Source organism: Idiotropiscis lumnitzeri, chromosome 22 (genome assembly GCF_059441095.1).
Source record: "Idiotropiscis lumnitzeri isolate Australia: NSW breed Sydney's pygmy pipehorse chromosome 22, RoL_Ilum_1.0, whole genome shotgun sequence".
Lineage (NCBI taxonomy): Eukaryota > Metazoa > Chordata > Actinopteri > Syngnathiformes > Syngnathidae > Idiotropiscis > Idiotropiscis lumnitzeri.
This window is the reverse complement of record NC_142412.1, coordinates 2208187-2280275: the sequence shown is the minus strand read 5'-3', so window position 1 is coordinate 2280275 and position 72089 is coordinate 2208187. Positions and strand designations below refer to the sequence as shown.

The following is a 72089-nucleotide window of genomic DNA, read 5'->3' as shown; positions in this document are numbered from 1 at the left end:
AGCATCTCTCTATATTGCGTAATGGGCTTGCCACCTCTTGACAACAGTAACTTCCTGCAAAGCAAGACCGGCAACAATGACAGAAACTGGGTGTAATGTGCAAATAGTGGAGTGCTGATTGTGTTTAAGATACCAGTATCAGAATCAGAATCAGAATGCCCTTTATTGTCATTGTACACAGTGTGCAACAAGATCTGTTCTTTTGTGATGTTTCTTTTCTTTAAGTAGCGCTGTGATCAGAAACAACAGTAATAACTTGATTTACATGTTTTGTCTGCGACCTTCATCGACGCACGAGCCGAGTGATCCACCGCTAAGAGTTGTTCGTTTGTGGATTTGTTTTGGGGGTTGAGGCCATAGATCGGAGCTTCCATTCGGTTAAACTTAGGGGCCGCTTGGAACCGCCCGTGCCCGGGGAAGGTGCTCCTCTACGGCTTAACTGCCACGCACGCCGGCCGGAGCTCTGGTACGGTCCGAACCGCGCGCGAGCTGAAAATGCATTTACAGCACTAAAAAACCAAACTTTTATAACAGCTAAACCAAACGTTTCCAATGTAAATTTCCACATAGCCGGCCCTCGGGCACGGAGCTCCGGGTGAATTTTACAAATTTCTTCTAAGTCCCCTTTCCAGCGGGGAACTTTGAAACATTGTATCCGACCGTGGAAGGCTGTTGGCGGGCACGGCGCGGCTCATAGCCGGCCCTCGGGCACGGGCGGTGCCAAGCGGCCCCTAAGTTTAACCGAATGGAAGCTCCGGAGGAGGAGGGCATGCTCGCGTCACAGTAAGCCGAAGAGGAGCACCTTCCCCGGGCACCAATGCTTTGGAATGCACTAAAGTTATTCAAACATTAAAAGTAATTCAAATTAAAGAAAAATATTTTTAAAAAAGTGAGTTGTTAGAGTTTTGATTATGAATTAATTGAATCTAATCTCATGGTTATGTATTTAGTGTACTTTAGTTTTATAGGTAAATATCTGTGTATTGGCTAATAAGCAAAGTAAGCTAGCATGTTAGCCTGACCGTGTTCTGCTGTTCATGATAACTAATTGACATTTTGACTTCACTGGATTAACAGGCGTGGGTTCGAATCCCACCTCAGACAGAGCCCATTGAAAGTACCAAGCAAGAACAAAGGAAACACAGTCAAGAAAGCATTACCAGTTGCCAGGATGGCGGAGCGGTCTAAGGCGTTGCGTTCAGGTCGCAGTCTCCCCAGGAGGCGTGGGTTCAAATCCCACCTCAGACAGTGCCCATTGAAAGTACCAAGCAAGAACAAAGCAAACACAGTCAAGAGAGCATTACCAGTTGCCAGGATGGCGGAGCGGTCTAAGGCGTTGCGTTCAGGTCGCAGTCTCCCCAGGAGGCGTGGGTTCAAATCCCACCTCAGACAGTGCCCATTGAAAGTACCAAGCAAGAACAAAGCAAACACAGTCAAGAGAGCATTACCAGTTGCCAGGATGGCGGAGCGGTCTAAGGCGTTGCGTTCAGGTCGCAGTCTCCCCAGGAGGCGTGGGTTCGAATCCCACCTCAGACAGTGCCCACCACCGCGCCCCGCTCTGGCCGCGGCAGCATCCGACGACCCGTCGCCACTGCTCGCCTTGGCCCCGGCGGCGCTCTCTCTGCTGGGGTTATATGGTACTGCACCAATCCCATTCATCTCTATGTGGAAGATGTCTCCTAATGGCCGAGACACTCAGAAGCAACATCATCTCTGCCTTTTGTTCACACACAAATAAACAAAATAAATGTCTTATGATTGTGTATATTTCCATCAGATATGTTTTGTTTCCAAATTGCAATATTATATTTTTATTCTTATAATTTTCATTTAATATGAATACTTTTTGTCATAATTGTATTTTTTTTTCAAACATTTTTACATAAATTTAAAAAAATCTTCCAACTTGTTTGTTTTTACATTTAGTATTTTTGTACATTCCCTTATTCATACACTAAAGATGTGCCCACGGCACAAAGGAATAAAAAGTATTTTCTTGCTTTCAACTCGTAGGAGCCACTCAACATTTTTTATGTTTTTGTTGAATCGCCCGTTGTGTCTCCCAGCTGTCTGTTGTACAAGCACGTGGCCATGGATGCATTCGGCTCGGTTTCGGGGTCACAGGGAAGCCTCTATGGCAGGATGAAATTCCAGTAAACGATTAACTAAAAAAAATGGTGGGAGGAATAGTCACAATCATGACTGTGGATTATTTCTAGACGCTGTACGCAAGGATGGAGTTCTGATACGAATGATCGCATTGCAGTAACTACGACTGGATACCCAAGCTTGCCGGGGCCTTTTTTTTTTTTTTTACTTTGTGGATTATTGAGTCACCATAATATGTTTGAACTGCTGCCTAAAAAAACACACATGCGGATAACTTTCAAAGTTTGTCTTTAAGAAGACACACACAAATGCATGCGCGCCACGCATACCGAGAGGAGCCTGGATATACAGTTATGCGTAGTGTATGTCTTTACTATGTTACAATCTAAGAACCTACCAGCCACTACAGTTCTCTCATTGGGAGACTTAAGCTTTCGTCAGGCTGTCGACTGCTGCATTGCCCTCCCCGCAGGGGAAGACTTTTGGTTTTGGGCCTGCGGAATTAAGTGCAAGTATTAGAGGTGCTATATTAATCTAGTAATCAATTATTAACGACTACGTAAATAAATATATAAATAAAGTAAGAAAGAAAGAAAAAAAGAACGAAAGAAAAAGAGACAAGCACAGGCAGCAAAGATCACAAACATGACCAGATAGTAGGGCTATACAAAAAGCAAAAAAATATCAAGATTGCGATAACGACCTATGAAATATTGTATCGCAAAGACATGCAATATTTTTCTTATGAAATGGCTATTATCTGAATTTGACCAGTCAGATGCAAACATAATGAGCATCGCCAACCAATGGACATTTTTGTAGGGGAATTGCAGTTAATTAGCAAGGAACACATGGTCTGCTTCTTTCATTCGATAAGAAAAATGTCATTATATTAGGTACATGTTAAATATTGCAATTTCAATATTGCTATAGGCAAAATCCATATCTTTCATACATTGCGCTAAGCTGTGAATGGTCATGTGTGTGTCGGGGTGTGTGTGCGTGTGTGTGTGGATGTGGATGTGTTTGGCTTGGCAGGCCGCCAACAGAATCGGACAGAAGCCAATTTCTTCCTGCTGTAGCCGACACGCGCCACAGCATGCTGAGATTGTGTGTGCGTGGCAGAGAGAGTGGGCAGTGAGGAGGTAAAGTTTAAGTACAATCCGACAGGAGAGAGTAAACACTGATAAATCCCAGCTGTGCGTGGGGGTGTGCGTGTGTGTGCGTGTGTGCAATCTCGGGGGTCAACGTTTGATTTTTAAAATGGACAAATCAATTTATATACACCACTTCAATTTAATAAAACAATTATTTTTTTTATCATACACAATAATTCCAACAAATTAATCATATTATTTAAAGTAAATCTTCAAATGTATTGTGGAAGTAAATTTGGTATTTTTTAAAATTATTAATAAATTGACCAATTATTTAACAAAAACGAAACTTCCCAGGCTTCAGGATGCCTTTTTACAATCTATAAATGTGGAAATTTACATTGGAAACGTTTGGTTTAGCTGTTAATGAAGTTTCGTTTTTTTAGTGCTGAAAGACATTTTAGTTCCCGTGGGTATGTTTTGATTCCATGCATGCGAGTGAGAGTTGGGCGAACTTGAGTAAAAATAGTAACATATCCCACAATCTCACGCGTTTCATCGTGGCTGTCGGCTGCTTTGCCTTCTCGTTGCAAACACCGGTTTCTTGTTAAAGTACAGGATCCAAGATGGCCCATTTTTCACGAAAAAGCGTAATTTATATTTTTTTGAACGGGAAACTGGCATTAGTTATCATTTTCTTTTTTTATTCATTCACTTTGGAGAAATTAGAAAATAAGTCAGACCCTTTTCCTCTCGCTCGCTTGTTTTTTTTGTTGTTTTTTTTAGCTTCTTCTAAACACAGGAAGTGGCCAATTGGATCGCTGCATGTGTGGGGGCAGGGGCAAAAGGGTCCATGTGTTATTTAGGTTTCAGTGTCCAGTTCGAGTTTGTCATTGTCCAATTGCAGAACTGTTCATCACGGAAAATAATTGTATCCTGTTCAATTTGGCTCTCAAGCTATGTGAGGCATTATCTCATAAGGGAAATACTGGACCATCAAATTAATGACTGCCCAGGCTTCAGGATGTCTTTTTACACTATATAAAGGTGGAAATTTACATTGGAAACGTTTGGTTTAGCTGTTATAAAAGTTTGGTTTTTTAGTGCTGTAAATGCATTTTCAGCTCGCGCTGCACACATTGAGGTCAAAGCTAAGACTTGAACCCCAACCCTCCGAATATATATATATATATATAAATATATATATATATATATGGGCAAATGAGAAAAATTGACTCGGAACGCGTCAGACGCGCCACTGTTTGTGTATGAAGAGACAACTTTGCCCACCGCAGACCGCAGGCCTTCATCCCGCCAACCATACATGGGCCCGCGTTCACCCTGTCCCACAGCAGTCCAAACCACTCTGCAGGCCACCCCCACCTTGGGGGGCACCCGCACTCCCAACCCACCTTGTTGTCCTATCCCCCATCTGGTCCTCTTGTCACAGCCGCGCCTGTGGCCCACCTCTTGGCCTCCCCTGGTGCCTCGCGTCCCGTCCTTCAGCCCGCTTACAGCCTCTCTCACCCGGCAGGCATCGTGCATCAGGTCACAGTGGGCATCAACCCGCGGCTTTTGCCCTCTCCCACATTGCATCCCCAAGGCCAATTCAAGCCCCTCTTCCCCCCGCATTCCTACATTGCCTCGCCGGCCTACGCCAGTTTCCCCCTCAGCCCCACCAAAATAAACCAGTACCCCTACATCTGAGCATGGGTACCCAGGTACTCTTCTCACTACCCGAGGGCTAAGCGTACGGGGCAAATTCTGTCTTAAACCACAAGCAACATGGTTTTTCAGCTCTAGTTTTTAATTAATTTTTTTAAATCAATGGTGATGACAGTGAAATATGTCTTGTCTGGTATCATGATTCCCATTGTGTTTTATGCTTCAGCTCCCTTCAAGAGACTTACATGGAGGTGTGGCTGCTGATGCTGATGTCCACGTCGTCCTCCAGCGCGTACACCGAGTGCCAGGTCAGCCAGGGCAAGGCCTTCTATGCAGGACAAACATAACCAAAAATGAAGAAATCATGATCATATATATATATATGTATACTAATATATATATATATATATATATATATGGCTGAACTTCCACCCTGTCTTGAAAGTGAGGCTATTCACGTGTTAGGCTGCAATGATAACCATGGCATTACGAAAAAAGGCACACCAACCTTTTCTGTTTCCAGGGCCGCTAAACTACTGAAATGACACCTTTGCCAGTGTTTTTATGGGCAATAACGCTGACCACGGTTAGAACTTCAATAATGCCCCCATTCCTCGTAAGTATAGTGGACAATATCTCCGCCTGTCGCGCGCAAGGCCGGGGTTCAAATGATCCATGCCTTCGTGCTATACCCCTTTAATTGGCTCTATTAATATCAGTTAAAGTTTTAATAGCTATTTATTAAAACTTGAACTTCTTGTCTAAGGCCTAATATGAAAGGCATTAGTTATCTCAAGGGCAGAGCGCTATAAAAAGCCTCAAATATAAATACTTAATGCTCGACCCCTTCATCAAAGATTTCGCCAAGACTTGCTGAAGATAGTCCAAAAATCTAATATTAGGTTGAATTCAAACATTTAAGGCAGTCACAATCCATATTTGTGTCATACTCATCTCTTGTCTCTCAGTAAATAATCAATACAATGAGCAAACGATTGCCATTATCCATCCCTCCATTATCCAAGCCGCTTTTCTGTTGAGTCGAAAGCAAAAGAATAAAAATCTGTTTTCAAACAGGTTTTAAAATGTTTTTCTCCGTGCAACTCAACAAGGTCGCCCAAAAAAATAATAACAATTAAAAGATAATAAAGCAAAGCTAATGCAGTTTTTGGTCCAATACATGTATGTACAAAATAAACCCGGATAACTCACTTCCTGTTCATATTAGACGTTAAAATATCAAATGTTTCGCCATGCCCGATGAGACTGCCAAGTTTGGTGAATTTTTGTGCTTGCTTTCTGTTAGTTCTTGTCCACAGAGCACGGAACGTGGAAATATCAGCAGCGAGAGTGGAAATTTACATTGGAAACGTTTGGTTTAGCTGTTATAAAAGTTTGTGGTGACTAGCCTGGGTTAGTGGTTTGTCATTGGGGCTTCAAGAGGGGCATTCGGTTTAGACCTGGTTTTAGGATTTTTAACAATGGATAAAGTTGCAAGCTAGGGTTCCAAGACTAGTGTTTGAAATTCAAGTCCTTTGGTTGATTTAAAAAGTGTCAATTTTGAAATATCTTTGTTTGATAGATTTCAAAAGCACACTCTTCGGCCTGACTTTCACGGACGCCGGCCTGTCTCCACTGCTTTTGAAATGTGAGCAGGAATTGCAATTTGTTTGTGTGCATGCAGCTCCTCCACATTTTCTCTGTTGTATTTGTGTAGTCAGGTGTTGGCTTCAAGTTTTTGTTCAGTGGTTCAATTTGTGTAGCTGCGCATCCCTTGTTTTCCCATTCTATGATTCAAATCTCGATGTTAAATCTTTAGATTGAGTCAGTAAAAAATGTGTGGTGACATTTTTATTTCCCAGTGCTTTAACGTTGTCTCGCATCTTGCTTTATGTTTGTATGAAACTTAACCTCATCACTACCGTGACGTAGTAAAGGCCTACAAATACTACACAATTTTGCTTTATCATCACAGTACGGCTTATATTTATAGACGGAATTTGTTATTTATCGACATATGTTTGAAAAATCATGGGGGGGAAAAAAACTGAAAAAATCCAAAATAATGAGAAAAAAAGGAAAAACATCCACGAATATTCAAACCTTCTGATCTGCGAATATGCAGTGGTCGACGTTAGTTTTAAGTTGTAATATCACCAATCACCACCTGATGGCAGACATGTCTGAGTTGCGCTTACACTTGGTCTTTTACTACAATGCGAGTAGACCTAATTAATTTTTTGGGTGAATTTGGAATGCAGGACTAACATAGTATTTTGCACGTATTCCCCACGTGTTTTCCCTGAAGGTTTACATTATCTTTTCTTTTTCAACCAGCGTGGTTGCTTAGTTCTTGAGGAATAGTTGCAAATTTCACCGTTTGTCCACTTTCGTCATTTCCCTTTCTTGTCCAGTGCGCTGATTTGCTAGCAGACAGCCAATCACAGTGATCGCACTTGCCAACAAAAATCCGCCACTTGGACTGGAAGTTTTAATGGTAACACTTTATTAGAAGTTTGTTCATAACACTGTAATAACACATGTCATGACACGTGAATAAATCCTTATGACAGATGTCATTAAGTGTCATTCGGTAAATTATGTCACTTTTGATGCAAAGTTGACATTGACCAATGTATCAAAAGTGACAATTTACCAAATGACAATTAATGTCATCATTTTTACATCAAATGTGAAAATTTACCGAATGACACTTGATGACATCTGTCATAAGGTTCATTCATGTTCATGACAGGTGTCAAATAAAATGTTACCGTTTTAATTAATAGCCTGAAAAACGCTGCTCTTTCTCTCCTTTTAGTATCCTTTTGCGACTACTCAAACCACGTGCGGTCGAGTCGCCCCAGCGGACGTCCAGGTGAGCGCCGCCACTGCAAAGAATATGACACCACGGCTGGACAAATAATATACAGAAACACACTTACGCACCACTGAGTGAGTGTAGACGCCAAATAGGGGTCAAAATGTATGTGTGTATGACCTTTGTTGAGCACACTTTCTTCCACTTCCGTTTTATATAATCAGTCAGAGCGCCACACGTTATGCAAATATACTAATCACTGGGAGGAATCAAAGATCCTACTGTTAGAGACCATTGTTGTGCTTTCAAATAGCTTCAAGGTGTGACCACTCTCTATGCTGCTGCTACTTTCCTCGTTCCTACAATCAAAATGAAAACCATGCTCACGTATTTGGTGTTTGGAAGGAGAACTGTAGAATCTACATTGTCATGTACTGTAAAAGTAATCATATACTGAATAAAGAAAATTTATGTTGATGGTATATTTTCAGAAAAGCAACGACATTTATATTTATATATTTGTCACTAAGCATTCCCCAACAAACGATAATGATCCTTATAATTATAACAGTAAATGTAACATTTGTTTAATTGAAGGAGAGACAGAACAATACTTCTGCTTATTCTAACAGCAAAAGGGAGCATGTTCACTCTGAACTTCATTTGACCTGTGTAGTGTATTTTCACAAGGCTTAACATGTTGAACTTATTTTATGGCCATGACGATATTGTTGCTTTAGAAATACCAAGCCTTGTGTTGGACCTCCCGTCAAATCATTGCGTTGAATAGCTTGACCAATCACGGCCAAGGCCAAGAGAGACCCAAGAGAATAACCATCAGCTTGAGAGCGTCTGCTAAATTGCCAACGTAGCCATTGTCTCACGAGGTGGGCCGAGCCCATTGAAATGAATGGGGGAATTTTCTACGTTTTTGCCTTTTTTTTCCCCCGAATATTTTTTAGACCCGCGAAGCACTGAACCGAGTCATTTGTACCAGTGACGCACGACAACGCTTTTTTTTTTTGGCCATCTTAAGCTGGTTAATATCTTGGCGGAGTGAACGGACAGCTTTTAATGAATCTGTCAAATATCAATAATAATATAACTTTGATTGGGATCGACCCCACTAAGGGTGGGGTCAACAGGGGGGGTTGCAATCAAATTAATGGCTGCCCAGGCTTCAGGATGTCATTGTCTGCTGGCGCTGTACACTTTTTCTAAGTGTTGCAATATCTCATGAAGGAAATACTGGACAATCAAATTAATGACTTTCCAGGCTTCAGGATGCCTTTCTACACTATATAAAGGTGGAAATTTACATTTGAAACGTTTGGTTTAGCTGTTATAAAAGTTTGGTTTTTTAGTGCTGTAAATGCATTTTCAGCTCGCGCTGTACACATTTGCTATGAGAGGCATTATCTCATAAGGGAAATATTGGACAGAAAATTATGTAGCTCAACCAACCTTGTAATAAGTTCTTGTCTTTTTCTTATCTTCCATCTGTGCCGAGAAATCCGCAGAGCTGTTTCCATTGTGGGGAGTGATTGCCTTCACACTCTGTCCAAAGCACTGCTTTGGCATAATAGGTGGCAGCTTTGTATAGATTCCGGTGTCGTCTGAAGTACATGAAGGCATTGTGGGGACGTTTTCCAGACTTTGCTTAATGCAATCTTGGTTCGAACACCACTTCTGTTCGCACTCCTTGATGGATAAGTAGCATTTTATTGCAGTTGTGCTGAAACACAGAATTATTGCTTGATAAATGGGGAATGGTACGACAATACGGCGCATAGTAATTATGGTCTGGTTTTCAAAGTAGCACCAGAGGTTGTTGCTATTCGTCCTTGTTCTTTTCCTGACCCATTGAATTTAGTCGCAATGGATATTCTAGGCTTTTTTGCTATCGGTTAAAATTTAATAATTAATAAAATGTGGCCGCCAACTTATTTTTGATCGCAGTGGTAGCGCCACCAACTGGTTAAAACAAATACAAATTATTTTCGTTGATGTTTTTCTCCGGGCAGGTACCTGTGCAACATTAATGTGCGTGTGTGTCTTCAACTGTGAGCTACACCTCTCTGCAGTAACTGACAGCCTCGCGCTCCGCTCGTGCAATAAGATAACAGAACATTGAGTTACAAGTTGTCATCCGCTTAAACCAAACGTTTCCAATGTAAATTTCCCCAATGGACCATACCAAAACATAAGGGGTTGTCTTGACATTTTATATTATTTCTATAAAATATTTTAATTTTTCACGACACAGATCGAACAATGACAATCTATGTCTACAGTGAATGCTAACACACATTTTATGTCTTTGTACCTGCTTACGTAATTGATCAGACGTGTCTGAAGTAACAAGTCTCTTCCAGGCAGTAGGTTGTCACAGATCAGGTGCTGTTTGTCATTTGGCAACACGCACCATTGACATGAGCCGTCAAACGTAACATGTCAGCAGGTTGCACACGCAGCTCGGGGGGAGGCGAGTGCATCATCTCCGCTGTCCAAACAACCCTCCAAACCGTGGGCCCAATCGAGTGATGAAACTCGAACCCGGAGCCACCGGCCTCCGTCAAGAGAAACGCGTCAGGCATTCTGATTGGTTACATAAGCGCGCAAAGGATGTCCTGCAGTACTTGTCAAGAAGCCAATTTAGATCAGCATGGTTCTCATCAGCTAAATCCACATCAGAGAAGAGGGGGTATGTGAAACACATCCTTCAAGAATGGGATAACAAGATCATGGGGGCTTTACTCATTGGAAGGAGAGGCGATGTTACGCGCAGATACAAAAACAATAGGGACCTCGCAGCGGTCACTGCTCGGGCCAACGTCTGCACTTCCTGAGAGTTCGGCGCACCTTCAAAAATGCTTAAAAAAAATATACAATATATATAATAAGTATATATATATATATATATATATATATATATTGACTGTGGTTATAGTTTCAGATTCTTGTTACGTATTTTTGGATTGAAGTATTTGCCACAATAAAGACCACATGTATAACTTGACGTTGTTTAATTATACATATTCATTCAACAAGCTTAGAAAATAGACAAGTTTGTTTTAAAAGTCGACAAAAAGTGGACGAAGAAGAGCACGTTCCCCCGGACACGATCGGTGGCGACGTTTCGCGCGGTTCGGGCCGGAGCGGAGTGAACGGACAGCGGGGGGCGTGACTTGCCTTCATTCTTGTGAAGATGCCAAACGAGGCCAGCAAATCAGCAATTTTCACGTTTGGGCAGTCATTAATTTGATTGTCCAATATTTCCCTTCTGAGATAATGCCTCTCATAGCAAATGTGGTGCAAAGTTTCCTCTCGTAACATACACTGGTAGCTTAACAGTTTGACTGTTACACTCAACCAGGTCTTAATTCTATTTGAAAAAAAAAAACAAACTAAAATATTGATGAATGATATGACAAAATAATGTAATAACAAAATTAATTGACCGTAACAAAAAGCTCCCGGGAGGAAAACTACATTAAATGTTTTTTTAACAGGGCAGTGAAAATATTGGAACTATCCTCTGTTAAAGAAAAAAATACTATTACAATAAATAAAATAATCAAAGTCTAAGATTTTCAAATCTTTGTTTGAAGTAGCGGCGCACCTTCAAAAATGCTTAAAAAAATATACAATATATATAATAAATATATATATATATATATATATATATATATATATATATATATATATATATATATATAAATCTGGTAACTCAGTTGGCAAAGTGGAAAACTGTTGTGGTTCCACACCAAAATTTTGAGGTAGCTATTTAAATTGCAGCTCAAAGGACATTTTCCTGGATTTCAAATTTTAATCAATCTTGAAAAATTTAAAAAAAAATCTGTTGCTACATCATCAAAATCCACTTTTCAGATGTCCTAACACAACAGGTAGGCACTCCCAATAATGCAGACATGAGGAGCATCCCTTCGATAGCTCAGTTGGTAGAGCGGAGGACTGTAGAGTTTGAAAACTGACATCCTTTCGGCGGAACGCGATGTAAGTTCTAATTGGAAATCCTTACGTCGCTGGTTCAAATCCGGCTCGAAGGAACTATTACCGGCGTCCCAATTTTAATTCAAAACTGTAAATAAAAATCTTTGGTGAATTTGTATGAATCTACACAAGTCTAGTCTGGTCAATCCCAACGTCATGAGTAGGTGATCCCAAAACCAGAGTTGCCACGGCAACACTTGTTCATAAGATTCGGTCGCCGGACAATCTCTGACCACACAAATAATCATTTATGTTTAATGCTGAGCTGCCTGTGCCGAAGAAATAGAACTGAAGGTGCTCTTTGCCTTATTTGGTCAACATTTGGTCGCAGTCTCCCCAGGAGGCGTGGGTTCGACCATCTGCCTCTGCAGGCAGGGTCACGAGCACAGCAGAGAAATACTCTATAATGGCCTGACGACATTAACATAGTTTATAGTATATAGCAGGGGTGGGAGGTCTGATTTGTTAAACTTTAGAACCTTTCAAACTTCATTTGTATTGGTCCACAAAAGAAAAAAAAATCAAAAAAGTGTCCTCTTTTGGATCATAGAAGACATTTTTTATTGTGTCTTCCGCAATAGTGAATGGCTTCTTCGCTTTACCTACGAGCAAAGACCACATAAGAGGCTTCCGGATCATATCTTGACAGTAATCAATACAGGCCTGAAAACGCCTCCCATATCGCCTGTTTTGTCCATGACTAAATAATAAATTAGAAACCCCTTCAAATGCAATTGGGTCGCTCTTTATGGCTTCTAATGACATCGGCAAACATCGAAGCAATTCATTTTAGCGATTAGCGCTAATGTCATTTGACATTTTAATCAAGAAATACTTTGCTTTGCTTTATTTTTCTGTTGTTTTTTTGTGTGTGTAAATCTGTGAATTTGCAAACTCAAGGTAAAAAATTCTCCTTCCGTGTGCACTTGAGTGTGACTTCCCGTCTTTGAGTAACATTTTGACGAAGACAGGAAACAAAATTAGCTTCTCACCCTTCCTGCAACTTCCACAGTTCCTCATTCTCGGCCGAAGTCATTAATTTGATTGTCCAGTATTTCCCTTATGAGATAATGCCTCACTCAAGACAATGATCTTACTCTCTGCCGAGTTTCTGCAGTACTGCCGAGAGGCCACTATTCAATGGATGCCTTTTCACATTTGAGGATATTCAGGCCCTGAAGACGGCTGCCAAACAAAGTCAAGAGAGCATTACCAGTTGCCAGGATAGTTCCCTGTTTGCAATTTTTTTTTTTGTTTTTTTTAATGAAATCAAGTCCCTCGCTTCCCCATTGAAATTACCAAGCAAGAACAAAGCAAACACATTCAAGAGAGCATTACCACAAATTGTTTTTTTCATTTTTGTTTTGCTTGATGCTTTATGAGAATGTATATTTTTATACACTGAAAATTCTATTGGGATGTGGAAATAAAATATGTACTGTATTGAGGCTCACTTACTGCATTTGAGAAAGTCTAAATCAAATAATGGAGTGACTTTATATATATATATATATATTCCATTGCGGCGAAGGAAATCTTAAGTGAAAACTTTGAAGCCCCGCCCCCGTCATATAGTATTTCGGAAACAAAAAATTTTAGCCCCAGTGTTTGTCCCAGGTCACAGCTTTTACACAATAAGACGCTTCGCTCTGGGTGTGTCATCACTGGTGTTCTTTCTATGTTTGCTGCCAACACTCCCCCTCTGCAAGAACCCAGTCAGTTACGTTCGCCTTCAAATCTTTAAATGGCCTTGAGTATTTCCTGTACATTTTTCAGTTTTAATTAGCGGGAGGTATTCCAGATTTTTTCCATAGAGCCGGTTGCTCACATGGATCCCGGCGCTCTTCATCGGAGTGGGATCTTCACACAGAGGAACAAGGGCAATGTTGTATAAAGTAGTAAGTATTTTATTCTCTAATCGCTTCGTCAATGTTTTTTTTATTTTTATTTTTAGCGTCGCTGCGACCCGGAATTTAAGTGAGTCAGATCATCGGGATTGGAGGGAATTGTGTCGGGTGACATCGTGACTCAAATCCCGTTTCATACTCTTCAGCTTATCCATAAAATGTGGGTAGATGCAATTCCTGGAGGGATTGCGTGTGAAGGCTGAGAAGCTGCGAGTCGCTCGCGTCACACAAACTAACCACATTGGAAACGTTTGGGGGGCAGTCCTTATACATTAACGGCTACATTACGCCGTCTGAGGTGTAGAGGGTGAATGTGGAAATTTACATTGGAAAGAATTCAAAGGAAACTTTTTTTTCCCACAACCGCTAGGCCCTACCTTCCCCTCCAAACTTTTGTGATGACATTTTAGAAGAGGTCGAATTTTTCAAAATTCTTCCATCTGTTACAAGCTTTGATATCGGTTTTGTGGCTTGTGAGCACCATTCGGCCAGTAGGGGGCACTGTCTCCACACAAAAATGGACCGGAGCGGTCCCTGGTCCATTTGGTTGGAACAAAGCAAACACATTCAAGAGAGCATTACCAGGTGCAAGGATGGCGGAGCGTATAGTATATAGCAGGGGTGGGAAAACTTTTTTATTGGCGGGCCACAATGGGTTCTAAAATTTGACAGAGGGGCTGGAGCCATCCAGTGCTAGATGATTCCTCTTCCCCGGCCCCGTGGTCCATGACAGGTGGAGTGGACAGAGTGACGGCAGTGCGTGAGGTGTGGAAGCTCAACGGTGATGGTTTGCAGGTAAACATTCCTTTAAGTTTCAGCTTTGCAACCATACTCCGACGCTTCTCGCGGCTGTGAGACCGACTCGGAATCCCGCCGGAGACATCGGCGGGCCGACGGCGCGTCACATCCGCATCGCATCCGTACGGGAAACGTGTGTCCATTCAGTCTTAACAGCATTTTGTCCATTGGCCGGAAACACTGTACTGTGAGGCAGACGCAAATGTGTACAGCGCGAGCTGAAAATGCATTTACAGCACTAATTGCTGGATGTTTCCATTCTATGTAGTTCTGTGGGAAAACGAAGAAACCCTTTAAGCAGCTGTGGCAGAGCGGTCTTAGGCGTTGCGTTCAGGTCGCAGTAACCCCAGGAGGCGTGGGTTCGAATCCCACCTCAGACAGAGCCCATTAAAATTACCAAGCAAGAACAAAATAAACACAGTCATAAGAGCATTACCAGGTGCCAGGATGGCAGTGCGGTCTAAGGCGTGTCGGGACATTTTATTTACAGGTGAAGGGGGCACTGTCTGAGGTGGGATTCGAACCTCTAAGGCGTTGCGTTCAGGTCGCAGTCTCCCCAGGAGGCGTGGGTTCGAATCCCACCTCAGACAGCATCCAATTTAGAGTGAATCCAGTTGCCAGGATTGCAGAGCGGGCGGAGTCGAGGGAGACAACTCAGGACGAGTGTGGGAGTCTGCGACTTGAACGACTCTAACTAAAATCCAATGTAAATTTCCACCTTTAGATGCACACGTTTGAGTCAGTTGGGCCACCATGCCGCTTGGACTAAAACCTTTGTGAATAAATTGACGAAAACTAGGGTAAAACTTTTTTTGCGCAACTTTCTGAATCAATCAAGACAGTTTTTGACCCTAATTGTTGTTGTTGTTTTTTTTTTTTTTAAATGGGCTTTAGTTCACCTGAGAGTGTGAGTTTGGGTGGGTATTGTCTTTGACGATGCAGTCTCCCCAGGAGGCGTCCGTTTGTCTCTCAGGCGTCCCAACCTCGGAGGTGCGTCGGCCTTGCAGAGTCATGATACTGGTGAACCCTCTGAGTGGACGCGGCCAGGCTCTCCAGCTCTTCACCGGCCACCTGCAGGGCAGAGGATCGAATCACAAGACATTTTCGCACCTTCAAAGACCTGGCACAAACACTGGGGCTAAAATTTTTTTGATGAGACTGGAAATCACCTGACTGGCCGAATAGGAGCACCTTCGACAATCAAATTAATGACTGCTCAGGCAATTATTTACTCTGCCTATATTTGGGGTATTTTTTTCCTTTTTAGAACAGGACTATCATGTGCGAAGGTTTGGATTTTATAGGGCTGAGAAGCCTCATCTTTGCTCATACGGAGCCTGTAATTTAATGAGCATGAATAATTTTGTGGAAATTATTATTATTTTTATTATTATTATTATTAGGGCCCGAGCAGATGATGTCATCATACTGTGATCGGACACGTTAAAGGGAGCCTACCTTCAACTCCCTGTTCAGGCGTCCTTCAAGTCATGCAAAGCAAGCTATTTGGAATGTTTATCGGTTAAAGTGCATCTGATAAACTGTTTTGTTTTTTTTTCTAAATCTCATAAGGGAAATATTGGACAATCAAATTAATGACTGCCCCTCAAGGCACGTCGCGCAGACTGCTTAGTGGAGGCGCAAACCAAAGGGCAAATTCGACTGAAAGAACCGATTAACTTGACATCTTATCGACCTGCGCGCCACGGTGATCCCACAACCTCAACATTAACCTCCTGGAATCTGGCCAAGTGATCTTCCCACACTTTCAGCTCAGACTGCAGTTTTTCCAATTTTTCCTTCTCAATTGTTAGTCTTTCCTTTTCTTCAGAGGCAGACGATTTGGACTGTGATTGCAAAAGGGAAGTGAGAAAAATCTGTGTCAGTCATAAGAAGACTTTCAAAGAGAGGGTCACCAGGTATGGGCTCTGTCTGAGGTGGGATCCTGGGAAGTCATTAATTTGATTAACTTAATATATTCTCATTAACTAGCAAGCACCGCCCGTGCCCGGGGAAGGTGCTCCTCTTCGGCTTACTGTGACGCGAGCATGCCCTCCTCCTCCGGAGCTTCCATTCAGTTAAACTTAGGGGCCGCTTGAAACCGCCCGTGCCCGGGGAAGGTGCTACTCTTCGGCTTACTGTGACGCTCTCATAAGGGAAATACTGGACAATCAAATTTTTTTTTATTTTAATTTTCACGTACTGCACGGTGCCCTTTTGACGAATCCGACTGAAAATTAGTCAGAAAAGAACGTTTGGTTTAGCTGTTATAAAAGTTTGGTTTGTGAAAATCAAATCGTACGTCATATAGTACAATTTTCCAACAGTTTGTCGGATCACGTGCACTGGCGATGTTGCAAAATATAGCCCATTAAATGCACAAAAGCTTTCATACATTGTATAGCCTTAGACCGCTCTGCAATCGAGAGTCACCTCTGTATTTTCTATTTCATTATATAATCCTTAATTAATCTAATTTAGATAATTTAATCCATAATTAATCTAATTTATATATTTAATTAAATTATTGTTGTATTGCACTGGAGAGGGGAGCTCTCTAATCTCGTTGCACACTGTACAATGTATAGCATCTTAAATATTTTCTTTTTAGGAAACGATAGGACGATTTGGACAATCTGACATGTTATGTTATAAACGCAGCAATGAAATATTAAAAGCACGTGGGGCCCGAGCAGCGACCTATTTTTAGGTAAAATGTTTCTTTGTTTTTGCATAACAGCAGTTTTTTTTATTCTTTTTCTTTCTTTACACATTCCTTTTCTTTTCTTATTAACTTCCAATCTCTACACTGCAAAGTTTCCCTGGACTTTACTATACTACCCAATACCCCAACTCCTCGCCGGTCTTTTGCGGATCGCGAGAGGCAAAAAGGTTCCGAACGTTGGCCATTTGGGCTTCAGTGCTCCGGAATGTCCGAGGTGCGGAAGGAAACTAGAGGAACAACCTCAGTGGAAATGTTGAAACCTCAACGCGAGACTTCTGACAACTTGCGCGCACGTCGGCCCGTTTGCCTGCGGCGGCCGTAAACGGATCGAGCTAACGAAATGATGACGCGACCGGCGAAGCTCACAGGTCGTCAATCGACGCCGACTTGGCGTCTGCACCGCGGCAAGCGAAACGCGGCTCAGTCCAACGACTTGGAAGGATGCTTTGACGTTGCGGGACGCTTGGAAAAAAGTTTAAGACTTGAAGAGACGGAAGGAAGGACGTGAGGAAATTGAAAGATTTTTTCAACTATTAGCAAATCTGCCAACGGGTGGAGAGGCCTTCTTCACCATCGGCACGGGAAGCTGGTTTCGTCTTCATCTCAATTTGATGCACGTCAAATTCTAATCAATATTGAACGAGGAATTTTATAACAAATCTCTTTCCGGATGTTTTGGAACTTCCAGTTTGTATGCCGATGAACACAACGATTCGACTCGGATTGTTTGTTTTTTTTTGTGTGTTTTTTTGCACATCTTACGTGAAAGCTTGAACGATTCGAGTCAAGTCGATTATTTCACTCCATTTTGCTTCCGTCGCTTCAACAATTCCACACCATCAACGGATATGACCAATTTGTCGAATAATTTGCGTTCAGGTCGCAGTCTTCCCAGGAGGCGTGTAAATCACTACAGAGTCTTTTAGTGGGCAAGCTTCGGAACGCTCACAAATTGGACGAGGAGGAGTTTTTGGCCCCGTTGACTTTGATTCTACCTTTTGTTGAAATACTGATGGCCGTTGTGAAAAAGAAATTATCAGTTATAATTGCGCACACACACACAGACACTCACATTATTGCTTTAGCACTAACGCGGATTGAGTGAAAAGTTCAACTAAACGATAACTCCCCTGCACATGCTCCGAACCGTGCGGCTATTATTTCTAAACGGAAATTTACATTGGAAACGTTTGGTTTAGCTGTTATAAAAGTTTGGTTTTTACCAAGTATATTATATTATTAAACACACTCTTAAATTTCACGACTTAGTTGGATCTAAAACAGCTCAAATACTGTACAAAGCATACAATAACCAACTCTGCCACAGAAAAAATATCCAGGGCGCAAATTTTCTCAACATTAGTAGCCCAAACTTTTATATACTGATTTTTCTGACAAGTCACGCCAGATTGAGGTGTTTTACTTTCAGCATTGTTTCGTTCACTGCTGTTGGATTCATCTTGTGACAAAGATTTATCATTTTTCCATTTAGTCCAAGTTTGATCAAGTGTCTTTAGAGCTGTGTTGCCAGACATGTTAAAGCACGTTGAAAAAAAAAAAAAAACTAAAACAAAAAAAAACATTAAAGTCACTCACATCATCTCTGCAGAGCCCCTCATGTCTCTGGTGGACTGGGCCAAAAGTGGCGGCGTGGAAGGCTTCTCCCTTCGCGGAGCACTCAGGCTACCTTCGTTTCAAAATACTTTTCTATTTTCTATACTTTCCCAATGACTAAAAAGATTGGAAACGTTTGGTTTAGCTGTTAAACTATCAGGTGGCACGCAAAAACTCACCAAACTTGGCAGTCTCATCGGACAACAATGCTACGAGGGCACACATGCACACAAAAACACACACAAACAAGGACGCCACATTTAAAAACTTCATTAAGTATAAGTGCAAAATTGTTAGAAAGGCATCCTGAAGCCTGGAAAGTCATTAATTTGATTGTCCAGTTGAACTTTATTTCATAGTTTGGCTGCGATTGGCTGGCAACCAGTCCAGGTTTAACAGCGTTATACGCCATAATAAATATATTTAACAATACCAAGCTATGTAAAACCGATGCATTAGTTTTATTATTATTATTGTTGTTGTTAATACGATTTTAACCGTGGCGGGCACGTTTATTATCTTTCACTGATTCTCAATGTGATGCTAAGTTGGTTGCTAAATTACTACCCTAGTGCCTTTTATCTAAAAAATGTTATCCTATTTTAATAAACAGCCACGTGACAAAAAAGAAAGAACAAAACTCCATTGTCACCCTTTTTTCTCTACTATCACGTTATTCTACTTTGTTGATTTCATTTGTGGGTCACAATTTAATATTTTTCAAGTTCGGCGGGCCAGATTAATTGTGTTGCTTCCTGACAGGAGGGCGGAGATGCCTTTTAATGTTGTTGAGGTAAATTTCAGTGTAGTGGCATATGTGGCCGGCGTGCCGCTCGGCGAAACTACAATGCCCCCGAATATTTAAATGTTTTTCTGCCCAAAATTGTTATCGCTTTTATATAATGATTCTATTTGTTTGAATGTGGTTTCATTTGTGAGAGACCACTTTGTACGTGGTTGCAAGCTTTGCCCCTAGCCCTGTTGGTCGTCCGCCAAACTGTTCACATAATAATATTAAGGGTTCTCTTCTGTTACCATGACAACCAGGGATGGCGCAAGGGCGTTGTGGCAAAGTGAGAGGCTAGATTGAATCTAAAGACCCCACAAAGATGCATTTTCACGGGTGGCTGCAGCACATGATCACCAAGCTGCCCAACTGCTTTTGTCAATTTCGTGTGAGCACATCTGTGCATGTGGTGCATGCAGCAGACTTACCACATCACAAACGCGGCTTTGGTTCACGACAAACGCGGGCGAAGCAAAGGGCTACAAGCCCGTAGTCTGCCGAAAGGAAGTAAAAGGCATTGTATTTTCACTTGTGGCCAATAGTCAATTAGTAGCCAATTTTCAATCGGATTCGTTAAAAGGGCACCGTGCGACCGCTACGAGGTCCCCATTGTTTTTGTGGAAATTATTATTATTATTATTATTAGGGCCCGAGCAGCGCGAAGCACTGAACCCGCGAAAGGTGAACCGCGAAGTAGCGAGCAATATTTTATACGTTAGTTGTGCAGCTTTTTCTATACTGAAAAATTTGATCGACATGGTGCCAAATATAGACAGTATACTGCAGTTGATGTGTACAGCGCGAGCTGAAAATGCATTTACAGCACTAAAAAAACATTTTCAGCTCGCACTGTACACATTTGCTATGTGAGGCATTATTTTTGTCAAAAAAATACTATCTACACCAGGGGTGTCAAACTCATTTTTGTGGACGGGCCACATAGTCGTTATGGTTTCCCGCAGAGGGCCGTTATGATTGTGAAACCATATAAGGTACTTTATATGAAGGAAAGAAAACCTAGAAGGATTTTCTTATTTATAGTGTGGTTCCAACTGTCTAGTACAGTTACACGATGTGGCAGGAATTCTTCTCGAAAATAACATGTATTTTGCCTTCCAAACCCCCTGATGCAGCATTTTCGGAAATGCTACAGTATGTCTCCATTCGACACAATCAAACTGAGTGAATATTATGGAAAAAAAAAACTACCACAGACAGAAAATAAAAATTGCTTTTGTTTTCGCTTGGGTCCCCTCAAAAGGACCCCCAGGAGGCGGAGGTACAGAGCCCATTGAAAGTACTAAGTGAGAACAAAGGAAACACAGTAAAGAGAGCATTACCAGTTGCCAGGATGGCGGAGCGGTCTAAGGCGTTGCGTTCAGGTCGCAGTCTCCCCAGGTAAAAATAAACACAGTAAAATGTACAAATAAAAAAGAAAGCATTTATAATGAACAAAACAGCAGTTTGTTCGCACAGTAAAATAGCCTTTTCATATACAGTATACGCAACGGGAACCACTTTGCGTTGTCGGATGTGGCGGCCAATTTGGGCAAGCAGTAGCCATGGTGAACGTTGTGGTAATGCTCTCTTGACTGTGTTTGCTTTATTATTGCTTGGTACTTTCAATGGGCACTGTCTGAGGTGGGATTCGAACCCACGCCTCCTGGGGAGACTGCGGTCTGAGCACGCCGTGCCTTTCTGCCGCTAACGTGTCGCTCATGTGTGACTTTTAATTAATTTAATTGATATATTTAATGGAATTATTTGTTATATTGCACTGGAGAGGGGAGCTCTCCAATTTCGTTGTACACCGAGTACAATGACAATAAAGCGCATTTTGAACCATGCGGCAAATACAGCAGTGCGGCTTTTCCGTGGATTTTTCTTTCACCACTAGGGGCGCTCTAGAGTGTGCCTTAAAGTCCGGAAAATACGGTAGATGGAGCAACGGCAAAACATCAATGATCAAATTAAATAGTTTAATAAACGTCTAATATGAACAGGAAGTGAGTTATGAATTTTTGAAAGTCCGACTTTTGCCCTTTTTTGCATGTTTACAGGGGTCATTCTTTTGCACCCTGATCCTAAAGGCTTCATCTGATTGCCTTAAAATTCTGTCTGTAGCATCTGAAGACCTGCCCAGGCTTCAGGATGTCTTTTTACTCTATATAAAGGTGGAAATTTCAGGAGGGTGGCTCGGAGCAGCTGGACTGGGAACCACAGCCAGAATGGGCCTCTTCTCCTGAGGAGACACGTCTAACAAGTAGCATCTAGGTAACAGCAACTGGTTTCCCTTTAAGCAATGGGTATCCGAACACAAACGGTCCCGCATTAAATATTAATCCCATTTAATTCTCCCCAAAGATTTATGAAATAAACATTTTTTCTAGGTCCTGGATATAAATAAAAATATCAGTAGTGTGTCAAAAATGTTAAATGTTAGTTTTCCATGTGATTGTTACCGATTTACTAAACGGACAAACACGGCAGCTGGGGAAATGAAGGTGCTCATTTATTGTCTCTCAGCTGCCGTGGACGGCGTACCAGCAGGTAATAGTCGGAGTAATTAAATAAATACAAAAAGAATGGCTGGGGAATAAAAAAATAATACGTTTTAATAATAATTTGTTTTTTTTGTTATAACATGAATTTCACTCTCTCTCTCTCTCTGTATATATATATATATATATATCTATATATATATCTATATATATATTTATTATATATATTGTCTAAACCAAACGTTTCCAATGTAAATTTCCACCTTTATGGGTGAATTTGGGTGTGTTTTCTTTTCCCTAATTTTCGAGGAGTCCTTACTGTTTGGCTTCTTCATTGTTTTACATGACCGGAAGAAAACCCAGACCCAGATGGCCAGACCATCATATAGTGTAGAAAGGCATCCTGAAGCCTGGAAAGTCATTAATTTGATTGTCCAAAGTGTCCCAGTTCATTGTTATCTGGTGCCGTTTTTATATTTCTCTCCATGTTTCGTCTGGTAATGCCGACATCCTCATTACTACGTTTAAAAGTTTTTTTAAGACTTTAGAAAGACTGACTTGAGAATTTTTCATGTAAATTAAGTCCCACTGTCCCTACCCACCATCTAGCGAAACCACAGCCAAGGGAACGGGCTTGGCGGACTCACTCTTCCTGCCATTGTTGTTTTATGCCACAGGCAAAGCCACTGGTTTTCAATTAAAAAGATCATGTATGTATGTACGTTTTGCATATATAAGTGTACAGCATGTACTGTCTGTGTGCGTGTGTCTCTAATTGAGTTGTCCAACTTGTTTTTTCAATGTACCTGCGTCGAATAGAACGCACAGTGAGGCATACACAAACACATTCATCTCTCTCGACCGCGGCGCCAGAGCGATGAAGGACCCCGCCTAGCTGCCCGAACACTGCAAAGCTGCACAACTAACGTATAAAATATTGATAAATTTGCTCGGCCTGATGTGTGTGTAAAGTTTTCATTTTTTTAAGTTTAGGGGGCCCGAAATATCTGATGCACGGCACGGCCAATCTGCTCGGCCTGATGTGTGTGTAAAGTTTTACGAGTTGTCGTTCATATTTAGAACCTCATAATCAGCTTTGTTTTATTGCCGAACAGTGCAATGCCACTCCCACAACTTTTCACGATGACATATCAAAGACATGAATGACCAACTGCGATACAGCACGGCTACACCTAATCCTTAAAAAAAATATACAATATATATAATAAATATATATATATATATATATATATATATATATATATATATATATATTCGTTTTCCCTCTGTAAAACAATCAGCCCATTAGTACAACAACCGTGCCTCGCGTATACCTTGAGTAGCTCGGTACTGTGGCGCACACACACTGTTGGGACAATCAAAGCCATGGGTTGCGTCAGATATCTTCCTGGACTCGCGCACCATTATGATGGCATATAATTTTGCCTCACGTGTAATATGTCGCTCTCTTTTAACCTTTATGCAAAATGGGAGGAAAATGTAAGAAGACAAAAGCTTTAACAATATCAGTGTAAGAAAAATTGATTTATGTTCAAGTTAAAAAGGAATATTTCATCTTGTGGAAGAATTTGAATATTTTCTCAAACCTGCAGAATATAGACCTTAACTCTTCGATGGTGCTTTTCATGGCAGAGCGGTCTAAGGCGTTGCGAAAAAAAGAATTCCATCAGATTATTTTACACACAAAGTTAGATTTAAAAGACTTGCATACATACATAAATGCTAAAAAAAAAAAAAAAAAAACTTTGAAAAGTAGTGATGGTAATATGAAGCTTCATGAAGCACTTGTCGGGTATTTAAAAAAAAAAAAAGAATTCCATCAGATTATTTTACACACAAAGTTAGATTTAAAAGACTTGCATACATACATAAATGCTAAAAAAAAAAAAAAAGGGGGCGGGTCACCACAATGGACTTTGTGTAGAAATTATTATTGGGGCAAGTGCCACTAAAATTTAAACCGACAGCACGGTAGAGTCTATTAAAAGTTCCTCGGTGTCGATAATAATGAATGAGGCAATCATGTCAGTAAGATATAGTCTACGCTATGTTTTGTTCTTTGTCATTTGTGCCCCTGGCAGTGACGCCTACATTTCCACTAAATACTCTGTCATGATGCTCCGTAATGACGTCTACCCATTGAGTGAAGGCAGTGCAACATTTCTCCAAAACTCACGTTTGGCAGAGCGCTGGCTCAACCCCACAGAGATTTTGATGGACTTAACTCATTCACTACCATTGACGGCTAAAGACGTCAAAGATTTTTTTTTCTTTTTTGTCTCAATTTTAATTTCCCTTTACACGTCCTGGAAGCAAAATCAATTCTATTTGAGTGTTTCCGAAGTATCCGAATGATGATCACGCATGACTGTAGTCCATTTGCTCTTGCGTCTTAACTCAGATAAAACCGAGATGCTGATCATTGGACCAGCCCGTCCTACTCATAGTGGTGTCTTTGAAAAAGGTACAGATGACGCGCTGGTCCAATGATCAGCATCTCGGTTTTATCTGAGTTAAGACGCAAGAGCAAATGGACTACAGTCATGCGTGATCATCATTCGGATACTTCGGAAACACTCAAATAGAATTGATTTTGCTTCCAGGACGTGTAAAGGGAAATTAAAATTGCGACAGGGGTGCATGAGCTTTGCGGCTTAGAGAGACATCATTTACAGGGAACACCGGACGGCGTACCAGCAGGTAAAAGTCGGAGTAATTAAATAAATACAAAAAGAATGGCTGGGGAATAATATTTTTGCTCATATGCGACGCATCAGATTTTTTTTTCATGCAGCGTGAACGATACAATTGAGATTACTTTTACTCCCCACATTTGTATCCGTACTTAACATTTCTTTTGAATTATTTCCATTGTAATATTTCAATGCATTGGGAAAAAATATAATATAACCAATATCACCATGTGATTCCAGGGAGGCCTGAAGAAATTAAATTTTTATACTTTATATTGTATTGAAAGAAATTTTTTTTCTTCCATGCTGCAAAAAAAAAGCCGGCTCGATGTTCGTTAATATCTCATGCAAGTGTACCTAAAAAGAAAGAACAGCCTCAACAAGGGGCGGTTAGAGGTGAACGTGAGAACAGAAGATCAGCATATCAAATTGAGCAATTTAGAATCAAAACTAATTTTTGCAGCACTAGTCCAATGTTTTCGCCTCGTTTTTGTAATCCGCCCAGGGAAAGTTCACAGTGTACAACATATTCCCTCATCCAATTGCCTTTGTTGTAGCATTTATGCAAGTCTGAGACAACTCCACACTTTTACAAACTCCATCTATCTTGAAATGAATTTTTTAATCATTTATTTCTTTTAAAGTCAAAACAAATCAAAGACGAATGGGTGCTAATTGATTATGTTCGGCCAGCAGAGGAGGCCTTGACCCCCTACCGCGGCTACTCGTGACCAACCGTAACAGCTAAACCAAACGTTTCCAATGTAAATTTCGGAGCGCGAGGCTGTCAGTTATGAATGAATAAATAAATAAAGAAAATCAAAGTCGGGCTGCTCGAGCACCTTCCCCGGGCACAGGCGGTGCAAAAAAAAAAAAGTTTTGACACAGGTGTCAGCTGAATAACCGCGATAGAAGCCTTCACGCCACATGAGGAACTCACATTGCTGTCTAAACAAATTCATATTTTGGTGAAAGAAATACTTTGGTAAAAATGTAGTTTAAACGTCTATGAATGCGGGGGGGGGGTGGAGGGAGAGAGGGAGCCCTCTTTTAAAATCGTATATGGTTTAAATCATATGATGCTCCGAGCAGCTGCTGACATGATCCTTAAAACTCAATTAACTCGTCATTCTGAGGTACCGCTCCCCACGAGGACAGGACCTGAGGAGGACATCTACCGGGCATACTTAATCTCATCAAAATGTGCCCTTTTGACGAATTAGTTGTGAAACACTTCTTCGTGTATTATGTATGTCCGTGTGCCTTTGCGCAAACAGACCCGACACTTTCGTTGTGGTCTGGCTTTGCTGGTCCGTGGAAAATAGGCGAGCTTGTGTACCCGCGTCGGATTATTGTCCCACGTTGCTCATGCACTTGCGGTGGTTTTACTACTGTTGGGGGCTGTTTTTTGCGCGATCATGTGAATCAGAATTTTTTCTACAGACTCATTTCTTCCCAAACTTTTTAAACAATCCATTGTTGATGAATGAGCCGTTGCTGTGATAGTAGTTGCAGCCCAAGGTTATTTTAGTAAACGAAAATGAACTCAAAACTTGAATAGAAAAAAATAAAATTCGATAATGAAAAAAATACAGTGAACCCTCGGTTATCGCGGTTAATGGGGACCGAGACCACCCGCGAAAACTGAAAATCCGCGAAGTAGCGGCGCACGTCTTAATGAGTGCGTCTTTAATGTTGTTTCTGCGCTACTGTCACGGCGGGCCGACAGCTCGCGCGCTAGCTCAGCCAAATGGAAGCTCATGAGTCTTCCTTCCAAAACCAGTGTGAAGCGATGAACAACACTTGTGTCTTTCAAGCATGGCCGTCCATGCCAGTCATAACACCAAACTTGGCAGTCTCATCGGGCATGGCGAAAAATTTGATATTTTAACGTCTAATATGAACAGGAAGTGAGTTATGAATTTTTGGGTCCGGCCTCTCTGTCAAATTTTAAAACCCATTGTGGCCCGTGAAATTCTTACCTTGTTTATGCGACGAGGATGGCTCTTCCTATTCAGCTCACGATTTCATGCAATTCTTTACTCAGAAGATTGAGTGTATTCGTGATGAGATTAAAGACACCCGCGCCCCTCTCGTGGCGGGGCGGCGCGGGGTACCCGCGAGTGTCACATGATGGTGTCTTGTGACCCGTCTTTATCAGCTGATGTTCCATGAGGACAAGTCTGTTGTTTTGATTTGAACACACTTCCTGACCCAATTATGTTAAAGAAAAATACGAGAAAAAACATTTTCTTGCTCGGTTTGTGGCAAGCGTTTTTCTCGAAGGAAACCCACGCAGGAAGGCCGGAGCCAGAATCGGGGGCATTGTAGTTTCGCCGAGCGGCACGAGACGCAGTTGATAAATTAAGTGAACATCTGTCTGAATGCCTAAGTAAAAGTGTTGCGAATGACAATGGACTCATTGTAATTAAAGACAGAGCCCATTGAAAGTACCAAGCAATAACAAAGCAAACACAGCTTTTTTTTGATTACCATATTTTAAACCAAAAAAATATTTCTTCGTATTGTGTAACGTTTCTAAATTCACAGATTCAGTGAGGAATAATCCGACTGTCTAAAATCAATTTTATATTTGTTGTAACGATGGGGTCAATGGCACTTCATTAATTAATATATATATATATACACACGTATGTATTTTTTCATTTTTTTGACAGGTAAGTCACACCCTCATGGAACATCAGCTGATAAAGACGGGTCTCAAGACACCATCATGCGACACTCTGAAGAAGGCGAAAGTGGCTCTCCAGAGGTGATCGAGGCTTCGTTGTTTCATCGTCTGGAAGATTTGCCGCCGCTGCCGACTTGATTACGCGGGAGTGTTTTAATTGGCATCTCGAGAGGAGTTGCCGTCTTTTGTGTCAATGATACAAAAGTGCTTGGGATGATTTAACCTCGTTATTTTTTAATTAGCGCTGCGAGTGGCAAGTCACGCCCTCATGGAACATCAGCTGTCCGTTCACTCCGCCAAGATGTTGCTCCAGGTGGTAGAGAGGATGAAGGCTCCCTTGTCTCTGTTCATGGTTTTTATGCCTCGCTTGCAGATCTCAATGGCCTCTCTGATCCAGCGCTGTTGTTTGTTCTCTTCGGTGCGGATGACCCTGCCCTTCTCCCGGTCCATGATGTGGTTTTCCCTTTTGCAGTGGTCAGTGATTGCTGATTTGTAATGTTCATATAACTGGACAGGCCTTCAGGAACGCCAGCATTGCCCTCCATCGAGTAAATGGAAGATTGTGACCACCAACTGGCACTTGAGTAAACTGCTAAATTATTTTCATTTTACATTTTTTTAAATTTGGTTTTTATTTAACCTTCATCCAGAACATTTTGCTTTTCTTCACTAGTTTGCGTTGGGGTACTGGCACGTTGGAAATGTGAAATATTTTTGCAGCCTTTTGCCAGCTTTCATTTCCACATCAAACGCACTTCTTTTGGGGGTGAGGGGGCAGTTTTTTTTTAAGGTGGAGGGGGATGGAGAGGGGGGGGGGTCTTGTGAAAGTGAAACGCTCAATGCAAATTGGTCATTTGCGACATAGCTTTATGCAGCCAGTACAAGCCTTGTTGTGTTATGTGACATGATTTCAAATAAGTAAATTCATGTTTAAATTAATAAAAAAATAGACATTTCTCCCAAGTTCCAAATAAAACGGAACGATCTCCTTAGTCGAGTTTGTAACACAACTCGCATTGAATCTACTTCATACTGTGCAGCTGTAGGTTTTGCTAGTCAACATTGTCATTTGCAAACCCACGGAACACATTTTTTTTAATGTGTGCATGTGAAAAATGTGACTTTGGAAGACGCTTCAGCATGTAAATTCTTGCCCAGTGGTGTTTTGAGATATCCATTCGGTTAAACTTAGGGGCAACAGCGGCTACATACATGGTTTCACGTGAAACAAATTCAGGCGTGGTACAAATTTCTCATCTTGTAGACTGAGTTATATATATATATATATTTATATATTTCCGTCTCGTCGAGGAGTCCGTGAACATGATCGGTATGCAAATGAGCGGCTTCCGGAGGCTGGGTCCTGAACGCACCCTGGTGCATTGTGGGAAGATCTGCAATAATCTATGTAAGATTGCTCAAAAAGACAAGAACAACTCCTACTAAATTACTGAAAAGCGAATATGTGGACATCTAGAAGGTAGCTCAGTCTGCTGTAGGCTTTCTGCCAGATAACGAGAGCAAAAGCATTAGAAGATCAAAATTAATTAATGTTATTTTATTAATTCTGTATGCTGTGAAAGATCTTTATTCAAAGTATATTTGAAGTTATTTCTACCTTATTGCTTGATTTCTCTCTTTTTTCCATGTTCAAAGTTCCCTTTTTGTGGTAACATATTTATTTTCCAAAACGTTCTCATTTTCAAAAGTTAGCATTGTCAGGTTCTAAAACACTGTTGTCATCAGAGGCCGTGTCAAATGTTATTTTAGTCTGTGCGCTGCTGCGAAAGTACCAAGCAAGAACAAAGCAAACACAATGAAGAGAGCATTACCAGGTGCCAGGATGGCAGAGCGGTCTAAGGCGTTGTCGGTACCTTTTTCAAAGACACCACTATGTGTATCGATAAATTGCCCAAAAGGATTCAACAAAAAATGTCGAAGCGAGATAGTTGTGAAATATAGACAATTTGTGTCGCACGTCGTTTTATTTTTTTATGATGTTTGAGGCATTCTGACTGAAATACAGTTAAATTGAGGTTACCAGTAGTCATTTCCGCTGAGAGATTTTCTCCGATGTAAACTAAGTGCCCGCTCAGATTTGCGGCCTGAGAGCTGCCACCTTCATCTTGCGTTCATTTGATTGCATCTTTTGACAAATGTAAGCAAGTATGCGAGCTGCTTTTTTATAAATTTCCACATATTCGCCTGACAGGCTGAGAGCACAAAATGCCAACATTCAGCGTCCCCTGCCTGTGGGTGTTGCTACAGTCTCGCCGTGGACGACTCGCAAATGCGTGTGGCAATTTGCAAATGCGTGTCTGGAGACTTGAGTGTGGCTCCGGAGCTCCACATTAAGACCAAAAGGGGACTCTCGTAGTCTACAGGTGTAGCAGACAGATGACCCGATGCAGTCCGGTTGGGTTGGTGCAGTGAGTGTTTACTAAATAAAAAGTTAATGAATCAATTTAAAAAAATGGTGTTTACTGAATGCAATAAAGGGAAGTATAGTTAATGTGGCAATTAGCAGGTGTGGAGAAGCTTCATTCATTTTTTTTAGCTTCACTGGTTATATCATTGGTTCTTATTTTATTAGTTCCACTTTATTCTTCCATTTATTCCAATTTAATTTAAATAATGTCACTCGCCTATGAATCACCTATCATCTCATCAATTTTGATTGGTGATTAATGAGGTTGGACGATATAGCTTCTCTTGAAAGGTCCGTGTTGAAAATGGCCTCGCAAGTGACGGGCGCCATCTTGTTCCCGAGACCACCCGCCCACCTCCACGCTGCGTGCGCAGTCTCATGTGTATGTCACCCTGAAACAGCTGACTTTGGGCGAGAGGCGTGAATGAGAGTGATTAGAAAACTGGACTAAAACTATAACGAATTGGGATGACTAAATGTGAGGGTGTGACTTACCTGTCAAAAAAATTTGGTAATTGAATGTTTTTCCTTGTTTAAATTGTAACACACTCATCAGTGTTGACAGACCACAGTCTGGCCCTTAGGAGATGACAATGAATAAATATTATCGCCACCCGGTACTGTCAGGCTGGTTCAATGTTTCAGATTAAGAAACAAATCGGAAAAGTGGCCAAGAAGCCCTGCAGTTGTTCTCGCAGACATTCTTCTTGTGTGCTTCCCTCGCCCTCGGGGCTCGCGCTAATGTCGTCACTTGAGCAGCAAGTCACTACTTGTTCTTTCTCGGCGGGAAAAGGGGGCAGAAAAGAAAAGAAAAGAGAAAAAAAAGCGGCGAACAGGCCCAAGGCACTACTTTCTTTTATTAGTCATTCAGGAAACAACACCGGCTCAGCACATGCGTGTGTGTGCATTGTTGGCAGGAAGGAGATTCATCCTCTGGTCGCGCTGTACACATTTGCTATGAGAGGCCATAGGTGCAGCCTCTTGTACGTAACAAATCCATACACTCACAGATAAAGCAAAAAAAGAAAAAAAAACACAAAATGTACGTCAAAATGTAAAAAATGATATTGATTGGCGCAAGGTGTATAACTGAATATAAACATATAGATGTCTTCAGGTACAGACAAATGATAAAAAAAAGAACATTGCTGCATTAATGGTTCAAAAGCAAACACATTCAAGAGAGCATTACCAGAAAATGTGCCTGCCTACCGTGTTCTTGGAAGGCTCCCAAGGCTCCACTTTGCTGACGTCTTGCATATCTTGGAGTTGCCGCAACTGGGACAGCGTGTGGTGCAAACTTGTTTTCCTTCTCTAAAGCTTCTTTGCTGTCTCCTAAATCACTTGTGAAACACTTAAAATTGGAACCTTTTATTCTGAAATTTGTAGCCCGTCTGCTTGTCCACAAAGTCGCCACCCTTCACCGCTGTTACTGCCGTGCCGGCCGTCTAACCGCTCCAGCGCTCCACATCGGGACTCATTCATTTGCCAGCTTTGCTTTTTAGTTACTGGGCGACTGGTTAGCACAATGGCCTCACAATGTGGAGGCGACCTGAGATGTTGTGAGGAACAAGGCTGAGCAGGAGGAAGTGGTGGTTGTCTGATGAGGCTGGGAACTGGAGCCTGTGGAGAGAGAGAGGGGCGGATTTTATGTGTCAGTCACGCATTTTACTGAGGGACGGCATCGGAGCGGCTGTTTTCTCTACGGCAGCGTCGCCTCCCGCCTTGGCCTCCTTGGTGTCCTGGCCGGGTGACTTGGCGGCAAAATGAAAAGACCAAGTGGCTATTACGGTGAAGGCTGCTTGATCCTCTCACTTTCCACTGGAATGGTTCCAGTCGCCTCCGTTCATGCATGGACTTTTGGAGGGAAATCCCAAAGACGATTTCACTGAGATTTGTGCTACTCACGTTTCTTCCTGATGATCACATTGCTCGAACCTCCTTGCCGGAATCGGAACGGCACTGGAGGAGGACACTACAGCCCAGAAGATGCAGCTTGGCTATAGGCTACAGCAGATTGTAAATGCATTTTCAGCTCGCACTGTACACATTTGCGAGTCCCTGGCGGCGGGGCTGATTAGGCCGTCCAAGTCTCCGGTAGGATCGGGCTTCTTCTTTGTTCCGAAAAAGGATAAGAGTTGGCATCCATTGCAGCCTGGTCCGTCTCATCTCGGAAATATTGGACAATCAAATTAATGACTGCCCAGGCTTCAAAAACCAGAACCAGTGAACCCTCGCTAAAGCTTGCTGGTGACTTTGTGAACTAAACGTAGGTTAGTTGAAATTGAATACATAGGAAACGTTGGCGTATTTTTTTTCAGTTTTGGCGGACGTGCATTTCGGAAATCATTTAAATCAAAGGCTATTAATTACATAAATCCTACAATAAAGCATAACTTTAACTCTATTGATGAAAGTAAAGTTTAATTTAGGCTATTAAGTAACTCAGTGGTGGGACGTAACCGAGTACATGTTTGCTGTACTCAAGTAGAATTTTGATATCTGTTCTTTTGAGTATTTGTTTTTATTAACTTATTACTTTTACTGCTTAAATATGAACACACATGTCTATTTTGGTCTCCTTATTTTTTGTAAGTGTCTCGCTTTTTTTTAACCTCAGGGAATGAGCCAAGACAAGACTTAACTAGATCAACGAGCCGTTGATTGCTGAGAATCAATTGAGGGAATAATAACAATAATTCAGCCAATCACTTTATCCTCAAATGTGAAAAATTTCGAGAAGATGGATCATGAGGATCATGTTCAAGCATGTTATAGAAGGTCGTCAAAGACAACTGAGGGGCTCCAATAATTTGCGTCAAGCCGCAATACAATTTACAGGCTAATACAACAGCCACATCCATTATGGAAGATATGCTGACATATTGCTTCGAATGGGCCACCCTGTTCAATCCGGTCTTCCGTCGCTCGCGGGGCCACCGATGGCGTGCACGTACCTGGCCCTGATGAGATAATGCCTCTCATAGCAAATGTGTACAGCTCTGTCCAAAATAGAAGTGATTACACCTTCACTTTTTTCTTCTTCTAAGAGTTAAAAACTATGATTCAAAAAAGGGCAAAAGTCGGACTTTCAAAAATTCATAACTCGTGTGTGTGTGTGTGCGTGATTATGCACTGGCAGCATCTCATTTTAAATGCAAAAGCAGTTGTAGTGAAAGATGAGTTGGAGCAGTGCCGTCCAAATGAATTGTGCTTTCTTTTTAAGGTGTGCACTTGTGTAAAACAGTTTTCAGAGATGGTTGCCATTCAAGTAAAGACGAAAAAGGATGAATTTCGTATTGTGACATCCTCATGGCCGAAACAGTCATCCGAGCATATATGAGGGCGACCTTGTTGAGTTGCACGGAGAAAAACATCCAAGAAAATAACTTGTATTAGCTTTTACCAGTTGGTGGCGCTACTACTACGATGAAAAATAAGTTGGTAGATGTCTTCAGGGCTGAAGTATCCTCAAATGTGTACAACTTCGAGAAGATAGGATCATCTGAGTCATGTTGCCGGAGCTTTTGTTGCCACAAAGTACAATCGGACTTTTCAGCACCGTAATAGCCACGCCTTTTGCCAAAACGTCACAAAATTCGGCAGAGAGTAAGATCATTGTCTTGAGTCTTTTCTGAATAATTTTCAGTCGGATTCGTCAAAAGGGCACCGTGCAGTACGTGAAAATTAAAATAAAAACACATTTTTTATTCCACTTGGCACTGGATCTGTGTGTGAATGTCCGGCAAGTTCTTCACCTTCCTCTCATCGCTACCTCGCTCATTGGCCACATTTGAGTTTCACCGCAAACCCTTTAACCTTCTTATTTGTACGATCATTTTTTTTTTTTTTGTCTTTCTCACTACACTTCGTCTCTCTGCACGCCACTTCTATTCTTTTACTATCCTCTCCATTGCAGGTTGAATGTTGAAAGGACTACATTCCAATTCGACTAAATAAAATCCTGAGCTGGGTACTTAAAATATTTAGCTGTCTGGAGCGAATGTAAATGTGCCTGCAGCCAACATTATGGGAAAGCTGTACAATCATTGTAATTTGCTGGTGTGAGAGGGAGCGAGCGAGAGAGAGAGAGAGAGAGAGAGGGAGAGAGAGAGAGAGAGAGAGAGAGAGAGAGAGATGAGTGCTGGAGGGAGGGAAGGAGAGGGAAAAAAAAGGATTGGAGCGCTATAAAGAGTGGCAAGGGATTAGAAAAGTGAGAAATCAGTCGACTGAGAAGGGGCAAAAGAAAAAAGATGTGAGGATGTATTTGGGGTTTTGTTTGAAATGACTACAAATTAATTTATTATTAGATCGTTTTCAATATTTCTACCGTCTTGTTTCCTGTTTTCCTTTTCCTAGAATAATGAATTAGAAGACAAGCTCAAGTATTTTATGTCCACACAGAGTAGTGAAGAAGAGGATTTGGAATTGTTTTCCATTAACAGAACCCTGAATGGGCTGTGGGGTGTTGAAGGTCAAGCTTTCTTGCGTTACTGCAAAGTCGCGTCTCTCGGCAACAACGCATGCACATTTGCTATGAGAGGCATTAACTTTTCACGAAAAAGGATGAATTTCGTATTGTGACATCCGAGATCATGGCCGCTCTCTGTAGTACGTCCGGGGGCATCGGCCCCAATAATAATTTCTACACAAAGTCCATTGTGGTGACCCGCCCCCTCCGCACCGGAGAGAACAAACTACAGCGCTGGATCAAACCTCGGGTTCAATTTGTACCAAAAATATGCCACATTTGCTATGTGAGGCATTATCTCATAAGGGAAATACTGGACAATCAAATTAATCATGTGACTGGAAACAAAAGCAACTTGTCAAACAATCAAACAATTTGTCTTAGGCTTGCAAGTGACTGGAGCCCGTCCTCTCGCCCCTCTCTCTCTCCACAGGCTCCAGTTCCCAGCCTCATCAGACAACCACGGAGTCCATCAGGCTTTTTCTGATCCACTCTCCCGGGACATCAGGGTGTCGACCGTGGACATTATTAACAATAAAGCGAAGAATACGTTCATATTTTTCCGCATGAAAGTGTATATCTTTCATTAGATAATAAAGTTGTAATTTCTTTAGGTACGGTACACAATATATATGGAATCTTAGAGTATCATTTCAGTAACTCTTTTTGGAAATGAGTTAAGTTTGAATGACGGATGCATCAAAATATGGTCACCATAATACGATTGATTCATGATGGCCGAGTGGTCTAAGGCGCCGCGTTCAGGACCCAGTCTCCCCAGGAGGCCTGGGTTCGAATCTCGAATTTCCCCATTGTGGGACTAATAAAGGGCATCTTATTTCTTATGAACTCTATAGATAGGCTAGTAGTGAGATCATTCGAGGTTATTACGCATGTATGTGCGTAAAACCGAACAAAAAGCCTTTTTTGTTTTTATGTGCCTGTTAGGACTTTTAACTAGAATATTGTCGCATGTACTGATCACACACTCAAAATAAAATATGACAACATCCATGATCTAGTTAATTTTCACGTACTGCACGGTGCCCTTTTGACGAATCCGACTGAAAATTAGTCAGAAAAGACTCAAGACAATGATCTTACTCTCTGCCGGGTCGCAGCTCGGGCCCTAATAATAATAATAATAATAATAATAAAAGTAATAATATTTTCTACAAAAACAATAGGGACCTCGCAGCCGTCGCAGCTCGGGCCCTAATAACAATTTCTAGAAAAACAATTTTAATTGGTTAGAGTCATTGTTATTGGCAGTGATTCCCAATAGTTTCATGACATCTGTTATTGAACCAGCCGAGCTAGCGCAGAGCGAGCTAGCGCTCCCGAGCGCGGTGCTGCAGGGAAAGTCGGTTATAACATCAATTTCACTCTCTCTCTCTCTCCCCGTATAACAATGAAATAATGGATTTTTTTTAAGGTATAAACGACACATAACTATGTTTTGTAAGACAGAATATACGTGGGAATGCAACTAAGACTGACTGCCTTATATATATATTTATATATATATATATATATATATATACATATATATATATATATATATACATATATACGCGGAGAGAGAGAGTGAAATTCATTTTCAGCACTAAAAAACAAAACTTTTATAACAGCTAAACCAAACGTTTCCAATGTAAATTTCCACCTTTATATAGTGTAAAAAGACATCCTGAAGCCTGGGCAGTCATTAATTTGATTACTTCATTGATATACAACACGTTACGTAATCGCGCCAAATGGTCGGGTCTCTTTCGACGTTTTAGTGTGTAGCATTGAACGCATTTCTTTGAAATTATCATGAAAATGAGAGAAAAAAAAAGAAGCGTTATTTCCACTCTTGAATGTGTTTGCTTTGTTCTTGCTTGGTACTTTCAATGGGCTCTGTCTGAGGACGCAATATTACGCTCTTGTCTCTCTGTGTCCAGCGATCTGTCTCGTTTGGACGTACTCAAGGACCTTCTGCAGCGCCTTATTTTTAAACAAATAGAATAAAAAATTAGATACACACACATACATTGGAAAATATTGAAATTAAGGGCATGACAAAATGAGCGGGGCGGTCTAAGACGTTGCGTTCAGGTCGCAGCCTCAGATCTGCTAATGAGTTCAGTTTTGTAACGTTTGCATAGATGAGCAACCTTGATTAAGTATTCATGTGTAAATACACCAGCGAATGTATGCTGAGTTGTGGAAATCACAATGAAGCTTCTCCACACCTGCTAATTGCCACATTAACTATACTTCCCTTTATTGCATTCAGTAAACACCATTTTTTAAAAATTGATTCATTACCTTTAACAGTTCGGGGCTAAACTGGGGTTTGTATTGTACACGACAACATGCGATGCTGCGGTGAGACAATGAGCTAGCTTGCTGATGTTCACGGATTCATGGCTAACAGAGCTAACGCCGGACACCGTTGTGGAATTTGACGGCTTCCAAATACTACTTGCGGACAGGACACTGGAAAGCGGTAAGAGGAAAGAGGAGGGCTGGCTGTGTTTGTTAATGATAGATAGTGTAACCCTAGGCACATCACAGCTAAGGAGCAACTTTCCAGTCGGGACAATGAGCTGCTAGCTGTTAGCATGCGTGCACCTTCAAAAATGCTTAAAAAAAATATACAATATATATAATAAATATATAAATATATATATATATATATATACGGGGGGAGAGAGAGAGACAGAGAGTTAAAGAAATTTAAGTTTGTATGTTCATCTGTTAGTTTTGTTGTTTAGTTTGTCATCTTAGCAAGTTTCAAACTATAACTAATCTGTGTTGTGGAAAACTCTTCTCTTCTGACGACTGGCCGTTCAGCATGCGTAAAATATTCAACTTGTCGAGTTGTACATAAACTGTTCAAGGCAAATATTAAAGTGTTGACTTGGATTTAGCGTCCATTAGTTCTGTGATTCCCGATTTGAAGTGCTGGTAGATTTGTTCTCTGGTGCCCCCACCTCCTGCGAGCGCTGCCCCTGAAATTTTCAAACAGTTAATTTAATCATAAAAAAAATCCATACAAGCAGAAATATAACTGAAAGGGATTTTTTTTGTATGTTTTTAGTGTTTTGATCAATGCAGGGGAGTTATTAAGCATTCATTTATTTGTATTAGGTTCATTTTGTCTTCTTATTATTGATATTTGACTGATTCATTAAAAGCAGACAATTATGTTTTAGGTAAATTTTTTACCTGACATGTTTCGGCGAGTCTTTCGCCTTCTTCAGAGTGTCGCATGATGGTGTCTTGAGACCCGTCTTTATCAGCCCTTTTAACGAATCCGATTGAAAATTGGCTAGAAAAGACTCGTCTGAACTCAAGGCAATGTGCTATCAACTAACACTGATGGGGTGGCATTTTCTCATTTTAATCCCCCTTAAAAAAACGGTCGCTCGCAGTCTCCCCAGGAGGCGTGGGTTCGAATCCCACCTCAGACAGAGCCCATTGAAACTACCAAGCAAGAACAAAGTGCTACTTCAGACAACATGATAAATTCTTCATTAACCCGCCCAGTGGGGGGCAGAAATGCTTCCTATAGAATGAGAATAAAAACATACACACACACACACACACACACACCCCCACACCCACACAAAAAAGAAACAAACATAATATTTTTTAACAAGCTGTTTGATTTCGTGGGTCACATAAAATGATGTGGCGGGCAAGATGAGGCGTGTTCAAATGAGTGAAAATCGACCCCAAGTACTAGTTGCTGGCGTGTCAGCCTTCATCAGAACGTCACACTTGTGACATGTCCAAAAAAAACTGTTGATTGGGTTCGGCAACTTTCAATGGGCTCTGTCTGAGGTGGGAAACCGAGAACCGTTGGCGGTGGTGCTAGTCAAAACAAATATAAATTAATCATTAAAAATATTTTTCACCATTGCACTGAATGTCGATGTTTTAATTAGAGGATTTTTTTGCAGCGATAGATTAAATATCTGCCATATGGAGACCATAAAAAAAAATTAATGGTTTTGACCTTGAAGGTTACATCAATGTGCTGTACATGACTGCGACCTGAACGCAACGCCTTGGATGGCGGATTGTGTGAAAGCGGAGTGGGGCGAGTCGCTCTGACGTTTAATTTTAAGAGTGTGTGGGTTCGAATCCCACCTCAGACAGAGCCCATCGAAAGTACCGCTGCTTCTTCGGTGGAATATTCGCGCATATGTCATGTTGTCTGTTCCCAGCGACGGGGGTCGGTTGCCAATAACTTTCCACCTCAAATAGTTGCCGCTGACTGTGTTTGCTTTGTTCTTGCTTGGTAGTTTCAATGGGCACTGTCTGCACAATGTAGAGTGAGCGGCATTTTTTTAAAATATCAAAAATCCCAAAAGCGTCAACAACGGTGGATCACCATTCTCTTTACCAAAACCTCTCGTCTCATCCTTAAGACTTCCCATTATGTCCGCCGGAAGATATTTCCTGCATTGCTTGATTTAATATGTCAAATACTTGCGCCCAGACATCTACATGGATGGACTGGCAAGACACTAAAATATTCTGTAATGTCAGACAAATGTAATTGACATCAGCAGTGTCTGTACTGCTTTGAATGAGCATCTGCTTAGTTCACCCCATTTTTTTTGTACAGTTTCATTTTTCTTGTTCTACTTCTCGTATGAATATCCCTTGATGGTTCTTCTTTCATTAAAAAAGTATAGCGCAAGGCAAAAAATAGTTCATCCTTTGATGCTGGCTATCATTCTTGATGTCACATTGATTTACTCATTGAATGTGTTGCAATTTTAAAAATGACATATTAAAAATACTAGTACTCTTAGTACAGAGTACTAATACTCCTTCTGGTGCGTAAACGTCACCGTAGCAACGGCCAATTTGCAGACTTCTGGAAAGTCTTGATAGAAGATTTTGGAGCGTGTTTAAGGGGCGGATTTTGGTCTTATTCAGCTAGTCCCGACTCATTTTCCATAACCTAACCGCCCGTGCCCGGGGAAGGTGCTCCTCTACGGCTTAACTGCCACGCACGCCGGCCGGACTGATTACAGTTTCTTCCGCGAGATCGTCTGGATCGCAAAAATGGGCAACGCAGTTTTAACACCTGACAATCCAAACCAAATTCAAACCATGCACAGTAGATTGAATTCTTAAAAAAAAAGGTTCATGACACAGATGTCATGTCTTGGTTGAAAGTACCAAGCAAGAACAAAGCAAACACAGTCAATGGGCTCTGTCTGAGGCGGGATTCGAACCCACTCAACGTGCTCCGCCTGAACGTGAACCTGGGACGGACGCACATCCTGAAGCCTGGACAATCATTAGTATAATAAGTTACAGAGAGCTGTATACCTTCACGTTGCCATTGCCATCTAGTAAAATATTCTCCAGTTTGAGATCCCGGTGCACTATTCCATTCTAGAGGGGAAAAAAAAGTAGACCATATCAGTTATTTTCGTATTTCATCGATGAAATTCCATACATGGCAGCCCTTTTCATTTATATTAAGTTTGTCTGCACTACATAAAAGGATTATTTTTCCCTAGGTTGTAACGCATTCTTTCTTCTTTTCCTGGTGCGTCAGCTATGCTGCATTGTCCTTGGCTCTGCGGGGGGCATGCCTTCCACTAATGTTTGCCATAGGACTTCATTCTCTTGCAATTTCATACCAACTTTTACTTTTGAGTGTGACCCAAAATCCTCTTCAGTAAAGCCATTAAAGAGAAAATTTGCAGTTAATTAAAACTTGCTAACTCTCCCAGATGATCGACTCGGGAATTCGTTTCAAATGCAAAACCAAGAATCATCCGACAGCACAAAAGTGTCAAAGTTTGTAGTCCAGCGAAAACCACCAAGATCTGCGCCCGCGGCGGCTCCACCCGGGCCCACGCCCTAGGCTTCCGTGCTCACCGCGGCGGCCTTCCTACTCGTCGCGGCGTAGCCCTCGCCCTGCGATTGGCTGGCGACCAGTTCAGGGTGTAAATATAATCCAATCAAATAAAAAACAGTAATTAGGCCGGTATCCAAGTGTGCCTTCTTGCGACGGCCACTTCTCTTAAACTTCAAAAGAGTATTCATTTATAACTGACAGCCTCGCGCCCGCCGCGCGCCGGGGCTCGCCGCGGCCCGGAGCCGCATCCGAGCATAAAGTAAATTTCAGAGTGACATTTCTTTCTAATTAATGTGAAAAAATATATTTTAATATAATTTCAGTGCATGGGAGGCTTATTTTAAAGTTTACAATAATTGGCCAATATATATATGTGTGTGTGTGTGTGGGGGGGGGGGGGGTGTGTGTGTGTGTGGCACAATTAAATCACCCCTAAAAATTCCATTCATTTCCAATGGTAGATTCCACATTTCACTATTAAATGCTTCATATTTGATATTTAAAGCATTCAAGTCATTTATTTCACATTGCCGTGTCCCCTCTCACACTTTCACCTCATTCACCCTTCAAAATTCAGGAGTGAGTAGGCACTTGTGGCAAAAACGGTTAACAGGTGTTGTCTGTCTAACAAAATATTGGTACCTGAAGACATCTATATGTTTATATTCTGTTATACACCTTGCGCCAATCAATATCATTTTTTACATTTTGACGTACTGCACGGTGCCCAGGCTTCAGGATGTCTTTTTACACTATATAAAGGTGGAAATTTACATTGGAAACGTTTGGTTTAGCTGTTATAAAAGTTTGGTTTTTTAGTGCTGTAAATGCATTTTCAGCTCGTTTCCTGTTTGACTTTGGGACAGGTGATTACCCGGGGAAGGTGCTCCGTGCACATGCGTGCGTGCCCACAATGAGACAATTTCTGGCGCCCACTCGTCCACCGCCACCTGAGATTCACTTGATCCGGCGTCTGAGGAGGCTTCAGTTGCTTAACCTTGCTGGAATTACCGCGGCCTCTCCAGAAACTACCAATAATTCCGGACGGGCGATTGTCACATCATCGAGATGTATGAACGACGTCAGTGGTCGGATACCACGTTTGCAAGCTCCCCGCTGGAATGGGGACTTAGAAGAAATGAGGGTAGCTTTGCATCTCAAAAAGAAGAGACAATCCACTTTCTAAATGCGGTGTTTTTTCAAAGACATATATTGTTGTAATGCTTTAGTTCTCTTTTACCAGGAGACTGCCAATCTTGGCATCATTCGTTGAAAATAAGTACTTCATGTTTTATTTCAGACTTTGATCGTCCATATAACTGTTTCTAAACCAAACAGACAATATTGACACGGTCCCTGTGCATATGATGTTAGAGATGGGAATTCTCCACGCAGTAATATCAAACAGCCATGTGTATCCTGCAGTTAACTTTAGCTTGCTCTTATTGGTCTTTCTTCAAGTGGTGGCTCCTCCTGCTCGGCGGGCCCGCTGCACCGCGGCAAACCGAACCCGCGTGACATTCGAATGAGACGTCGCCGCCGCAAATAAAAACTCCATGTTATAGAAGCCTGATTATGTACCACAAACTTGACGATGGTGTTGTTGCCGTGGCACAATAAGGATTCAGTGTGGGGAGGCCATCTTGCCTCGACTCGCCTCGTTGGTGTTTTTTTTTGTTGCGAAAGAGACGACATTTATGCAAAGCTAATGATGACAATGATGTATGTCTGGAAATGGATTTACAAATGACATTGTTCTCATATTATCACTTCATGGCGCGTGTGGGCATATATATATATATATATATATACGATAACTGTGGTACCTCCACATCATCGATCACTTCACACGTTTTAGCGCTGGAAACATCATGAGGTCTAAGAAACCTTCGGATATAGTCAGCTCCTTCATTCATTCGTGGAGACGTATTCACGGTGCCCCCAAGCGGATCTTCAACGCCGGCGCCACGTGGGGGTGCCCGGAAGGCCAACCGGGTGCCCCAGTAAGGGCTCGCAGTGGCAGAAGAGCTGTACAGGTATTTGGAGAGCCACTGAGAGAGGATTTGGGCGTGTCACTTGGAGCTGAGGATCAATAAAAACTCTGGTCTAGAGGAGCTTTATACAGACTGTCAACCTGGATAAGCGGCAGAAATGAATTCTTTTTCCACACCTTTCTGGTAGATGTCTTCAGGGATTTTTTTTGTAGAGTTTGGCGCTGAAGATATGGACACTGGTGCTGACATTGGTTTCCCCTAAAAGTGAATGTCAGCACCTTGAGAGTTTATGCTATTGTGTCACGTTAAGATACAGTCTGAGCTAGCTAGCCCGGTTGCGTTGACGAAACCTGTGATGCTACTTGTTTTGTTGCTTGCCAACGTTATGATTGTCTTCAAAACTGCGACCCTTTATCAATAATATCTACGTGTCGTTAGCCGATCAGAATTGACGTTACTCAAGGTCCATGAAGTTTAAAAATAAAATGTTGTTGGGAGTTGTTGACTCATCATTGGAGCGAATCGGTAGGAGATAGAAGCGGGTATAAAAAATATTCGGGGGCATTGTAGTTTCGCCGAGCCGTGTGTAGTTCGCGGAGATCCGGGTCATCACAAAACCAAATCATTTGTTTGAAAATGGTGAACCCTTTCATGTCACTCTTCACCGTTGTGTGTGAAAATGGTCTTTTCCAACGACAGGAGTTTATGGTGCATTTGTTTGTTTTTATTCAAATCCAGATTTATGGCAGAGCGGTCTAAGGCGTTGCGTTTCCAATGTAAATTTCCACCTTTATATAGTGTAAAAAGGCATCCTGAAGCCTGGAAAGTCATTAATTTGATTGTCCAGTATTTCCTTCATCATCATATCTTATCGCTCCATACTGATAGCCATTGACGAGCGGTGTTATTTCCTTCATGAGAAAATGCAACACCACTTGCACCAGACACACACACACGGACACACATATACATTTTTCCCCATGGCTGTGAGATGCTGTGCCATTGAACACAAGACAAGCTCGGCTCGTTGAAAGGCGCCCACTGCGGTCTAAGGCGCTGCGTTCAGGTCTCAGTCTCCCCAGGAGGCGTGCGTTCGAATCCCGCAGCAGACAGAGCCCATTGAAAGTACCAAGCAAAAGGCCGACCTCTTCGGCCATAGTTTCACGGAGCCGGCCCGTCTCCCGTCGGGTCCAGTAGCTTTCCTGGGTTTAACAGCCAGGAGCGCGCGCCTCACATCGTGTTCCTATCCATTATCCGATCCGTTTATCCTTACGAGGGTCGCGGGCCTGCTGTATCCTATCCCGATACACAGGTGGTCTGTTTTTGTCTGCATTTATATATATATGTATATAGTCTTTCTTTTCCCTTCTTTTCGTAATTATTTCACTTTGATTTTCAATTTTTATGTATTTGTTTTTTTTCTTCATTGCCAAAGTGCAAAACATATTATTTCCATTACATATCCAAAATAAATAGGACAAAAAAAAACTAGTTTTACGTAAATATAAGAGAGTAAACGTTGCATATTATTACCCAGCTCTGATTTTAGTTAAACACAATCCATTTTAACACGTATTTTAGCGCTGGTATGAGATTGATAATAAGTATCTATCTATCTATCTATCTATCTATCTATCTATCTATCCATCCATCCATCCATCCATCCATTCATCCTTCCATGTATTAAACTAATCAGGCACAATGTAAACGTGTAAGTAACTTGAAACTAGACCAGCATTATTCCAGTTATAGTATTACCTATACTTCTCGTGATATTTTTCATAGGGTGCTGTGCCAATAGATTTTTCCCATGCAGAACCTATCCCTTGACTCAAATAAGGCTGTCAAACACTCCTGTTAGGAGTTATGTCGTGTTTTGTGTGTATGTGCAAACTGAGCACGACTCAAATGACCTTGCATAAAAAAAAAAAAAGCCGCCCTGCTTTACTGCATGCCTAATGCCATATTGCTTGGTACTTTCAATGGGCTCTGTCTGAGGTGGGATTAGAACCCACGCCACCTGGGGAGACTGCGACCTGAACGCAACGCTTAAGACCACTCTCCTCTTCGCCCACGCTCTTCTTCGCACAATGATGTGTTCAAACGCAGCACATGTTCAACCTGAGCTTGAAGCTGGGCAGAGTCCCCCAGCTGTGGACACAAAGTCCATTGTGGTGACCCGCCCCCTTTTAAGTAAATTCAAAATGGCCCCGCCTTTCGTGTATACAAGCAACGTGTGCCCTTTTAACGAATCCGATTGAAAATTGGCTTAGTCAGAAAAGACTCAAGACATATGATCTTACTCTCTGCCGAATTTTGTGACGTTTTGAACCTGAGGACCGATGACTTTCCAGTCAAGGTCATGGTTTATTTTTCATTTATAAATGAATTCTGTCCACCTTTATATAGTGTAGAAAGGCTCATTTTTGATGATGAGCCCATGCTGTGAATAAATGGAATCTTCGGCGAGCTCCTGCGGGAGGACGAGAGGAAGCTGCCCAAGTATTTTTTGTTTTTAATTGATTAAACAAGCTGCGCGGGCATGCTCGCGTCACAGTAAGCCGAAGAGGAGCACCGCCCGTCGCAGTCTCCCCAGGAGGCGTGGGTTCGAATCCCGCCTCAGACAGAGCCCATTGAAAGTACCGAGCAAGAACAAAGCAAACACAGTCAAGAGAGCATTACCAGCTGCACAAGAGCAATTCCACAACAAAATCACATTTCAACACCAAACAAAAGAAAAAAAGTCCAACTGGTAATGCTCTCTTGACTGTGTTTGCTTTGTTCTTGCTCGGTACTTTCAATGGGCTCTGTCTGAGGCGAGGTTAATAACCAATTGTCAAAATTGTTGATCATTGATGACTGGACGATTAATCAATAAACCTCCAGTCGACTGAATTCTATTATTACCGTTACGCTGCTCGGGCCCCAATAATAATTTCTACACAAAGTCCATTGTGGTGACCCGCCCCGGACTTGTGCGCTTCCTGTTGTTTGATATTCAAACATCAGTCTAATTCTTTCACAGTTTTTAGTGAATCTGACGCAGATAGATCATCTGAATCATTTTGCAGGAACTTTTGTTGCCACGCCGCCGACATCATGGCACTGGATGCCAACGGTAAAAAAAAAAAACAGCGCCATAGTTTTCCGACATTAAGCGACACTTTTTCACTATATTTCAATGGGCTCTGTCTGAGGTGGGATTCGAACACACGCCTCCTGGGGAGACTGCGACCTGAACGCAACGCCTTAGACCGCTCCGCCATCCTGGCACCTGGTAATGCTCTGAGAGTGTGTGCAATGCACAGGGGCCGGCAGGGGCCCTCCGAGGCGGAAGGGGTCGGGAGGTGGGTCTTACCAGGTGCCAGGATGGCGGAGCGGTCTAAGGCGTTGGCCCACAAGTTCGACCGTGTGGATGCTCCGTCGGGGACGGCCCGGCGTTCGTGAAAGTCAGGCCGAAGAGGACGGCCTTCTCCCGGACACAAGTTGGGCCACTCCGGAGCTTCCATTCGGTTAAACTTAGGGGCCACATGCGGCTCGTTAGACGTTTTAATCCGGCCCGCTGAAATTGCAAAAAATTAAATCAATGCAGCACCTGGAAAAAAAAAAAAAAATACACATATTTAATGTCTCATTTTCATCCTCCCAGAAACATCTCGCTGAACAGGTTGGGCTGCGTCGGGGGAAGAGCTAAAACTCGCTAGAAATTGGAAAAAAATCCCCGGGCACGGGCGGTGCCAAGCGGCTTGAAAATTGGCTAGAAAAGACAAAGTTTAGGTGTCTTATGTTGTTGTTATGAAAAATCAGAGCAGTAAAAGAACAAGCACAACATGAATATTACAAATCAGCAATCACTGATTCATAACTCACTTCCAAGTTCAAAAATGATGTCGGCAGAGGGGCCGAACCAGAGCATTTTGACAAGGTAATTTTCTTCGTGCTTATATAAACAATCTAGTTTTGTACCATCCTCCTGACAACGCTCGGCTCTGACAGGAATAACGTATATTCCCTACTTAAAACAGTATTGCACCACAAAAGTGTAGAAGAAAATTCAAATCTCCGGAGCTTCCATTCGGTTAAGGGTTCACTGTATGTGGGCACCATGCAGTACGTCAAAATGTAAAAAATGGACGCTCAAAACAAGCATCGAGTTAGGCGGTGCTACGCCTGATGCTACTGCAAGCGGTCAGTCATTAATTTGATTGTCCAATATTTCCCTTATGAGATAATGCCTCTCATTGCAATGAGCTAGGTTTTACAGGAAGTCGGCATTTAATCGTTTCTGCAGAGTGATTCATGTTAATTTTTTTTATCAACCGAATTAAAATATTATATAAAATATATATTAAAATAGAACAGCTAGGTGTAAAAAAAATTGCAAACATTAGGACTATTGATGTTATTTTTGGAAATCTCTATTTTGAAAAAGAAAAAAAGCTTGTCTCAACGCAATCCGAAGATTTCTTGTCAGAAGAGGACAAGTGAGAGAGATGTATTCTGATAACGGAACCAACTTTAGATCAGCTGACAGTGGCCGCTCGGAGCACGGCGCCGCCCGACATCGCTCGCCATCGTTCTGATAACGGAACCAACTTTAGATCAGCTGACAGTGAAATGAAGAAATCAATCAACATTGCACTTGGTAACCAACCAGCGGCTTGAGGTCCTCTAGCTGAGGCTCTTCCAAATTCTGGAGGTCTGTTTTCGGTCAAAATACAAGTACAAGAGCACCCATGGGATCTTACTTATTTTTGTATTTATTTAATTACTTCGACTTTTAACTTCTGGTACGCCGTCCGGTGTGCCCTGTGAATGTTATGATCCTCCAGCAGAGCTGGAGGATTGAGCAGGACTCTCCAAACGCAGACACAAGTAGGATAACAATCCGACGCCAGGTAGTCAGTGTAGGTGGTAGTGAGTGTAATCAGTGAGTGAATGGGAATCCGGTGCGGGGCTGGTGGGCGCGTCTCGCAGCAGCTGACCGCATGGCGCGAGACGATCGCTGGAGGCGACCTGAAGCTACGTGTCATTCAGTTTTGGGTCGTTTGCTAACGGTTCGTTCAAAAAGAATGACGTTCACCATCGGTTTTAGCACCTGCTCACGTTCCCCTGGATCAATCTTTTGAGAGGTGGCTCTCAAAGCGAGTGGTAGGCAGGCTCCCTCTAGAAGCAAGGTTCGACAAGTGACAACAGCTTGTTCTTGCTTGGTACTTTCAATGGGGTGGAAGAACTGAGGAGGTGTGTCTGGAGCGAAAAACATGTTGTACAAAAGTTACAGAGTTCTAGAGGCCAGTTTTTCATTGAGGAAAAAAGTAAAAAGGCAAATTAATACACTTAAATAGTTATATATATATATATATATATATATATATATATATATATATATATACGGGGAGAGAGAGAGTGAAATTCATGTTATAACAAAAAAAACAAATTATTATTAAAACGTATTATTTTTTTATTCCCCAGCCATTCTTTTTGTATTTATCCGCACGTGGGTGTTCTTCTCCTCTAGGTGTGTCAGGCTCAGGTGAAGAGCAGAGGAGATGGCATCCCCGGTGGAGCGGTTTGTCTGGTAGGCAAACTGAAAGGGGTCAAGTGAGGAGGGGAGACTGGAGGTGATGTGCTCCTTAACCAGCCTCTCAAAGCACTTCATTATGGCAGGAGTCAGTGCAACGGGCCGGTAGTCGTTCAATGATGAGATCTGGGGTTTCTTTGGCACTGGGATGATGGTGGCAATCTTGAAGCATGATGGTACCGTGGGAGGACGCCCCTGGAAACGAAGGTGACGACTCGGTGTAACGAACCAAAGGAGCTGTAATAATTTTTTATTAATCTTTATCTGTGATTCTGTGACTTTGTATTAATTTTGCAAAAGAAGTATCCTCAAATGTGTACAACTTCGAGAAGATAGGATCATCTGAGTCATGTTTATCTGTTAGCGCAAACACACCATTAGGCACTCAGTAATTGGGATTTTTGTAAATCAGGCTCTAGCGAAAAAAAAAATGACATGTGGTTGTCACAAAATAAAGTAAGTCCCATAAACTTACCTGGAGACGCGGGCTTAGTGTCCCAACTCGGTTGTTGAAAAGTTTACACCTGAGGCAAATCAAATCTTCAGACCAGGATCAGAGGTTTGCTGTGTACCTCACAAGATCTGTGTTTTGCTTTTTCGTTGCATTTTTTTTTTTTTTTTTAAAAAAGGACGACCTTACGGGATTTGGGGGTTTTGGTTTTTATATTTATTTTTAGCTCAAACTAATTACAACGTAATCCGCGCCCAAAAAGAACAACAAAAAATGCAATTCCGAAGTTTCACCCGTGTCCTTTTGAAGTTATTTCTACCTTATTGCTTGATTTTTGTAGATTCAAGTTGGAGTTGTCAAAATTACAGATTCTTTTGAAGGCAGCATATTCAAACTGTGAGAAAAGGAGCGAATGCAAGCTACGCGGTCTTTGAGGTCTATCAAAGTGTGAAACAGCGAATTTATAGAAAGGACGGGCAAATTTATCCTTTCCGTGCTTGTAAATGCTGAGTATGCAATTACCCCAATAATAGAAGCGTTGTGTCCAAATTGGAGCCATTAAAGTGATTTAACAGAGCGTGGATTGGCTCTGGCATTTGCGGGAATGTGTACACATGGGGTGTAGTGGAATGGGTGTTTAATCACGGCGTTTTAGAGCTCAGTAATGGCACACAACTCTGCATAGAACTCACAGTACTGCTTACTCATTGCTTTTAGTTGGTATTGAGTCGTTACAAAAGGATGAGGTTAATGGGCTCTGTCTGAGGTGGGATTCGAAACCACGCCTCCTGGGGAGGCTGCGACCTGAACGCAAGGCCTTAGACCGCTCCGCCATTTGCCCATTGATACCATGATTACCTTGCTATTTAAACGCGCCACGCTTGCGTCGCAGCGTCGTGAATGTTTGGATTTTTAGGAGCATGCCATCAAAGCAATCAATTTCGCACGCACAGACAGGTGGGCATTATCATCATCATCATCACCACCACCAGGAGAGCACATTCTAATGCAGACGAATACATGTCCTTAGTTCCGAGACTATTGTGGCGTCTGTCAGCGCTGGGACTGGAGAGGGAAAGGCCTTCAAGTGAATCGGACTTGAAGGTGTTGAGACGGACAAACACATAGGTATTTTGTTGTAACATTAATTTCTCACGGACGGCTAAAACTCACCAAACTTGGCAGTCTCATCGGGCATGGCGAAAAATTTGATATCGTCTGCCTGCCAATTTGATTCTAAAAGCAACGAATATTCGAACAGATGTTCCAATGTCAGCCTATGCTCACATCGACTTGATAACGTGACATTGAAGAGGCCGGCTCCTCGTGCGTGCCGTGCCCGCCGCACATGACTCAATATAGCGATCTCAGAGGGTGGCCATTTTGTCACTTCACCGAGGATGGCAACTCTTACACAGTGACTGAAGGCCAGAAGGTTTTGCTGAGATGAGCAATATGCTTATGTTCTCTTCAAAAACATCCTCTGCGTTCAATTAACAGCCAAGAGTTTTATTTACCCAATCGCAGATGGGCGGAGGCGTTTATTCATAGGCGAGGCCAATTCTGACCTACCGTATTTTCTGAAAATTTTGGTCTCGAGGTGATCGGTAAATTTGAGGTTTTAAATGGCTGGAAGCAATAATTATGAATTAAATTAAACCAAACCTCATGAAATCTAAATAAATTGGACTTCCTTCATTCCTTCGTAGAAATGGTGGGAAATTCCTATTAGCAATACACAGGTTTCTGTCAATAAATTTTAACATCATGCAAAGCATTTATTTAAGTACATATAACTGACAGCTTCGCGCTCCGCTCGTATTAAAATTACATATCTACTCATATTAACGAAATTCTTTCAATATACAAAGATTTTGGATTAAACTCAATGGTTCTTTTATCTCAGACAGGTTTTTTTTCATTATTAATCGTATACCAGGGGTACATAATGGCTCATTACAAGAATACTTGGCTTCGTGCAAGATGACGACGACAACGGCGGTCCGAGACGCAACGGGGGGCATGGCCCAAAGGAATGTCAAATAATGATGTGTTATGGGATAAAAAAGCATTTTGTTGTTTTTGACAAACTTGAACAGTTAGTGCAATATGATAATACAAATCGTGCTGCGATATCTAAGCCCCCCAAAAATCTACCATAGAATATAACTATCGTTTACTGGGCTAGCTCAATTCTTTTCCATTCAAGTTCTTCGGATTCTTTATTTTATAAATTCTCTGCCCCTTTTTTTGTCTTAAGCCAACCTGAATGCTTAAAGGGGAAGTCTACACAAAAATTTGTTTGCCAGAATATGTTCTATGCAGACCCACTAAAATGGCATTCTGATTGATATTGCGTTTACCGAATGGAAGCTCCGGGTGAATTTTACTCATTTCTTCTAAGTCCCCTTTCCAGCGGGGAACTTTGAAACATTGTATCCGACCGTGGAAGGCTGTTGGCGGGCACGGCGCGGCTCATAGCCGGCCCTCGGGCATCAAGAACATATAAAAAACAAATACATACTAAGTGAAACAATGGTTTATAATATAAACATGGTTCGCTGCCGCCCCCCCTCTGCATCGAAGGCGTGTGTGTGGAGAGGGTTAATATGCATTTCCTGCATTTATTTTGATTTTGGGGCACAGAAACTTTCACGCCGAATCTTTCACATTGACTGCACTTCTGTGACTGTGGGGCGACCGTGACAAAGAAGTCCAAACCCGGGTCCAAGTGGGGCAGCTCGAGTCATCATTAAATTGGCTAGAAAAGACTCAAGACATTGATCCATCGGAAACATGCGGCGAGGGTGCTGCATGCCCAAGTGTGATTGTATTACAATTACTGGCATTATTTTAAGTGCACTCTATTGGAAATGTGTGTGGCACCTGCTTTTAAATGGTGCACTTCATTTCTGTCTTTAATATTTCCGATGTGGCCCCCCGCTGTCGGCCCCTAAGTTTAACCAAATGGAAGCTCCGGAACCTCATCACTTGGTGTGTTTTTCCCCACAAATCCAATGTTCAGACTTTGACCCCGGAGACCTCTCGCAGGTGTAGACCGCCTTAACTAATTAAATCCCAGCCCAAACATCGTTTTCATCTGGGGATTTTAGTGTGAAAAAAAATGTGATATAAATTGTATCCTTTTATTTGACCGAGAAAGGTTGTTGTGGGAGTGGCATTGCACTGTTTGGCAATAAAACAACGCTGATTATGAGGTTCTAAATATGAACGACAACTCGTGAAACTTGACACACACATCAGGCAGAGCAAATTATGGCTTTTTTTTTTTTATCCGACTTATTATTATTATTAGGGCCTGAGCAGCGACCGCTGCGAAGTCCCTATGAAAGTTTAAGAATGAAGCAAAATAAAACAAAAATTTTCAAATGATCACTTAAAACGGACTTTCCAGATTAGAATGATTGTGGGATAACTATAACAATTATAGAACTTGCATTTTCAGATTCTAAGTGCAAGCAGTGAGAGCAGAACAGCATGCGCTTCGCCGCCGCTCCAAGTTCCTGTCGCGGCTGCGCCCGGCCCGCTGCCGCTCCAAGCTCCTGTCCCGGCTACGCGGCTCAACATGTGGTGGACCAAAACGGTTGACTCCACCCACATGGATTAGTGCCTTTTTTTCTTTTTTAAACAATTTCCTTGGCAGCTTTAATGACGCCCTGTCTTATGATGTCATGGTTATTTTTTAACACTTAAATTAAAAAAAATATTTAGGTCTTATGCACAAAATTCAAGTCATTGATATGGGTTATTGCAACATAAGATTCAGTTATTGCATGTTTGTCCCCACAAAAAAAGAAAAGAAAAAACAAATGGCAGTAATACTGGAGACGGGACGCAGAGAGTAGATGGGGTCAAACAATCATAGTTTGTGCTTATACTGCATTGATATCGGAAGGTGGAAATTTACATTGGATTCGAACCCACGCCTCCTGGGGTTACTGCGACCTGAACGCAACGCCTAATTTTAGCTGCAGTATACTAGTGAACAACCACATGAGTTGGTGAAGAGCTGACGTCTGCGTGCAGCCAGGTTTCCGTGACGGGATTTTTTTTTAAACTTTTGACGAAGTAACGAGGTCCCAAATATCACAGTTAATGAATGTAAATATTAAGTTGAAAATCAAAAATCCAAACCTTCACCTGTAAATATGAGGGTAGGCAAAATTTTGCTCCCACATAACTCAAATTTGGGACGTGTGACGCTTGGATATTGTAAACACGTTCCCTGCGATCGTTTATTGGCAGAAGAGGTGCTCCAATTTGGCTTAACTGTGACACACGCCCGTCCTCCTCGTCATTAATTTGAATTGTCCGATGACCCTAAAACAGGCGTGGTGACGTCACTGGCCCAACGGGATGTGTACAGTGCGAGTAACAACAACCTCCTGCAAGGTCGTAAAGGCTGACAGTAGAAGTTATGAGGATAAACGGCCGGTCCAGCGGCCGCCGCCGCTCATCGCCCGGTGCTAATATCAGTCCAATTCAAGTGACTAAAAATGGATTATGTTTTTTTAAGGACAAAGATGATGTCTCAGCTGAGCGAGAGCCCACATGTCATCTCCAGGCTTGGCTCGCTTCACTGGACAGACCTAGCCGCAGCTGACCCTGTCTAAAAACTCAAATGGCCTTTTCAAAGCCTGGGAAGTCATTAATTTGATTGTCCAGTATTTCCCTTATGAGATAATGCCTCACATAGCAAATGTGTACAGTGCGAGCTGAAGGCCGAGCTGGAGAGGAGCTGGTGGTAGTTTGCCCATGCCTGCATTATATGAACCAATGAGTTTTACTCCAAGCGTGCTGCCGCCGTCGCACATTTGCAAAATTGTGAAGTGCCGGGAGCGCGCAAGACAAAGTGTCAAGCACCATGAGAAACTAGTGACCTCTTTGAAGAACCAGGCAATCAGCGAGCCTAGGATGAGAGAGTCGTTTGCTTCCCGGTCTTGGTATGGCAGGCCGATGTTGCAGGCCTCCCACAGGTCCCCCTTCCAGCGGTCCCGGGTTCAAATCCCGGACGAGCCCATCTCAGTGTCGGTATGGTCGCCCAGTCTCTTAGTCAACTTATAATTTTGATGCAAATCTAAGTAAATTCCAAACACACACGGGCAAACAATCAAGGTATCAAATCACAAACTACATTGGCTGTTCCATTGTTTCATTGATTGATGACTGATTGGACAGAAAAATCTCATCATCACTATGACATCAACCAAACTAGCAACTGGTAATGCTCTTCTTTTATGACGAAAACATGACGTGATGTACATGAATTTTTTTCGTTGGAGATAATGCCTCTCATAGCAAATGTGTACAGCGCGAGCTGAAAATGCATTTACAGCACTAAAAAAACAAACCTTTATAACAGCTTAACCAAACGTTTCCAATGTAAATTTCCACCTTTATATAGTGTAGAAAGGCATCCTGAAGCCTGGAAAGTCATTAATTTGATTGTCCAGTATTTCCTTGATGAAGTGATTGGAAAAGTGGCATGTGTGCGTGTGCACGAATAAATTAATTTGCAATAATATAAGATTACAAAATGTCAACAAAAAATTCATAATAATAATTTTATACATACATTTATACATAATAATAAAAAATAGACATGGCTTTATGTGTCCATAAATGTATTTTTGGCCCAGGTTTTAACTCAAATTATTTAATTTTTCAAGCATATATTTTCTTTCTTTTTTTTTTTTTTTTTAAGTTTGACCTGAAAACTCTTGCGCAATGCGGATTTTTACAATGCATTGTAATTTACAGATATGACGATTCAGAAAAAAGGAAAAAAAAAAAAATCTACCTGTTGCTGAACATAGACCTTAATTCAGAATTCAGAATTATTATCATTATTATTAATAGTATTATTTATATTATTATTAATAATAATATTTTTATTCTTTTTTATTATTATTAAAACCTGATGTGCTACAGAAAAAAAAATGTGCATCTCTGCTTTAAAAATTTGTGTTGTTAAAATTAACTACTTCTCATGCACATTTTAACTTTTAATTTTCAGTGAAAGAAAAATAATCTAAATTAAGTTTTCCCATCACGGATTTATATGGACAATATTTTATTTTTAATTTTACCTCAAATTTCTAAAGGTCAGCTGTAGTTATGAATATGAATTAGTGATGATAATAAGAGAGAAAAGTACTGAGTGTCATAAAAGAGTAATAAAACTATGTCGCAATATTGTAGCATTCAAAGCAAGATACGAGCGGAAGTAAACAGTCCGCTTTCCATCTGGCTCAGGTTGGTCGACACGCGAGCCACAAGAAAATGACAAAAAAAAAAATAAATGCAAAGTGAGGTGGAGCGACGCGGACGCATGAGTTGAATTGCAAATTGCGGTCGTTCCTCCGCGTGGCACTTGAACGCACCGTTCAAAGGCGGGCAGTCCATTCCTCTCTTTTTCATGAGGTAGCGGATGGTCTGCAGTTGGGTCATGATTTCGTTCTTCTGCTCCTGGGCCACAGATTTGGCGCTGATGACGGACCAGGAGAGACAAACGGAGATTATCTTCTACAATCGTCAAGAAACGTGATAAACAATGAAACGCTTCCGCGCTTAACCACTCACCAGTTTGCGAGCGGATCGAGCTGAGTGAGAATGGAATTGAGCATCCTCTCCGTTTGGGCGAGCCTTTGTTCCAGTTCGTTCAACTGGTTCTCTGTCGGAAAAATAAACGTTTCCATTGACGTGGCGTAAACAAATATAGCGGTAAAGCAAACAAGGTATTCAAATGGAAAGCGCAGTGCATGTAAAACAATAACACACCAGCCTCGGCCGATTTTTTGGCCCCTTTTGTAAATTTGTCCTTTTGTGCCAGGTCATCTGAAGACTTGATCTGCAAATGGAGAAAAAAAAAAGTTAATACTACATTTCCGCAAACAGGAGCCAGCGTGTTAATTTACTCAACTGCAAATTGGGCCCAACCGATATTAATAAATTTTTTTTTAAGCTGATGACAATTCCGATAATTAGCAGAAAAAAAAATACGGTAACCGATTAATCGGCTGATAAATGAAAAAAAAATTAGATAATGAACGAAATAACGACTTAAAGTTATTAATTACATGCAGAACATTTTACAGCTTCACAATACCTTGTGCTTTATTTATTAGTTGCTTAATTGATCAATTTTAATTTTCAAAAAAAATAAAAACGCAGACTCTCACCAAAAGCTTTTTGAGCACGTGAGATATAGCAGTACTCCAGCTCCAATTCTTGCTGACGGGAGAAGATCATGCTCGGGAGAATTTGGCAACACGAATGTAACCATTGTTGCTGTAAACGCTGGCTGTGATCACGCAAAAATTGGCGACGACCGCGTCATCCGGGAAAATGCATTTTGGAGTGAGTCAGAGAGTCTTCAAGTGGACAAATGGCACAAGGACTTCTACTGCTTCATGAAAAATGAAGAATAAATCGACAAACCTCTGGCCGATTATGATTATTTTGAAAAAAGCTCAAATAGGCCAATTTCACCGATTAATCGGTCGGGCCCTATTGAACAACATTCCAGTTTACGTCAAGGGAAATAGTAAACATGTAAATGTGAATTTCACTTTATTCGTTGCCCAAATTCAGACTTACCTTCAAAAACTTGTATGCCGCAAAGACTCCGACTCCAATGGCGTACAACGGCATGAGCGTGAACACGTAGCCCTTGCTATTATTGTTGGATTTGAATTTGTCGCCCTTCATCTCCTGCTCCATCAGCTTCTTCATCTGCTGTATGCTCTCGGCCGATTGATGCGAGCTGGGGGCGCCCATGACCGCCGGACTTCGAAGCGCACCCGGGCCGGGACCTCCTGCCATGAATATTGCACGATGCAAACTTGAGTTTAGTTTATATGTGCATGAAAATGAACAGCATGTAAGAGTTGAACTGATATATGGGCTAATAATCAGAAATATTCAATTGAGCTTTTTTTCAGATCAATATGAGTATTCACGCAACGATACAGAGTACAGATAGCTGTAGTACTTTTGATCCTAAAATATAATTTGCAATTCCGATGCAGACAAAGTCCTGCCGATGTGTCCAACTGCCGCAGTGTAGCGCCAACTACTGCCGAGGAGGATTGACACGATGGCAGATTCGTTTGTTTTTTTTGTATGAACTATCAGTCCATGGTATCTTAAAATACGGAGGTATCGGTCCACTATGGACACATGGTATCGCTACCCACCCATATGAAATATTAATCGTAACTACAAAATGCAATTTCTTCTATACGAGCACCAGGCGAATGACAACTGTGAATGAGAGATGGAGAGGAGGGGCCTGTGGTTGCGTTACGTAAACTATCTGTTGTATACAACCACTGACCTGTGACAATCTCTCCGCTGGTCGAGACACTCGCGGTTCATGGATGAAGTCTGTGTTCTCTCCGGTCTCGTGTTACTTTGTGTGTGTGTGTGTTTACTCAACTGTGTGTAAGTGTACTTTTGCATGTGCATTTGCGTTTTTGTGTGTCTGCGTCTACACTCATGTATTTGTGTCCGTGTCAATGTGTGTTTGTGTACGCGTATGATTATGGGTGTGTGTGTGTGTGCGCTCGTGTGTTCTCAATGCGTGCGTGTGTTTTCTCTCGTGTGTGTCCCGTATGCGTGTTATATGTTCCATGTGTGAGTTTAAGTCTGTTCTGCTGTTCTGAATCTTCTTTTGTGCATGCATGTTTCTATGTGCTTGTATGGCCCTCGAGAAATGTTAAAAAAAGCAGCCCTGGTTGAGTGTTTCACCTTGCTTTTTGTAAATTTTGGGTGATGCTTGAACAAACAGCGCAGCTGGAAGAGTGGGAGTCTACTTACTTTGAAGGCCTAAGCTGTATATATCCACCGTGCATCATGCAAAGTCCATTGAAGGTCACAATGACTAATGCTCTTCAAAATGTTTTAATAATAATTTGTTTTCCATTTGGGCAAACTTGCACAGCAGTGAGAAAAGTGTTGGGCATATGGAGGCTGGCCATTGAGAGTGATCAAATAAAATTCATATTTCCTTTTTTTTAAGTTAAGCCACTTATTTGTTGGAATAAGTTCTGCTGGGATTTGAACCCCGGAGCTTCCATTCGGTTAAACTTAGGGGTCAGCTGATCTAAAGTTGGTTCCGTTATCAGAATACATCTCTCTCACTTGTCCTCTTCTGACAAGACTCTTGGAGCAATGAGCTAGGTTTTACAGGAAGTCGGCCATTTTGAATTTACTTAAAAGGGGGCGGGTCACCACAATGGACTTTGTGTAGAAATTATTATTGGGGCCCGAGCAGCGACGGCGGCGAGGTCCCTATTGTTTTTGTAGAAATTATTATTAGGGCCCGAGCAGTGACCGCTGCGAGGTCCCTATTGTTTTTCTAGAAAATATTATTACTTTTATTATTAATAATATTATTATCAAAGACGGCAGAAAAAAGTTTTTACAAAGACGCCAACTTGGGATTTTGGGGAGCGCAAGCGCTCCTCTTCAATTGGATGGAAAGTCGCTGCATGAGCTGTGAGCGTGCGCGTCGTATGGCCGTAAAAATACGATAACCACCTTCATTATGCGTGTTGGGGACGCTTGTTTTTTTTTTTGTTTTTTTTTTAAATAAGATAGCTATCAGGCAAAAGTGTCTGCCCTGTTTATGATCTACGACAGGCGTGGGCAAACAACGGCCCGGGGGCCACGTGTGGCCCGTTAAACGTTTTAATTGGGCCCGCCAAACTTGAAAAAAATGATATTTGGCATTGAGATTATGCATTGGCACCAAGCTATATATATATATATATATATATATATATATATTTATATATATATATATATATATATATACGGGGGGAGAGAGAGAGAGAGAGTGAAATTCATGTTATAACAAAAAAACCAAATTATTATTAAAACGTATTATTTTTTTATTCCCCAGCCATTCTTTTTGTATTTATTTAATTACTCCGACTTTTACCTGCTGGTACGCCGTCCGGTGTGCCCTGTGAAATGAAAGGTGGCATTCTTTATTTATTTATTCATTTATTCATTCATAACTGACAGCCTCGCGCTCCGCTCGTGCCCGGGCAGAAGAGGTGCTCCATTTTGGCTTAACTGTGACACACGCCCGCCCTCCTCCCCCGGAGCTTCCATTCGGTTAAACTTAGGGGCCGCTTGGCACCGCCCGTTCCCGGGGAAGGTGCTGAAAGAATGTGAAGGTTTGGGAGGTTATATATATCCATCCAAGTGTAACTTTTCACTCGCCTTCTCCATTCGCGTCCATGGCTCCTTGCACTCATTATCCCGGCAAATGATTTGTTTTTGTATATTCATGTATATGGGTTTGTACTTGTGTTTTACACAAATTTAGTTACTCCTCTCGCACTTCGAATGAACTGTTAAAAAAAAAAATCTGCACAAAATGCCAACATTCAGCGTCCTCTGCCTTTGGGTGTTGCTACAGTCGCTTTAAACTGTTTAATCCCACTCTAAAAGCACTTCTTGTAACACTGAATCACAAAGGAACATTTTCACTTGAACTTCAATTGACCTGTAAGCATAGTTTCGGCCGGTCAGCTGGCTCCTTCATCAACATTTTGATGGTGTCTTGAGACCCGTCTTTATCAGCTGATGAAAACACAACAGATCAGTCGATAAAACATGGCAGTCCGCACGGCCAGGTGAAAGCACTGAATGCAACGGTTGGTTACCAGTTGCCAGGATGGCGGAGCGGTCTAAGGCGTTGCGTTCACAATGACAATAAAGGGATTTCTATTCTATTCTTTTTTTAACTTTTCTCGAGGGCCACGCTTTGGTACGCCAGTGCTCTGTGACTCTGAGCGGCCTCTTTCAGAGAAGCATGTAAAAATATTAACCGCATATTTTTTTCATTCTCAATGAAAAATGACATTTTATAATTATGTAATTAGCTGCAGGTTAGTCTAGTGAAGGTGTAATCACTTCTATTTAAAATCATGAAACATTTTAAAAGATATCTTATGGGACATGCTGAAATGTCTTCACACCACAATCCCTTAAAAAAAAAATTTGCCCACGTCCGAAAAAAATGAAAGAAAAAACAACGAGGGAGGCTGGGGTGCCGCGGCCTTAATTGCTCTCCAGCAAACACAAATTTTTTTGTCTGCTAAAAATAATTGCATTTAGCATAGCCTTGGCATTCCACCAAAATGTAATGAATCAGTCAAATATCAATAATAAGAAGACAAAATGAACCTAATGTTTTGTTCTATTTTGAGGAACAGGATTAGACTTAGGCATTGAATTATTTTTTAAGCCGAATTGGAGCACCTCTTCCGCCCGGGCACGAGCGGAGCGCGAAGCTGTCAGTTATGAATATAATTAATAAAAGTCTCCCGAAAAATACAATCAAGAACACACCTTTGTTTTTAAAAAATATACGTCTATGGGAGGCGGCACACACACATGGATTTAATGTGTTAAAATGTGGTAAACCTATCCAATTTAGTTGTGTTTCCCTAAAAAATAAACAACTTGTATTTGTTGAACACATTTTAATCATGTGCAACCAAAAAGCAAGTACTGTTTTTCAGTGTGTGGGGTCCAAAAAAATTCTCAAGATATGCAAATCTTTTCTTCTGTTTTGTCTCTAGATTGCAAATTCAACATTCAGTTTTATGATGAATCTCGCCATAAGGCCAGCAAGGGTTTTGCTGTCATGTTGTATGCGAATAAAAATGATTCTAAGATGGTGGTTTGCTGTCGTGACAAGGGAGAAATTTACCCAAAGGCAATGGTGAGTATTAACAATTTTCACCTCCACAATTTGCTATTTTATCCATGAAAAGAGCCAGTGTACTTTTACACAGTTTTCCATCGGTTCAGTTATAAACCATTGTGCTATTTTTTTTTTAAACAGGAAATTCCTGATTATATTGAAACAGCTAACCACGAAGCTATGTTCTACATGAGTCGACTACCACAAGGAACAAAAAAATACATGTTGGAGTCCTCCCTTCATCCGCATGAATTTCTGGGTTTCGAGCCAGCGAAAAATAATCCTTCTCAACTCACTTTGGTCTTGCATCGTAAAGTTGATGAAGTGGATGAATGCTGTGAGATAATGTTTATTTAAATCTTTATATAAGTTTTGTAACAAACTTATCAAATGTAGGCAAATTAGCATAGTTTTGTAGTTTTCAATTTTAGTGAGAAGCTATCTACTAAATTTAAACCGAAAATCCGTTTATGCAACATGTCTAAATTATTGGGGCTGGGTGATGTGGTTGAAAAGTGCATCACGTGATAAGTATTTCATATCAGTCGATAGATAATAGAAATATTAAATATTAACTTTTTTCTTTAGGTTCTTAAAATAAAGAACCTTGAGGAAAAATACAGAATTTGGGTCATTTTATTTTAAAATATATTTAAAGAAGACGTTAAAACAACTAAAAAAATAACTAAGTAAAAATAACTGGCCAATTTAATCATTAAATAAACAATGTGCTTAGGAGAGTTGCACACATCATAATGTCTGTATGTATTTCATATTAGTCCATAGTGATATTTTTTTTCTAATGTATTTAAAAATAAGAATAAAAAAGATTTTTTAATTCAATGTATTAAAGATTATAATTAAATAAAAAAACACAACTATGAAGAGGAAAAATATCATTTATAAGTGTTTTTTATTGTGGCACAAATTTAACATTATACTCTTGCATTTGCCTACAACACGCAGAATGACAAGGTTGGGTTTACTTATTGTATCGCAATTTTTATTGATATTGATCAGGTGTCTATCGCAATATATATTGAATTACTGTCAGCCCTCTGTCTTATCTTATTTCGTGTGAAATTGCTGAGATCGGGTAAACTGCTTAGAGACAAACCAAATGCTTGTTTCTGAATTTACTAAATAAACATTGAAATCCAAAGTCATCTTAAATCTCTTATTCATTTTTGTGTGTGCGTGTGCATTTTGAAGAATGACTGCCATAAGAAGTGCCATGAAAAACATCAGTGAATGTAACATGAAACCAGAGATTCGGGCAGTTGTGAAGGGGGAAGTAACACATGGATTACATCACATTTATGTAGCTATCAATATATCTTTGTTTAGAGGCTTTATCAGCTTCAACATGCTGTTCTTCACATACAGTTTTTTCAATGCGCGCACCTTCAAAAATGCTTAAAAAAAATATACAATATATATAATAAATATATAAATATATATATATATCGCCAAAAATCCGGCAGAAATTCACCAGAGACACGAAGTGGCTGACCAAGCACCAACTCAGCAGGAGCGGCGTTAAGATCTTCCTTCGGCGCTGAACGTAAGCCAAGCAAAACCCACAGAAGACGGTCGACCCAGTTACCGTCCGATAAAGCAGCTCGTAGCGCAGCTTTAAGTGATCGGTGAAAACGTTCACACAGACCGTTAGCCTGCGGATGGTAGGCAGTAGTGCGGTGTACGCGCACGCCCAAAGACTCTGCCAAGGCCGACCAGAGCTCGGACACAAATTGGGGGCCCATGTCTGAGGTGATATCGGACGGCGTGCAATAACGCGCGACCCAGGACGACAGAAACGCACGCGCTATGTATACCGTGGTTGTGGAGGACAGAGGAACCGCCTCTGGCCATCTAGTCGTCCTAGTCCGAGAGTGTCCAGTTTGGCGACGAGGATGTCTGGGATGATCGTGTTGAATGCCGAGCTGTAGTCCACAAAGAGCTATACAAAATGAATCAGTCAAATATCAATATTTGGGTCTCTCACCGGGAGCCGTAGCGGGGTTAGCACTTCAGCACTAAAAAAACCAAACTTTTATAACAGCTAAACCAAACGTTTCCAATGTAAATTTCCACCTTTATATAGTGTTGGGCATTTTGGCAATTTATCAGGTCTTAATAATTTTTTAGTTTAAAAATAATAATTTTAGAATTTATTTGACCACCCAAAGCATTTCAAAGGTCATCAATTATGTGAAGATTTTTGCCATGTAACTTCTTCCACAGCAATTGGCTTGGCTTCAATGTAAATGTGATTTTGAATGAAATATGATAAATTTAATTTGACAGCGGGGGAACTTCCGCGTTTCTTAAATATGTTTGTTTCGCGCGACACTTTGCTGCCTCGAGAAGAGTAGCTGACAAATAGAAGCCGCTCATGCACTTTCATTCAGAGACTTGATCCTGGCAAATAAACACACCAGGGCATGGTTACCAATAGTGACATTCACTTGTGCAATGAATTGTTCTGTTGCTGGTGAAGAATTGCAAATATATATATATATATATATATATATATATATAGCTCGCGCTGTACACATTTGCTATGAGAGGTTCCGTGCCTCTAAATAGGACGAAAGTGTAAGGACGGAAGGGTGTCCATCCGTCATTGGCAGTGAATGAGTTAGGATTGTGCTCCTCACCGAGTTCGTGTTTCCCGGGATTATCCGAGATCTCCATGACGTAGAGCTTGAGGCCCATGTAGCTTTTCCCGATGGTGTAGATGCGCGTGATGAAGACATCTTAATGTTATTATTTTGTTATACACACAGCGCCGCCAAGTGGAATCAAAAATTGTGATGTGACTTTTCCTCAATGGGAATTTCCTGTCCCGGTGATTCATCCAAAACATGTTCTGCTGGAAGGAAATACCCACATAAAGCCGTAAAGTGCCACCGTTGAAGGGAGCGTGGGTCAAGTTTTTTTTTTTTGGTTGTTTTTTTTACTTTTGCCGCAGAGGTTTGTTAAAACCTCTGCAGAGGAGAGAATGTTTTGTTTTGTCTGGGACAATGTCATTTAAAAACTAATTTTGTGGTTTAGGGCATTCGACAAAAAAAAAGTTTAGTGTATTGTTTTAATTTGTTTATTATCAATACTGCTTATTATTGACTCCAGAGAAGCAGGTTGAGCATATTTATTTATTTATTTATTTATTAAGTTCTTTTTTTGTGTGTTACCAGGATTTTGCTAAAACTACAGCTAAGAATGCCACAAACATTTTTAAACAGTTGGTCCATGGAAAAATCACAAATGATAAGCCTTTAAATAAATGACAGTCTTACTTAATTAGCCTGGAAAGTCATTAATTTGATTGTCCAGTATTTCCTTCTAATCGAATGGAGGATGCGTAGTGTACATTGGAGCTCATATAGGAGTCATTAAGAGATGTATTAGTGAGACCCATTCAGTCTCTCTGTATAAATTCTCTCTATGTCAGTTATATTGGCAACATCATAGATGGCTAACCATTTATATATATATAAATATATATATATATATATATATATATATATATATATATATATATATATATATATATATATATATATATATATATATATATATATAAAACAGTTTTAACACAATCGGCTTAAATCTCTAGGAGCGATGAATTAAAATACAAAGTTTCCCAAAGGAATTTCACTTTTTGCTTTAACCGCTCCAGCGCCCCGTCGTGCCGCTCGGCGAAACTACAATGCTGGAGCCCATCCCAGCTATGTGATTATGAATAAGAAAAGAGAAGTTAATACAGTGCAAAATCAAGCATGCAGGGCTGCACGCGGCGCGAGTCGCGTGCAGTTATCCGTAAAGCCCCTTCTTGTCATTGCACATTTGCTATGAGAGGCATTATCTCATAAGGGAAATATTGGACAATCAAATTAATGGCTGCCCAGGCTTCAGGATGTCTTGATTTTTGGTTGGCTGAATGATGGAGGGACATTGACTACATTATTTTATGGAATGATGGTCCAAGAGAGGACAATTCAAACTCCTTTACAAAACAAAGTCAAATTGGTGCTGCGTGAAATCCTTGATTAAATATTTCTAATGTTTTGGATTATTTTGAGAGAGGATAAATCACAATATATAAGAAACAGATTTAATTGTAATGCAACACAACACAATTTGTACAGTATTGTAATCTGATTTTACTCTTCCAATAAAAATGAACGTCTTGCCACGGACGCCACAACGTCCAAACCCGTCTGATTTGAAACATTACAAATCAGCAATCACTGACCACTGCAAAAGGGAAAACCACATCATGGACCGGGAGAAGGGCAGGGTCATCCGCACCGAAGAGAACAAACAACACGCTGATTATGAGGTTCAAAATGGCGACTACATTATCTAGGACTTTTGAAATGAATGGTAGGTAGGAAATAGGGCGGAGGTTCAGGAAATCACTCTCTCTCTCCCCGTATATATATATATATATATATATATATATATATATATATTTATATATTTATTATATATATTGTAGTGTAAAAAGACATCCTGAAGCCTGGGCAGTCATTAATTTGATTGTCCAATATTTCCCTTATGAGATAATGCAGAGCGGTCTAAGGCGTTGCGTTCAGGTTGCAGTCACCCCAGGAGGCGTGGGTTCGAATCCCACCTCAGACAGAACCCATTGAAAGTACCAAGCGAGAAAAAAGCAAACACAGTCAAGAGAGCATTACCAGTTGCCAGGATGGCAGAGCGGTTAGATGAAGGAAAATGTAGCTCATCCAGTAATTTCAGTGAACTGGTGTCATTTGGGGCTCTGTCTGAGGTGGGATTCGAACCCACGCCTCCTGGGGAGACTGCGACCTGAACGCAACGCCTTAGACCGCTCTGCCATCCTGGTAACTGGTAATGCTCTTGTGACTGTGTTTGCTTTGTTATTGCTTGGTACTTTCAATGGGCTCTGTCTGAAGCGGGATTCGAACCCAACTTTTATAACAGCTAAACCAAACGTTGCTTTCTACACTATATAAAGGTGGAAATTTACATTGGAAACGTTTGGTTTAGCTGTTATAAAAGTTTGGTTTTTTAGTGCTGTAAATGCATTTTCAGGCCGAATGACGCCCCCCCACCCCCCAATGGTGTGGTCTCTGTTGGATATTTTGGGGATTTGTTGCAAATCGTTAAATTGCTACATTTCTTGCTCTGGCCGCGGCTCCGTGCCCGAGGGCCGGCCCTCAACCGCCAATCGCTGACTCAATGGCCGGAAGGAAAACTCACTCATCACATCTCGCAATTACGGGCGTGTGTGGGGGCGTGGTTGGTCCCTCTGAATAGGATCTCCACCACGTACACTCCTCTTAACAGCAAGCCGTTATCCTGAGCGACCTGAACGCAACGCCTTAAGAGAAGCCATATTAAGTTTCAATTTATGGTCAACCCCTACGAGTCTCCACACTCCCGTCCCGTGCGAGAGCTCCGGAGGAGGCCGGCCGTTGCAGCACTAAAAAAACCAAACTTCATTAACAGCTAAACCAAACGTTTGCTTTGCTGCCCAACGAGGGGCTCGCTCAAATGTGGACTTTGCTACAAGAGGAAGGAACACATTGGACTTGGCCTACACAAATATCAAAGGAGCATACAGAGCAGCCCCCCCAGCTGCACCCCACTTCGGAGGGACGTGGGAAAGGGAGATACGGTCCTTAGTACTTCCTCTGGGACTGGCTGGGCTCCCACCGTGGTGTACAGGGCTGCCTACGGATCATCTCACAGGAATGTTCGTGTGTGTGACGTAGAACGAAATTTGAGTTCATGCTCAAACGCCAGCAAGGACAGCTCGCCATCTGCTGTTTGAGCATGAAACCAACAAGCCTGCTCGGAGCAGAGGCCAAACGTTTTCCAGCACAACCTGAACAGTCCAGTTGGCATCCAGAACAAGGCCATTTTAGACTCAGTGCTTCCAATGCGCAATTGGGTTGCCAAAGCTCACGATGGAGCACAGCAATGTTTGCACCTTTGTTCTCCCAATTTGTGCGTTCAATTACTGGTACCTTTTTCCCTGTGAATTGATCTTGGATGCAATGAAAGGTGGCATTCCAGTTGTAGAGTGGACTACTTTTTTGTATACTGTTTTTGAAAGTCCGACTTTTGCCCTTTTTTGCATGTTTACAGGGGTCATTCATTTTTTTGACAAATAGATGTCATTGAAATAAGCGGCACAGCCCGTGCCCGGGGAAGGTGCTCCTCTACGGCTTAACTGCCACGCACGCTGGCCGGAGCTCTGGTACGGTCCGCACCTTCCCCGGGCAACGCCCCACTCAGCTGACTAAATCTGACCCCCATCGCATCCTGTCCTCCCTGGACCCGCAGAAACAGTGGCCTCTATCACGGCAATCACGCTTTTGTTGGGAAAAAAAAAAACATCCCGTGCTGACTGAAGGGAGACCAGAGACCAACTGGGTCGCAGTCTCCCCAGGAGGCGTGGGTTCGCATCCCACCTCAGACAGAGCCCATTGAAAGTACCAACCAAGCAATAATAAAGGAAACACAGTCAAGAGAGCATTAAACTAAATATCAGAACTCTATAATCAGTGGTTGCAAGAGAAATGTGTCATAGTCAGATTTGCAAGTGCATTTTTTTATTTGCAGGTCTACAACACAACAACCCGACTCCGAGAAGGGCCGCGAAAAAGGCATCCTGAAGCCTGGGAAGTCATTAATTTGATTGTCCAGTATTTCGAGAAGAGAACTTTCCAAACATTAGGAGACATGCTCAGAAGATGTTTGTTCTCTTTGGCTCTACCTACATTTGTGACTTTTTCGTGAAAAGTTGTGGGATCAATGAATTTGAATTACAAACTGACTGAAAAACGGCTACATTACGCCGCCGACTCTGTGTGAGCTATATCTTTGCTGCTGTAACACCTCAAATTTCAAAGTGATAACTCGTACATTTCACGGAGGGAAAAAAAACAGACACCATTGGTAGTTTTGACCGGGAAAAGGATGAATTATTTAATTCCATGTTTAATATAAAGGATGAATTGAGTTGTTTAATTGACAGAATGTTTCCCCTTTATGCCTGCCCCGAAAACAAACAAACCAAAAAAAAGTAAAAAAAAAATAAAAAATTCAGCCCCATCACTAGCGGACAGCGCTCCACAAAGCCTTTAGGGCCTGAATATCCTCAAATGTGAAAATAGCTTCTTACAGCAAGTATTGTTGGGACGGCAGTCCTCCCGAAATGAAAACATTTTAGGGCTTCAATTTTGGGAAGAACTGCGTTTGCGTATTTAATTGTTATGGGTATAAAGGTCGGAGATGTGCCAGGATTATTCCTGCAGCGTCGTGTCGTATTTTGTTTGAATGTAATTGCTATTATACATGATTTGTTGCTGTTTATTTTCTTGCTGCTCCTCACATTCACTTGTGCAGTATAAACTGTAAATATACAACACCTAGTCATTTCTGTGGCTCTTTAAAATTCTCCACGCTCACCTCCTCCCACTAAAGATGTATTGATCTTTAAGTAACTTTCAATCATCTTTTCTAGCCAATTTTCAATCGGATTCGTTAAAAGGGCACCGTGCAGTACGTCAAAATGTAAAAAATGATATTGATCCATATGTTCTCTATACCACTTCTCCTTGCTAGGGTAATATAAAATTAGGCTGCTCAAGTCTGGCCATGTATTTTCTAGAAGGTGCGTCCTCATTAGGCTTGCGGCTGAGCTGGAATTGACCCCTGCTTGCTTCAGGAGAGATGTGGGGGACATCCTGGACTGGGGAAACATGCTAAAACTTATCCATCAAACAATTATGTACAGTAGTTTTTTGGGGTTATTTTTTTGTCATTTTTAATCATCAGACGAACAGTTTTGGAAATTTCACATAATATGTAAATTGAAATGAGGATCCAGAAATCGTAAACATTATGGGAGCGATGGGCACACATATGCACCAGTGCACTAAAACCTTGATATGCAGGCATTTTATTTTCAAAGTGTGTAATCACATGACTTTAGTCGTGGGGAGACTGCGACCTGAACGCAACGCCTTAGACCGCTCCGCCATGGTCGCCACGGCAACCGCCAACCGGCCTCTCCTGTTGCTAGGATAGCAAATTGGCGAACAGTCGGAGGCGCCTTTTGTTAGAGACGCTACAGTCAGTTTGTAGCGTTAGTACACCTTCAAACATATTTGCAAAGTACGTTCCCGGGGAAGGTGCTCCTCTTCGGCTTACTGTGTCGCGAGGGTTCACTGTATGTATATGCATTTTCAGCGAGACGTCTCGGTTTGCAGTGCGAGGATTACGTTCATTTCAATGGGCTCGGCCGAATTGGGCTTGCGGGACCGCCGAGGGCACGCCCGGAGCGAGCGGTGGGAGTCGAGGCGCTTTCTCCCGAAGACTCGCCGCTGTCCGCTGCAACACCACAAGACCAGATGGCGTCAGGAGAGGATGGCGGGCCCGCCCCAACATTTTGAGTTTAGCCCTCAACCACAGCGTTTTGGTGTCTAAAATCTGTTAATCTTGAATAATGTTCTGCTTTGCCCCTAGACTGCAGGCTTTTGTAAAGCATCTGTACATGGAGACCTGCATGCTCATCCAGACGTTCAAGTGTTGGGAAACGCCCCTACTCAGCAGATCAAAACAATAACAAGTGCACATGGTGTCTCTGTCAGCTTTTGCGGTGTGAACCCACGCCTCATGGGGAGACTGCGACCTGAACGCAACGCCTTAGACCACTCTGCCATCCTGGCATCTGGTAATGCTCTCTTGAATGTGTTTGCTTTGTTCTTGCTTGTTCGCTCTAATGAAAATGGCCGCAGAAATCGGAGTGTGTACCCTACTCAGTGAATTCCTGGTGATGAACTCCTGGCCAAATTGGAAACTAAATTACAAAAGGGGATTACGTTTTTAAATTGCATGAACCATTTTTTTTTTTTTTTCATCTCCTGCAGGGAGGGACGCTCTAATGCTCACGTCAACACTTATCTGAACATTTTATTTTTTTTTTTAGGACCAGACACGCGAACCAAGTTTTGACGTCGAAAAAAGTGAATGTGTTAAGTATCTCAGTAATGCATTAAGGGCCTGAATATCCTCAAATGTGAAAGATTTCCAGAAGGTCCGTCTTGAATATGGCCTCGCAAGTGTATCTGCAATTAAAGCCACACTTTTAAATATGTATTTAATATATTTTGGATTTTCCAGCGGTCGCCAGTTACGGGACTTTCGGGTGTGTTGATTCCGCATAGCGCCGAGTATCCAATCACAAAACGCGTTCATCGCATCCATTTCCTGGAAACAAAAAAAACAAACAAAATAAACCTGCTTTGGAAAGCTCCGAAGACGTGAGAAAACTGAAGAACCGGGTGGCCACTCTGGAGACGTTTGGTTTAGCTGTTATAAAAGTTTGTTTTTTTAGTGCTGTAAATGCATTTTCAGCTCGCGCTGTACACATTTGCTATGTGAGGCACTAGTGAGAGTAAGATTTCGACATTTATCTTTCTTTTGCCTTTTTCATGCAACTTTGCAGAATTTCTCAGTCTTTCACAATTTATTTTTCAAATTTTATAACAGCTAAACCAAACGTTTCCAATGTGTTTGCTTTGTTCTTGCTTGGTACTTTCAATGGGCTCTGTCTGAGGCGGGAGGCGTGACTGCCAGGAAATCAGAGGTCATAACATGTGACTTGGCACCGCCCGTAAAATTAAATGTAAAGTAATAACAAAAGCGTTATGTTTTATCGTTAATCAATAGAATTGTGTAGAGCAGATTTCTATTTGAGACTGGAACGATTCAAGTGTTTTTGTGTTGACCAATTTTTTTGTTGTAAAGTTAAATAGTAAAATATTAAGTATTGTAAAACCGTCAAATGTTCTGGCTGTACATTCATTCCATAGTTTAATCTGTAATTGGAATTTTATCCCACAAAATATAGCAATAGGCATCAGCCTAAAAAAAAAAAAATTCTATATCAATCAGGCCCATTTTGATGAGGCAAAACTGAATTAGAGAAATCTGCAACACATATGCGGTCGCCGGCTGTGAAAGCCGGCGGGCCCGCCGCCCTTTTGCAGTGGTCAGTGATTGCTGATTTGTAATGTTCATGTTGTGCTTGTTTTTTTTTAACACTAAAATTTTTAGAGGATGCACCAGTTTTTCAGTATTTTTTAAGTTTCTAGCAATGGGACAAGATTCCCTCTCAAAATAATGAGTGTAGTTGGACGGGAGTTTGAACGGTTGGATGAAGGCTCCTGTCTTCACTATCTCAGCTCACTCCCTCCCGTCTGCTGCTCTCTTTTTTCCTGTCTCCCTCTAATCAAAAAGCCAAACCAGGCAGTGTCCACAAATGTTTTTGAGATTATATGATGCTATATAGATGTTAGCGCATCCTTAGCATTATGCCGTCTTGGTAATATTTCTATTTAAATGCATGTGGCGAGCCTCTCATCAATCTATGAGAAAACATTATCCTGCATGCATTGCTGGCAAGGTGCCCGGGGAAGGTGCTCCTCTTCGGCTTACTGTGACGCGAGCATGCCCTCCTTACATCAGGTTTCATACAATTTATTAAATGCAAATTAAATCCCTGAGCCCCGTTCCGGCGCCTCACCTGATGTGATACGAAAAGCTTCTTGATGTCATTCAATTCCAACAGCTCTTCCATCAACATGCGTGACTTGCCTTCATTCTTGTGACAGGTAAGTCACGCCCTCATGGAACATCAGCTGATAAAGACGGGCCACAAGACACCATCATGTGACACTCTGAAGAAGGCGAAAGACTTTCGTATTGTGACATCCTCAAGGCCTAAACACTCATCCGAGCAAATGTAAGGTAGATTTTGTTAACCTGCCCGGAGAAAAAAATCAACGAAAAGAATTTGTATTTGTTTTAACCAGTTGGTGGCGCTACCACTGCGATCAAAAATAAGTTGGCAGCCGTCTTCAGGGCCTGAATATCCTCAAATGTGAAAAATTTCGAGAAGATGGATCATCTGAATCATTTTGCAGGAACTTTTGTTGCCACGGAGATTAATCAGACTCTGCGGCACCGTAATAGCCACGCCCTTCGAAGGAAAGTCACAAAAATAGGGATAGAGTAAGATCAATGTCTTGAGTCTTTTCTAGCCAATTTTCAATCGGATTCGTTAAAAGGGCACCGAGCAGTACGTCAAAATGTAAAAATTGATATTGATTGGCGCAAGGTGTATAACTGAATATAAACATATAGATGTCTTCAGGTACAGACTCTTTATGTACATGTGAAGTTTTGGATTTTTAGCAGCATGTGCAGGAGAGTTATTAAGCATTTTGTCCATTGCGGCGAAGGAAATCTTAAGTGAAAACTTTGATGCCCCGCCCCCGTCATATAGTATTTCGGAAACAAAAAATTTTAGCCCCAGTGTTTGTGCCAGGTCTTCAGATGCTACAGACAGAATTTTAAGGCAATCAGATGAAGCCTTTAGGATCAGGGTGCAAAAGAATGACCCCTGTAAACATGCAAAAAAGGGCAAAAGTCGGACTTTCAAAATTTCATAACTCACTTCCTGTTCATATTAGACGTTAAAATATCAAATTTTTCGCCATGCCCGATGAGACTGCCAAGTTTGGTGAGTTTTTGTGCATGTTTCGGGGGTCAAAAATGCGATCGAACAATCGGAAAAATAATAATAATAATAATTTCTACAAAAACAATAGGGACTTCGCAGCGGTCGCTGCTCAGGCCCTAATAATAATAATAATAATAATAATAAAAGTAATAATATTTTCTACAAAAACAATAGGGACCTCGCCGCGGTCGCTGCTCGGGCCCCAATAATAATTTCTACACAAAGTCCATTGTGGTGACCCGCCCCCTTTTAAGTAAATTCAAAATGGCCGACTTCCTGTAAAACCTAGCTCATTGCTCCAAGAGACTTTTTTGTAGGTCTTGGTCTTATACATACAGTGAACCCTCGCTACTTCGCGGTTCACCTTTCGCGGGTTCAGTGCTTCGCGGGTCTAAAAAATATTCGGGGGCATTGTAGTTTCGCCGAGCGGCACGACGGGGCGCTGGAGCGGTTAGACGGCCGGCGTGCGCCGAAGAAGAGCGTGGGCGAAGAGGAGCACCTTCCCGGGGCACGGG

At 41.6% G+C, this 72089-nt stretch overlaps 2 protein-coding genes and 1 non-coding gene across 3 annotated transcripts; 2 read left to right on the top strand and 1 right to left on the bottom strand.

The window, feature by feature from the left end:
- Positions 1-11636: 11636 nt before the first annotated feature.
- On the top strand, positions 11637-11762 carry trnay-gua (transfer RNA tyrosine (anticodon GUA)). The gene is made up of 2 exons: positions 11637-11673; positions 11727-11762. It is a non-coding gene; the product is annotated as a tRNA-Tyr (tRNA).
- A 5736-nt stretch (positions 11763-17498) lies between these two features.
- Positions 17499-70597, bottom strand: LOC148316130 (uncharacterized). Its single transcript, XM_088287040.1, has 6 exons — positions 70576-70597; positions 55865-56082; positions 55046-55115; positions 54848-54938; positions 54649-54752; positions 17499-17530 (listed from the first exon to the last, which is right to left on the bottom strand). The coding sequence occupies exons 2-6, from the start codon at positions 56042-56044 to the stop codon at positions 17499-17501; spliced, it is 477 nt and encodes a 158-aa protein (XP_088143166.1). The 5' UTR covers positions 56045-56082; positions 70576-70597.
- Positions 59707-60452, top strand: LOC148316131 (uncharacterized). Its single transcript, XM_088287028.1, has 2 exons — positions 59707-60008; positions 60132-60452. Exons 1-2 carry the CDS (start codon positions 59835-59837, stop codon positions 60345-60347), a joined length of 390 nt encoding a protein of 129 aa, XP_088143154.1. The 5' UTR covers positions 59707-59834; the 3' UTR covers positions 60348-60452.
- Positions 70598-72089: the final 1492 nt, after the last annotated feature.

Coding starts and splice junctions, on each gene's coding strand:
- LOC148316130 (XM_088287040.1), bottom strand. CDS start 56,044: ATGGGCGCCCCCAGCTCGCATCAATCGGCCGAGAGCATACAGCAGATG. Junction 54,939..55,045: donor CAAAAAATCGGCCGAGGCTG/GTGTGTTATTGT, acceptor TTTTTCCGACAG/AGAACCAGTTGAACGAACTG. Junction 17,531..54,648: donor GGACTGCCCGCCTTTGAACG/GTGCGTTCAAGT, acceptor GCCGCGGTGCAG/ACGCCAAGTCGGCGTCGATT.
- LOC148316131 (XM_088287028.1), top strand. CDS start 59,835: ATGCAAATCTTTTCTTCTGTTTTGTCTCTAGATTGCAAATTCAACATT. Junction 60,009..60,131: donor AAATTTACCCAAAGGCAATG/GTGAGTATTAAC, acceptor TTTTTTAAACAG/GAAATTCCTGATTATATTGA.